Source organism: Rhamphochromis sp. 'chilingali' (genome assembly GCF_963969265.1).
Source record: "Rhamphochromis sp. 'chilingali' genome assembly, chromosome: 1".
Classification (NCBI taxonomy): Eukaryota; Metazoa; Chordata; class Actinopteri; order Cichliformes; family Cichlidae; genus Rhamphochromis; species Rhamphochromis sp. 'chilingali'.
The window spans coordinates 17,720,355-17,792,443 of record NC_137929.1 but is presented as its reverse complement, the minus strand read 5'-3'; positions in this window follow the sequence as shown (position 1 = coordinate 17,792,443).

Below are 72,089 nucleotides of genomic sequence, written 5' to 3'. Positions count from 1 at the left end.
TACACCACACCAGGGCCTGTGGCTGCTGGCTGAGGCCACCTACACCACACCAGGGCCTGTGGCTGCTGGCTGAGGCCACTTACACCACACCAGGGCCCTTTTGCTGCTGGCTGAGGCCACTTACACCACACCAGTGCCTGTGGCTTCTGGCTGAGGCGACTTACACCACACCAGGGCCTGTGGCTGCTGGCTGAGGCCAATTACACCACACCAGGGTCTGTGGCTCTTGCTCAGGCCACTTACACCACACCAGGGCCTGTGGCACTGGCTGAGGCCACTTACACCACACCAGGGCCTGTGGCTGCTGGCTGAGGCCACTTACACCACACCAGGGCCTGTGGCTGCTGGCTGAGGCCACTTACACCACACCAGGGCCTGTGGCTGCTGGCTGAGGCCACCTACACCACACCAGGGCATTAGTTGCTATTGAGGCCAATTACACCACACCAGGGTCTGTGGCTCTTGCTCAGGCCACTTACACCACACCAGGGCCTGTGGCTCTTGCTCAGGCCACTTACACCACACCAGGGCCTGTGGCTGCTGGCTGAGGCCACTTACACCACACCAGGGCCTGTGGCTGCTGGCTGAGGCCACCTACACCACACCAGGGCCCTTTTGCTGCTGGCTGAGGCCACTTACACCACACCAGTGCCTGTGGCTTCTGGCTGAGGCGACTTACACCACACCAGGGCCTGTGGCTGCTGGCTGAGGCCACTTACACCACACCAAGGCCTGTGGCTCTTGCTCAGGCCACTCACATCACACCAGGCCCTGCGCTTCTGGCCAAGGCCATCTTCACCAAACCAGGCCCTGTGCTGCTTGCTGTGGCCATGTACAACACACCAGGCCCTGTGCTGGTTCCTGAGGCCATCTTCAACAATCCAGGGCCTGTGCTGTTGGATAAATGCCAAACTGAGCCTTTGGGTTAGGGTATTATGCAAACATGCAGGTATGGTTATAGGATTGTCTTCGTAACTTCAGGTACTTGCCACCTAATCAGTTGAATCCATAAATTGAGACATTGTGCTGGAGCCAGCAGCTTACGGCCATACCACCCTGAGCACGCCCGACCTCGTCTGATCTCGGAAGCTAAGCAGGGCTGGGCTTGGTTAGTACTTGGATGGGAGACTGCCTGGGAATACCTGGTGCTGTAAGCCTTTGATTTTCATGTCATTGAACCGCTTTTGATCCAGAGAAGGGGTGTATTAAAAGACCAAAATCATCTGCCCATTAATGAGGGCACATTAACGACATTGCTTTTGGCTCTTTTCCAATGTCTTGTGCTGCTAGCTGATGCAACCTACACCACACAAGGGCCTGAGTGACCGGCTGGGGCCACTTACACCACATCAGGGCCTGTGGCTCTGGCTGAGGCCACTTACACCACACCAGGGCCTGTGGCTGCTGGCTGAGGCCATTTACACCACACCAGGGCCTGTGGCTGCTGGCTGAGGCCACCTACACCACACCAGGGCATTAGTTGCTATTGAGGCCAATTACACCACACCAGGGTCTGTGGCTCTTGCTCAGGCCACTTACACCACACCAGGGCCTGTGGCTCTTGCTCAGGCCACTTACACCACACCAGGGCCTGTGGCACTGGCTGAGGCCACTTACACCACACCAGGGCCTGTGGCTGCTGGCTGAGGCCACTTACACCACACCAGGGCCTGTGGCTGCTGGCTGAGGCCACTTACACCACACCAGGGCCTGTGGCTGCTGGCTGAGGCCACCTACACCACACCAGGGCCTGTGGCTGCTGGCTGAGGCGACTTACACCACACCAGGGCCCTTTTGCTGCTGGCTGAGGCCACTTACACCACACCAGTGCCTGTGGCTTCTGGCTGAGGCGACTTACACCACACCAGGGCCTGTGGCTGCTGGCTGAGGCCAATTACACCACACCAGGGTCTGTGGCTCTTGCTCAGGCCACTTACACCACACCAGGGCCTGTGGCACTGGCTGAGGCCACTTACACCACACCAGGGCCTGTGGCTGCTGGCTGAGGCCACTTACACCACACCAGGGCCTGTGGCACTGGCTGAGGCCACTTACACCACACCAGGGCCTGTGGCACTGGCTGAGGCCACTTAGACCACACCAGGGCCTGTGGCTGCTGGCTGAGGCCACTTACACCACACCAGGGCCTGTGGCTGCTGGCTGAGGCCACTTACACCAAACCAGGGCCTGTGGCTGCTTGCTGAGGCCATCTTCACCAAACCAGGCCCTGTGCTGCTTGCTGTGGCCATGTAAAACACACCAGGTCCTGTGCTGGTTCTTGAGGCCATCTTCAACAATCCAGGGCCTGTGCTGTTGGATAAATGCCAAACTGAGCCTTTGGGTTAGGGTATTATGCAAACATGCAGGTATGGTTATAGGATTGTCTTCGTAACTTCAGGTACTTGCCACCTAATCACTTGAATCCATAAATTGAGACATTGTGCTGGGGCCAGCAGCTTATGGCCATACCACCCTGAGCACGCCCGACCTCGTCTGATCTCTGAAGCTAAGCAGGGCTGGGCTTGGCTAGTACTTGGATGGGAGACTGCCTGGGAATACCTGGTGCTGTAAGCCTTTCATGTCATTGAACCGCTTTTGATCCAGAGAAGGGGTGTATTAAAAGACAAAAAGCATCTGCCCATTAATGAGGGCACATTAACGACATTGCTTTTGGCTCTTTTCCAATGTCTTGTGCTGCTAGCTGATGCAACCTACACCACACAAGGGCCTGAGTGACCGGCTGGGGCCACTTACACCACATCAGGGCCTGTGGCTCTGGCTGAGGCCACTTACACCACACCAGGGCCTGTGGCTGCTGGCTGAGGCCACTTACACCACACCAGGGCCTGTGGCTGCTGGCTGAGGCCACCTACACCACACCAGGGCATTAGTTGCTATTGAGGCCAATTACACCACACCAGGGTCTGTGGCTCTTGCTCAGGCCACTTACACCACACCAGGGCCTGTGGCTCTTGCTCAGGCCACTTACACCACACCAGGGCCTGTGGCACTGGCTGAGGCCACTTACACCACACCAGGGCCTGTGGCTGCTGGCTGAGGCCACTTACACCACACCAGTGCCTGTGGCTTCTGGCTGAGGCCACTTACACCACACCAGGGCCTGTGGCTGCTGGCTGAGGCCACCTACACCACACCAGGGCCTGTGGCTGCTGGCTGAGGCGACTTACACCACACCAGGGCCCTTTTGCTGCTGGCTGAGGCCACTTACACCACACCAGTGCCTGTGTCTTCTAGCTGAGGCGACTTACACCACACCAGGGCCTGTGGCTGCTGGCTGAGGCCAATTACACCACACCAGGGTCTGTGGCTCTTGCTCAGGCCACTTACACCACACCAGGGCCTGTGGCACTGGCTGAGGCCACTTACACCACACCAGGGCCTGTGGCTGCTGGCTGAGGCCACTTACACCACACCAGGGCCTGTGGCTGCTGGCTGAGGCCACTTACACCACACCAGGGCCTGTGGCTGCTGGCTGAGGCCACCTACACCACACCAGGGCCTGTGGCTGCTGGCTGAGGCCACTTACACCACACCAGGGCCCTTTTGCTGCTGGCTGAGGCCACTTACACCACACCAGTGCCTGTGGCTTCTGGCTGAGGCGACTTACACCACACCAGGGCCTGTGGCTGCTGGCTGAGGCCACCTACACCACACCAGGGCCTGTGGCTGCTGGCTGAGGCCACTTACACCACACCAGGGCCCTTTTGCTGCTGGCTGAGGCCACTTACACCACACCAGTGCCTGTGGCTTCTGGCTGAGGCGACTTACACCACACCAGGGCCTGTGGCTGCTGGCTGAGGCCACTTACACCACACCAAGGCCTGTTGCTCTTGCTCAGGCCACTCACATCACACCAGGTCCTGCGCTTCTGGCCGAGGCCATCTTCACCAAACCAGGCCCTGTGCTGCTTGCTGTGGCCATGTACAACACACCAGGCCCTGTGCTGGTTCCTGAGGCCATCTTCAACAATCCAGGGCCTGTGCTGTTGGATAAATGCCAAACTGAGCCTTTGGGTTAGGGTATTATGCAAACATGCAGGTATGGTTATAGGATTGTCTTCGTAACTTCAGGTACTTGCCACCTAATCAGTTGAATCCATAAATTGAGACATTGTGCTGGAGCCAGCAGCTTACGGCCATACCACCCTGAGCACGCCCGACCTCGTCTGATCTCGGAAGCTAAGCAGGGCTGGGCTTGGTTAGTACTTGGATGGGAGACTGCTTGGGAATACCTGGTGCTGTAAGCCTTTCATTTTCATGTCATTGAACCGCTTTTGATCCAGAGAAGGGGTGTATTAAAGGACCAAAAGCAGCTGCCCATTAATGAGGGCACATTAACGACACTGCTTTTGGCTCTTTTCCAATGTCTTGTGCTGCTAGCTGATGCAACCTACACCACACAAGGGCCTGAGTGACCGGCTGGGGCCACTTACACCACATCAGGGCCTGTGGCTCTGGCTGAGGCCACTTACACCACACCAGGGCCTGTGGCTGCTGGCTGAGGCCACTTACACCACACCAGGGCCTGTGGCTGCTGGCTGAGGCCACCTACACCACACCAGGGCCTGTGGCTGCTGGCTGAGGCGACTTACACCACACCAGTGCCTGTGGCTTCTGGCTGAGGCGACTTACACCACACCAGGGCCTGTGGCTGCTGGCTGAGGCCAATTACACCACACCAGGGTCTGTGGCTCTTGCTCAGGCCACTTACACCACACCAGGGCCTGTGGCACTGGCTGAGGCCACTTACACCACACCAGGGCCTGTGGCTGCTGGCTGAGGCCACTTACACCACACCAGGGCCTGTGGCTGCTGGCTGAGGCCACTTACACCACACCAGGGCCTGTGGCTGCTGGCTGAGGCGACTTACACCACACCAGGGCCTGTGGCTGCTGGCTGAGGCCACTTACACCACACCAAGGCCTGTGGCTCTTGCTCAGGCCACTCACATCACACCAGGCCCTGCGCTTCTGGCCGAGGCCATCTTCACCAAACCAGGCCCTGTGCTGCTTGCTGTGGCCATGTACAACACACCAGGCCCTGTGCTGGTTCCTGAGGCCATCTTCAACATTCCAGGGCCTGTGCTGTTGGATAAATGCCAAACTGAGCCTTTGGGTTAGGGTATTATGCAAACATGCAGGTATGGTTATAGGATTGTCTTCGTAACTTCAGGTACTTGCCACCTAATCACTTGAATCCATAAATTGAGACATTGTGCTGGAGCCAACAGCTTACGGCCATACCACCCTGAGCACGCCCGACCTCGCCTGATCTCGGAAGCTAAGCAGGGCTGGGCTTGGTTAGTACTTGGATGGGAGACTGCCTGGGAATACCTGGTGCTGTAAGCCTTTCATTTTCATGTCATTGAACCGCTTTTGATCCAGAGAAGGGGTGTATTAAAAGACCAAAAGCAGCTGCCCATTAATGAGGGCACATTAACGACACTGCTTTTGGCTCTTTTCCAATGTCTTGTGCTGCTAGCTGATGCAACCTACACCACACAAGGGCCTGAGTTACCGGCTGGGGCCACTTACACCACATCAGGGCCTGTGGCTCTGGCTGAGGCCACTTACACCACACCAGGGCCTGTGGCTGCTGGCTGAGGCCACTTACACCACACCAGGGCCTGTGGCTGCTGGCTGAGGCCACCTACACCACACCAGGGCATTAGTTGCTATTGAGGCCAATTACACCACACCAGGGTCTGTGGCTCTTGCTCAGGCCACTTACACCACACCAGGGCCTGTGGCTCTTGCTCAGGCCACTTACACCACACCAGGGCCTGTGGCACTGGCTGAGGCCACTTACACCACACCAGGGCCTGTGGCTGCTGGCTGAGGCCACTTACACCACACCAGGGCCTGTGGCTGCTGGCTGAGGCCACCTACACCACACCAGGGCCTGTGGCTTCTGGCTGAGGCCACTTACACCACACCAAGGCCTGTGGCTCTTGCTCAGGCCACTCATATCAAACCAGGTCCTGTGCTTCTGGCCGAGGCCATCTTCACCAAACCAGGCCCTGTGCTGCTAGCTGAGGCGACTTACACCACATCAGGGCCTGTGGCTCTGGCTGAGGCCACTTACACCACACCAGGGCCTGTGGCTGCTGGCTGAGGCCAGTTACACCACACCAGGGCCTGTGGCTGCTGGCTGAGGCCACATACACCACACCAGGGCCTTAGTTGCTATTGAGGCCAATTACACCACACCAGGGTCTGTGGCTCTTGCTCAGGCCACTCACATCACACCAGGCCCTGCGCTTCTGGCCACTTACACCACACCAGGGCCTGTGGCTGCTGGCTGAGGCCACTTACACCATACCAGGGCCTGTGGCTGTTGGCTGAGGCGACTTACACCACACCAGAGCCTGTGGCTGCTGGCTGAGGCCACCTACACCACACCAGGGCCTGTGACTGCTGGCTGAGGCCACTTACACCACACCAGGGCCTTAGTTGCTATTGAGGCCACTTACACCACACCAGGGCCTGTGGCTCTGGCTGAGGCCACTTACACCACACCAGGGCCTTATTTGCTATTAAGGCCAGTTACACCACACCAGGGCCTGTGGCTGTGGCTGAGGCCACTTACACCACACCAGGGCCTGTGGCTGCTGGCTGATTCCACTTACACCACACCAGGGCCTGTGGCTCTTGCTCAGGCCACTCATATCACACCAGGCCCTGTGCTTCTGGCCGAGGCCATCTTCACCAAACCAGGCCCTGTGCTGCTTGCTGTGGCCATGTACAACACACCAGGCCCTGTGCTGGTTCCTGAGGCCATCTTCAACAATCCAGGACCTGTGCTGTTGGATAAATGCTAAACTGAGCCTTTGGGTTAGGGTATTATGCAAACATGCAGGTAGGGTTATAGGATTGTCTTCGTAACTTCAGGTACTTGCCACCTAATCACTTGAATCCATAAATTGAGACATTGTGCTGGGGCCAGCAGCTTACGGCCATACCACCCTGAGCTCGTCTGATCTCGGAAGCTAAGCAGGGCTGGGCTTGGTTAGTACTTGGATGGGAGACTTCCTGGGAATACCTGGTGCTGTAAGCCTTTCATTTCCCTGTCATTGAACCGCTTTTGATCCAGAAAAGGGGTGTATTAAAAGACCAAAAGCAGCTGCCCATTAATGAGGGCACATTAACGACATTGCTTTTGGCTCTTTTCCAATGTCTTGTGCTGCTAGCTGATGCCACCTACACCACACCAGGGCCTGAGTGACCGGCTGGGGCCACTTACACCACACCAGGGCCTGTGGCTGCTGGCTGAGCCCAGTTACACCACACCAGAGCCTGTGGCTGCTGGCTGAAGCCACTTACACCACACCAGGGCCTTAGTTGCTATTGAGGCCACTTACACCACACCAGGGCCTGTGGCTGCTGGCTGAGGCCACTTACACCACACCAGGGCCTGTGGCTGCTGGCTGAGGCCACTTAAACCACACCAGGGCCTGTGGCTGCTGGCTGAGGCCACTTACACCACACCAGGGCCTGTGGCTGCTGGCTGAGGCCACCTACACCACACCAGGGCATTAGTTGCTATTGAGGCCAATTACACCACACCAGGGTCTGTGGCTCTTGCTCAGGCCACTTACACCACACCAGGGCCTGTGGCACTGGCTGAGGCCACTTACACCACACCAGGGCCTGTGGCTGCTGGCTGAGGCCACTTACACCACACCAGTGCCTGTGGCTTCTGGCTGAGGCCACTTACACCACACCAGGGCCTGTGGCTGTTGGCTGAGGCCACCTACACCACACCAGGGCCTGTGGCTGCTGGCTGAGGCGACTTACACCACACCAGGGCCCTTTTGCTGCTGGCTGAGGCCACTTACACCACACCAGTGCCTGTGTCTTCTAGCTGAGGCGACTTACACCACACCAGGGCCTGTGGCTGCTGGCTGAGGCCAATTACACCACACCAGGGTCTGTGGCTCTTGCTCAGGCCACTTACACCACACCAGGGCCTGTGGCACTGGCTGAGGCCACTTACACCACACCAGGGCCTGTGGCTGCTGGCTGAGGCCACTTACACCACACCAGGGCCTGTGGCTGCTGGCTGAGGCCACTTACACCACACCAGGGCCTGTGGCTGCTGGCTGAGGCCACCTACACCACACCAGGGCCTGTGGCTGCTGGCTGAGGCCACTTACACCACACCAGGGCCCTTTTGCTGCTGGCTGAGGCCACTTACACCACACCAGTGCCTGTGGCTTCTGGCTGAGGCGACTTACACCACACCAGGGCCTGTGGCTGCTGGCTGAGGCCACCTACACCACACCAGGGCCTGTGGCTTCTGGCTGAGGCGACTTACACCACACCAGGGCCTGTGGCTGCTGGCTGAGGCCACTTACACCACACCAAGGCCTGTTGCTCTTGCTCAGGCCACTCACATCACACCAGGTCCTGCGCTTCTGGCCGAGGCCATCTTCACCAAACCAGGCCCTGTGGTTCTTGCTCAGGCCACTTACACCACACCAGGGCCTTATTTGCTATTGAGGCCACTTACACCACACCAGGGCCTGTGGCTCTGGCTTAGGCCACTTACACCACACCAGGGCCTGTGGCACTTGCTCAGGCCACTTACACCACACCAGGGCCTGTGGCTGCTGGCTGAGGCCACTTACACCACACCAGGGCCTGTGGCTCTTGCTCAGGCCACTTACACCACACCAGGGCCTGTGGCACTGGCTGAGGCCACTTAGACCACACCAGGGCCTGTGGCTGCTGGCTGAGGCCACTTACACCACACCAGGGCCTGTGGCTGCTGGCTGAGGCCACTTACACCAAACCAGGGCCTGTGGCTGCTTGCTGAGGCCATCTTCACCAAACCAGGCCCTGTGCTGCTTGCTGTGGCCATGTAAAACACACCAGGTCCTGTGCTGGTTCTTGAGGCCATCTTCAACAATCCAGGGCCTGTGCTGTTGGATAAATTCCAAACTGAGCCTTTGGGTTAGGGTATTATGCAAACATGCAGGTATGGTTATAGGATTGTCTTCGTAACTTCAGGTACTTGCCACCTAATCACTTGAATCCATAAATTGAGACATTGTGCTGGGGCCAGCAGCTTACGGCCATACCACCCTGAGCACGCCCGACCTCGTCTGATCTCGGAAGCTAAGCAGGGCTGGGCTTGGCTAGTACTTGGATGGGAGACTGCCTGGGAATACCTGGTGCTGTAAGCCTTTCATTTTCATGTCATTGAACCGCTTTTGATCCAGAGAAGGGGTGTATTAAAAGACAAAAAGCATCTGCCCATTAATGAGGGCACATTAACGACATTGCTTTTGGCTCTTTTCCAATGTCTTGTGCTGCTAGCTGATGCAACCTACACCACACAAGGGCCTGAGTGACCGGCTGGGGCCACTTACACCACATCAGGGCCTGTGGCTCTGGCTGAGGCCACTTACACCACACCAGGGCCTGTGGCTGCTGGCTGAGGCCACTTACACCACACCAGGGCCTGTGGCTGCTGGCTGAGGCCACCTACACCACACCAGGGCATTAGTTGCTATTGAGGCCAATTACACCACACCAGGGTCTGTGGCTCTTGCTCAGGCCACTTACACCACACCAGGGCCTGTGGCTCTTGCTCAGGCCACTTACACCACACCAGGGCCTGTGGCACTGGCTGAGGCCACTTACACCACACCAGGGCCTGTGGCTGCTGGCTGAGGCCACTTACACCACACCAGGGCCTGTGGCTGCTGGCTGAGGCCACTTACACCACACCAGGGCCTGTGGCTGCTGGCTGAGGCCACCTACACCACACCAGGGCCTGTGGCTGCTGGCTGAGGCCACTTACACCACACCAGGGCCCTTTTGCTGCTGGCTGAGGCCACTTACACCACACCAGTGCCTGTGGCTTCTGGCTGAGGCGACTTACACCACACCAGGGCCTGTGGCTGCTGGCTGAGGCCAATTACACCACACCAGGGTCTGTGGCTCTTGCTCAGGCCACTTACACCACACCAGGGCCTGTGGCACTGGCTGAGGCCACTTACACCACACCAGGGCCTGTGGCTGCTGGCTGAGGCCACTTACACCACACCAGGGCCTGTGGCTGCTGGCTGAGGCCACTTACACCACACCAGGGCCTGTGGCTGCTGGCTGAGGCCACCTACACCACACCAGGGCATTAGTTGCTATTGAGGCCAATTACACCACACCAGGGTCTGTGGCTCTTGCTCAGGCCACTTACACCACACCAGGGCCTGTGGCTCTTGCTCAGGCCACTTACACCACACCAGGGCCTGTGGCTGCTGGCTGAGGCCACTTACACCACACCAGGGCCTGTGGCTGCTGGCTGAGGCCACCTACACCACACCAGGGCCCTTTTGCTGCTGGCTGAGGCCACTTACACCACACCAGTGCCTGTGGCTTCTGGCTGAGGCGACTTACACCACACCAGGGCCTGTGGCTGCTGGCTGAGGCCACTTACACCACACCAAGGCCTGTGGCTCTTGCTCAGGCCACTCACATCACACCAGGCCCTGCGCTTCTGGCCAAGGCCATCTTCACCAAACCAGGCCCTGTGCTGCTTGCTGTGGCCATGTACAACACACCAGGCCCTGTGCTGGTTCCTGAGGCCATCTTCAACAATCCAGGGCCTGTGCTGTTGGATAAATGCCAAACTGAGCCTTTGGGTTAGGGTATTATGCAAACATGCAGGTATGGTTATAGGATTGTCTTCGTAACTTCAGGTACTTGCCACCTAATCAGTTGAATCCATAAATTGAGACATTGTGCTGGAGCCAGCAGCTTACGGCCATACCACCCTGAGCACGCCCGACCTCGTCTGATCTCGGAAGCTAAGCAGGGCTGGGCTTGGTTAGTACTTGGATGGGAGACTGCCTGGGAATACCTGGTGCTGTAAGCCTTTGATTTTCATGTCATTGAACCGCTTTTGATCCAGAGAAGGGGTGTATTAAAAGACCAAAATCATCTGCCCATTAATGAGGGCACATTAACGACATTGCTTTTGGCTCTTTTCCAATGTCTTGTGCTGCTAGCTGATGCAACCTACACCACACAAGGGCCTGAGTGACCGGCTGGGGCCACTTACACCACATCAGGGCCTGTGGCTCTGGCTGAGGCCACTTACACCACACCAGGGCCTGTGGCTGCTGGCTGAGGCCATTTACACCACACCAGGGCCTGTGGCTGCTGGCTGAGGCCACCTACACCACACCAGGGCATTAGTTGCTATTGAGGCCAATTACACCACACCAGGGTCTGTGGCTCTTGCTCAGGCCACTTACACCACACCAGGGCCTGTGGCTCTTGCTCAGGCCACTTACACCACACCAGGGCCTGTGGCACTGGCTGAGGCCACTTACACCACACCAGGGCCTGTGGCTGCTGGCTGAGGCCACTTACACCACACCAGGGCCTGTGGCTGCTGGCTGAGGCCACTTACACCACACCAGGGCCTGTGGCTGCTGGCTGAGGCCACCTACACCACACCAGGGCCTGTGGCTGCTGGCTGAGGCGACTTACACCACACCAGGGCCCTTTTGCTGCTGGCTGAGGCCACTTACACCACACCAGTGCCTGTGGCTTCTGGCTGAGGCGACTTACACCACACCAGGGCCTGTGGCTGCTGGCTGAGGCCAATTACACCACACCAGGGTCTGTGGCTCTTGCTCAGGCCACTTACACCACACCAGGGCCTGTGGCACTGGCTGAGGCCACTTACACCACACCAGGGCCTGTGGCTGCTGGCTGAGGCCACTTACACCACACCAGGGCCTGTGGCACTGGCTGAGGCCACTTACACCACACCAGGGCCTGTGGCACTGGCTGAGGCCACTTAGACCACACCAGGGCCTGTGGCTGCTGGCTGAGGCCACTTACACCACACCAGGGCCTGTGGCTGCTGGCTGAGGCCACTTACACCAAACCAGGGCCTGTGGCTGCTTGCTGAGGCCATCTTCACCAAACCAGGCCCTGTGCTGCTTGCTGTGGCCATGTAAAACACACCAGGTCCTGTGCTGGTTCTTGAGGCCATCTTCAACAATCCAGGGCCTGTGCTGTTGGATAAATGCCAAACTGAGCCTTTGGGTTAGGGTATTATGCAAACATGCAGGTATGGTTATAGGATTGTCTTCGTAACTTCAGGTACTTGCCACCTAATCACTTGAATCCATAAATTGAGACATTGTGCTGGGGCCAGCAGCTTATGGCCATACCACCCTGAGCACGCCCGACCTCGTCTGATCTCTGAAGCTAAGCAGGGCTGGGCTTGGCTAGTACTTGGATGGGAGACTGCCTGGGAATACCTGGTGCTGTAAGCCTTTCATGTCATTGAACCGCTTTTGATCCAGAGAAGGGGTGTATTAAAAGACAAAAAGCATCTGCCCATTAATGAGGGCACATTAACGACATTGCTTTTGGCTCTTTTCCAATGTCTTGTGCTGCTAGCTGATGCAACCTACACCACACAAGGGCCTGAGTGACCGGCTGGGGCCACTTACACCACATCAGGGCCTGTGGCTCTGGCTGAGGCCACTTACACCACACCAGGGCCTGTGGCTGCTGGCTGAGGCCACTTACACCACACCAGGGCCTGTGGCTGCTGGCTGAGGCCACCTACACCACACCAGGGCATTAGTTGCTATTGAGGCCAATTACACCACACCAGGGTCTGTGGCTCTTGCTCAGGCCACTTACACCACACCAGGGCCTGTGGCTCTTGCTCAGGCCACTTACACCACACCAGGGCCTGTGGCACTGGCTGAGGCCACTTACACCACACCAGGGCCTGTGGCTGCTGGCTGAGGCCACTTACACCACACCAGTGCCTGTGGCTTCTGGCTGAGGCCACTTACACCACACCAGGGCCTGTGGCTGCTGGCTGAGGCCACCTACACCACACCAGGGCCTGTGGCTGCTGGCTGAGGCGACTTACACCACACCAGGGCCCTTTTGCTGCTGGCTGAGGCCACTTACACCACACCAGTGCCTGTGTCTTCTAGCTGAGGCGACTTACACCACACCAGGGCCTGTGGCTGCTGGCTGAGGCCAATTACACCACACCAGGGTCTGTGGCTCTTGCTCAGGCCACTTACACCACACCAGGGCCTGTGGCACTGGCTGAGGCCACTTACACCACACCAGGGCCTGTGGCTGCTGGCTGAGGCCACTTACACCACACCAGGGCCTGTGGCTGCTGGCTGAGGCCACTTACACCACACCAGGGCCTGTGGCTGCTGGCTGAGGCCACCTACACCACACCAGGGCCTGTGGCTGCTGGCTGAGGCCACTTACACCACACCAGGGCCCTTTTGCTGCTGGCTGAGGCCACTTACACCACACCAGTGCCTGTGGCTTCTGGCTGAGGCGACTTACACCACACCAGGGCCTGTGGCTGCTGGCTGAGGCCACCTACACCACACCAGGGCCTGTGGCTGCTGGCTGAGGCCACTTACACCACACCAGGGCCCTTTTGCTGCTGGCTGAGGCCACTTACACCACACCAGTGCCTGTGGCTTCTGGCTGAGGCGACTTACACCACACCAGGGCCTGTGGCTGCTGGCTGAGGCCACTTACACCACACCAAGGCCTGTTGCTCTTGCTCAGGCCACTCACATCACACCAGGTCCTGCGCTTCTGGCCGAGGCCATCTTCACCAAACCAGGCCCTGTGCTGCTTGCTGTGGCCATGTACAACACACCAGGCCCTGTGCTGGTTCCTGAGGCCATCTTCAACAATCCAGGGCCTGTGCTGTTGGATAAATGCCAAACTGAGCCTTTGGGTTAGGGTATTATGCAAACATGCAGGTATGGTTATAGGATTGTCTTCGTAACTTCAGGTACTTGCCACCTAATCAGTTGAATCCATAAATTGAGACATTGTGCTGGAGCCAGCAGCTTACGGCCATACCACCCTGAGCACGCCCGACCTCGTCTGATCTCGGAAGCTAAGCAGGGCTGGGCTTGGTTAGTACTTGGATGGGAGACTGCTTGGGAATACCTGGTGCTGTAAGCCTTTCATTTTCATGTCATTGAACCGCTTTTGATCCAGAGAAGGGGTGTATTAAAGGACCAAAAGCAGCTGCCCATTAATGAGGGCACATTAACGACACTGCTTTTGGCTCTTTTCCAATGTCTTGTGCTGCTAGCTGATGCAACCTACACCACACAAGGGCCTGAGTGACCGGCTGGGGCCACTTACACCACATCAGGGCCTGTGGCTCTGGCTGAGGCCACTTACACCACACCAGGGCCTGTGGCTGCTGGCTGAGGCCACTTACACCACACCAGGGCCTGTGGCTGCTGGCTGAGGCCACCTACACCACACCAGGGCCTGTGGCTGCTGGCTGAGGCGACTTACACCACACCAGTGCCTGTGGCTTCTGGCTGAGGCGACTTACACCACACCAGGGCCTGTGGCTGCTGGCTGAGGCCAATTACACCACACCAGGGTCTGTGGCTCTTGCTCAGGCCACTTACACCACACCAGGGCCTGTGGCACTGGCTGAGGCCACTTACACCACACCAGGGCCTGTGGCTGCTGGCTGAGGCCACTTACACCACACCAGGGCCTGTGGCTGCTGGCTGAGGCCACTTACACCACACCAGGGCCTGTGGCTGCTGGCTGAGGCGACTTACACCACACCAGGGCCTGTGGCTGCTGGCTGAGGCCACTTACACCACACCAAGGCCTGTGGCTCTTGCTCAGGCCACTCACATCACACCAGGCCCTGCGCTTCTGGCCGAGGCCATCTTCACCAAACCAGGCCCTGTGCTGCTTGCTGTGGCCATGTACAACACACCAGGCCCTGTGCTGGTTCCTGAGGCCATCTTCAACATTCCAGGGCCTGTGCTGTTGGATAAATGCCAAACTGAGCCTTTGGGTTAGGGTATTATGCAAACATGCAGGTATGGTTATAGGATTGTCTTCGTAACTTCAGGTACTTGCCACCTAATCACTTGAATCCATAAATTGAGACATTGTGCTGGAGCCAACAGCTTACGGCCATACCACCCTGAGCACGCCCGACCTCGTCTGATCTCGGAAGCTAAGCAGGGCTGGGCTTGGTTAGTACTTGGATGGGAGACTGCCTGGGAATACCTGGTGCTGTAAGCCTTTCATTTTCATGTCATTGAACCGCTTTTGATCCAGAGAAGGGGTGTATTAAAAGACCAAAAGCAGCTGCCCATTAATGAGGGCACATTAACGACACTGCTTTTGGCTCTTTTCCAATGTCTTGTGCTGCTAGCTGATGCAACCTACACCACACAAGGGCCTGAGTTACCGGCTGGGGCCACTTACACCACATCAGGGCCTGTGGCTCTGGCTGAGGCCACTTACACCACACCAGGGCCTGTGGCTGCTGGCTGAGGCCACTTACACCACACCAGGGCCTGTGGCTGCTGGCTGAGGCCACCTACACCACACCAGGGCATTAGTTGCTATTGAGGCCAATTACACCACACCAGGGTCTGTGGCTCTTGCTCAGGCCACTTACACCACACCAGGGCCTGTGGCTCTTGCTCAGGCCACTTACACCACACCAGGGCCTGTGGCACTGGCTGAGGCCACTTACACCACACCAGGGCCTGTGGCTGCTGGCTGAGGCCACTTACACCACACCAGGGCCTGTGGCTGCTGGCTGAGGCCACCTACACCACACCAGGGCCTGTGGCTGCTGGTTGAGGCCACTTACACCACACCAGTGCCTGTGGCTTCTGGCTGAGGCGACTTACACCACACCAGGGCCTGTGGCTGCTGGCTGAGGCCACTTACACCACACCAAGGTCTGTGGCTCTTGCTCAGGCCACTCACATCACACCAGGCCCTGCGCTTCTGGCCGAGGCCATCTTCACCCAACCAGGCCCTGTGCTGCTTGCGGTGGCCATGTACAACACACCAGGCCCTGTGCTGGTTCCTGAGGCCATCTTCAACAATCCAGGGCCTGTGCTGTTGGATAAATGCCAAACTGAGCCTTTGGGTTAGGGTATTATGCAAACATGCAGGTATGGTTATAGGATTGTCTTCGTAACTTCAGGTACTTGCCACCTAATCACTTGAATCCATAAATTGAGACATTGTGCTGGAGCCAGCAGCTTACGGCCATACCACCCTGAGCACGCCCGACCTCGTCTGATCTCGGAAGCTAAGCAGGGCTGGGCTTGCTTAGTACTTGGATGGGAGACTGCCTGGGAATACCTGGTGCTGTAAGCCTTTCATTTTCATGTCATTGAACCGCTTTTGATCCAGAGAAGGGGTGTATTAAAAGACCAAAAGCAGCTGCCCATTAATGAGGGCACATTAACCACACTGCTTTTGGCTCTTTTCCAATGTCTTGTGCTGCTAGCTGATGCAACCTACACCACACAAGGGCCTGAGTGACCGGCTGGGGCCACTTACACCACATGAGGGCCTGTGGCTCTGGCTGAGGCCACTTACACCACACCAGGGCCTGTGGCTGCTGGCTGAGGCCACTTACACCACACCAGGGCCTGTGGCTGCTGGCTGAGGCCACCTACACCACACCAGGGCATTAGTTGCTATTGAGGCCAATTACACCACACCAGGGTCTGTGGCTCTTGCTCAGGCCACTTACACCACACCAGGGCCTGTGGCTCTTGCTCAGGCCACTTACACCACACCAGGGCCTGTGGCTGCTGGCTGAGGCCACTTACACCACACCAGGGCCTGTGGCTGCTGGCTGAGGCCACCTACACCACACCAGGGCCTGTGGCTGCTGGCTGAGGCCAATTACACCACACCAGGGCCTGTGGCACTGGCTGAGGCCACTTACACCACACCAGGGCCTGTGGCTCTTGCTCAGGCCACTTACACCACACCAGGGCCTGTGGCACTGGCTGAGGCCACTTACACCACACCAGGGCCTGTGGCTGCTGGCTGAGGCCACTTACACCACACCAGGGCCTGTGGCTGCTGGCTGAGGCCACTTACACCACACCAGGGCCTGTGGCTGCTGGCTGAGGCCACCTACACCACACCAGGGCCTGTGGCTGCTGGCTGAGGCCACTTACACCACACCAGGGCCCTTTTGCTGCTGGCTGAGGCCACTTACACCACACCAGTGCCTGTGGCTTCTGGCTGAGGCGACTTACACCACACCAGGGCCTGTGGCTGCTGGCTGAGGCCACTTACACCACACCAAGGCCTGTTGCTCTTGCTCAGGCCACTCACATCACACCAGGCCCTGCGCTTCTGGCCGAGGCCATCTTCACCAAACCAGGCCCTGTGCTGCTTGCTGTGGCCATGTACAACACACCAGGCCCTGTGCTGGTTCCTGAGGCCATCTTCAACAATCCAGGGCCTGTGCTGTTGGATAAATGCCAAACTGAGCCTTTGGGTTAGGGTATTATGCAAACATGCAGGTATGGTTATAGGATTGTCTTCGTAACTTCAGGTACTTGCCACCTAATCACTTGAATCCATAAATTGAGACATTGTGCTGGAGCCAGCAGCTTACGGCCATACCACCCTGAGCACGCCCGACCTCGTCTGATCTCGGAAGCTAAGCAGGGCTGGGCTTGCTTAGTACTTGGATGGGAGACTGCCTGCGAATACCTGGTGCTGTAAGCCTTTCATTTTCATGTCATTGAACCGCTTTTGATCCAGAGAAGGGGTGTATTAAAAGACCAAAAGCAGCTGCCCATTAATGAGGGCACATTAACGACACTGCTTTTGGCTCTTTTCCAATGTCTTGTGCTGCTAGCTGATGCCACCTACACCACACCAGGGCCTGAGTGACCGGCTGGGGCCACTTACACCACACCAGGGCCTGTGGCTGCTGGCTGAGGCCAGTTACACCACAACAGAGCCTGTGGCTGCTGGCTGAAGCCACTTACACCACACCAGGGCCTTAGTTGCTATTGAGGCCACTTACACCACACCAGGGCCTGTGGCTGCTGGCTGAGGCCACCTACACCACACCAGGGCCCTTTTGCTGCTCCCTGAGGCCACTTACACCACACCAGTGGCTGTGGATTCTGGCTGAGGCGACTTACACCACACCAGGGCCTGTGGCTGCTGGCTGAGGCCACTTACACCACACCAGGGCCTGTGGCTCTTGCTCAGGCCACTCACATCACACCAGGCCCTGCGCTTCTGGCCGAGGCCATCTTCACCAAACCAGGCCCTGTGCTGCTTGCTGTGGCCATGTAAAACACACCAGGTCCTGTGCTGGTTCTTGAGGCCATCTTCAACAATCCAGGGCCTGTGCTGTTGGATAAATGCCAAACTGAGCCTTTGGGTTAGGGTATTATGCAAACATGCAGGTTTGGTTATAGGATTGTCTTCGTAACTTCAGGTACTTGCCACCTAATCACTTGAATCCATAAATTGAGACATTGTGCTGGGCCAGCAGCTTACGGCCATACCACCCTGAGCACGCCCGACCTCGTCTGATCTCGGAAGCTAAGCAGGGCTGTGCTTGGTTAGTACTTGGATGGGAGACTGCCTGGGAATACCTGGTGCTGTAAGCCTTTAATTTTCATGTCATTGAACCGCTTTTGATCCAGAGAAGGGGTGTATTAAAAGACCAAAAGCATCTGCCCATTAATGAGGGCACATTAACGACATTGCTTTTGGCTCTTTTCCAATGTCTTGTGCTGCTAGCTGATGCAACCTACACCACACAAGGGCCTGAGTGACCGGCTGGGGCCACTTACACCACATCAGGGCCTGTGGCTCTGGCTGAGGCCACTTACACCACACCAGGGCCTGTGGCTGCTGGCTGAGGCCACTTACACCACACCAGGGCCTGTGGCTGCTGGCTGAGGCCACCTACACCACACCAGGGCATTAGTTGCTATTGAGGCCAATTACACCACACCAGGGTCTGTGGCTCTTGCTCAGGCAAGTTACATCACAACAGGGCCTGTGGCTGCTGCCTGAGGCCACATACACCACACCAGGGCCTTAGTTCCTATTGAGGCCAATTACACCACACCAGGGTCTGTGGCTCTTGCTCAGGCCACTTAGACCACACCAGGGCCTGTGGCACTGGCTGAGGCCACTTACACCACACCAGGGCCTGTGGCTGCTGGCTGAGGCCACCTACACCACACCAGGGCCTGTGGCTGCTGGCTGAGGCGACTTACACCACACCAGGGCCCTTTTACTGCTGGCTGAGACCACTTACACCACACCAGTGCCTGTGGCTTCTGGCTGAGGCTACTTACACCACACCAGGGCCTGTGGCTGCTGGCTGAGGCCACTTACACCACACCAGGGCCTGTGGCTCTTGCTCAGGCCACTTACACCACACCAGGGCCTGTGGCTCTTGCTCAGGCCACTTACACCACACCAGGGCCTGTGGCTCTTGCTCAGGCCACTTACACCACACCAGGGCCTGTGGCTGCTGGCTGAGGCCACTTACACCACACCAGGGCCTGTGGCTGCTGGCTGAGGCCAATTACACCACACCAGGGCCTGTGGCTCTTGCTCAGGCCACTTACACCACACCAGGGCCTGTGGCACTGGCTGAGGCGACTTACACCACACCAGGGCCTGTGGCTGCTGGCTGAGGCCACTTACACCACACCAGGGCCTGTGGCTGCTGGCTGAGGCCACTTACACCACACCAGGGCCTGTGGCTGCTGGCTGAGGCCACTTACACCACACCAGGGCCTGTGGCTGCTGGCTGAGGCCACCTACACCACACCAGGGCCTGTGGCTGCTGGCTGAGGCGACTTACACCACACCAGGGCCCTTTTGCTGCTGGCTGAGGCCACTTGCACCACACCAGTGCCTGTGGCTTCTGGCTGAGGCGACTTACACCACACCAGGGCCTGTGGCTGCTGGCTGAGGCCACCTACACCACACCAGGGCCTGTGGCTGCTGGCTGAGGCCACTTACACCACACCAGGGCCTGTGGCTGCTGGCTAATGCCACCTACACCACACCAGGGCCTGTGGCTGCTGGCTGAGGCGACTTACACCACACCAGGGCCCTTTTGCTGCTGGCTGAGGCCACTTGCACCACACCAGGGCCTGTGGCTGCTGGCTGAGGCCACTTACACCACACCAGGGCCTGTGGCTGCTGGCTGAGGCCACTTACACCACACCAGGGCCTGTGGCTGCTGGCTGAGGCCACCTACACCACACCAGGGCCTGTGGCTGCTGGCTGAGGCCACTTAGACCACACCAGGGCCCTTTTGCTGCTGGCTGAGGCCACTCACATCACACCAGGCCCTGCGCTTCTGGCCGAGGCCATCTTCACCAAACCAGGCCCTGTGGTTCTTGCTCAGGCCACTTACACCACACCAGGGCCTTATTTGCTATTGAGGCCACTTACACCACACCAGGGCCTGTGGCTCTGGCTTAGGCCACTTACACCACACCAGGGCCTGTGGCACTGACTGAGGCCACTTAGACCACACCAGGGCCTGTGGCTGCTGGCTGAGGCCACTTACACCACACCAGGGCCTGTGGCTGCTGGCTGAGGCCACTTACACCAAACCAGGGCCTGTGGCTGCTTGCTGAGGCCATCTTCACCAAACCAGGCCCTGTGCTGCTTGCTGTGGCCATGTAAAACACACCAGGTCCTGTGCTGGTTCTTGAGGCCATCTTCAACAATCCAGGGCCTGTGCTGTTGGATAAATGCCAAACTGAGCCTTTGGGTTAGGGTATTATGCAAACATGCAGGTATGGTTATAGGATTGTCTTCGTAACTTCAGGTACTTGCCACCTAATCACTTGAATCCATAAATTGAGACATTGTGCTGGGGCCAGCAGCTTACGGCCATACCACCCTGAGCACGCCCGACCTCGTCTGATCTCGGAAGCTAAGCAGGGCTGGGCTTGGTTAGTACTTGGATGGGAGACTGCCTGAGAATACCTGGTGCTGTAAGCCTTTCATGTCATTGAACCGCTTTTGATCCAGAGAAGGGGTGTATTAAAAGACCAAAAGCAGCTCCCCATTAATGAGGGCACATTAACGACATTGCTTTTGGCTCTTTTCCAATGTCTTGTGCTGCTAGCTGATGCCACCTACACCACACCAGGGCCTGAGTGACCGGCTGGGGCCACTTACACCACATTGGGGCCTGTGGCTCTGGCTGAGGCCACTTACACCACACCAGGGCCTGTGGCTGCTGGCTGAGGCCACTTACACCACACCAGGGCCTGTGGCTGCTGGCTGAGGCCACCTACACCACACCAGGGCCTGTGGCTGCTGGCTGAGGCGACTTACACCACACCAGGGCCTGTGGCTGCTGGCTGAGGCCACCTACACCACACCAGGGCATTAGTTGCTATTGAGGCCAATTACACCACACCAGGGCCTGTGGCTCTTGCTCAGGCCACTTACACCACACCAGGGCCTGTGGCACTGGCTGAGGCCACTTACACCACACCAGGGCCTGTGGCTGCTGGCTGAGGCCACTTACACCACACCAGGGCCTGTGGCTGCTGGCTGAGGCCACTTACACCACACCAGGGCCTGTGGCTGCTGGCTGAGGCCACCTACACCACACCAGGGGCTGTGGCTGCTGGCTGAGGCCACTTACACCACACCAGGGCCCTTTTGCTGCTGGCTGAGGCCACTTACACCACACCAGGGCCTGTGGCTGCTGGCTGAGGCCAATTACACCACACCAGGGTCTGTGGCTCTTGCTCAGGCCACTTACACCACACCAGGGCCTGTGGCACTGGCTGAGGCCACTTACACCACACCAGGGCCTGTGGCTGCTGGCTGAGGCCACTTACACCACACCAGGGCCTGTGGCTGCTGGCTGAGGCCAGTTACACCACACCAGAGCCTGTGGCTGCTGGCTGAAGCCACTTACACCACACCAGGGCCTTAGTTGCTATTGAGGCCACTTACACCACACCAGGGCCTGTGGCTGCTGGCTGAGGCGACTTACACCACACCAGGGCCCTTTTGCTGCTGGCTGAGGCCACTTACACCACACCAGTGGCTGTGGATTCTGGCTGAGGCGACTTACACCACACCAGGGCCTGTGGCTGCTGGCTGAGGCCACTTACACCACACCAGGGCCTGTGGCTCTTGCTCAGGCCACTCACATTACACCAGGCCCTGCGCTTCTGGCCGAGGCCATCTTCACCAAACCAGGCCCTGTGGTTCTTGCTCAGGCCACTTACACCACACCAGGGCCTTATTTGCTATTGAGGCCACTTACACCACACCAGGGCCTGTGGCTCTGGCTTAGGCCACTTACACCACACCAGGGCCTGTGGCACTTGCTCAGGCCACTTACACCACACCAGGGCCTGTGGCTGCTGGCTGAGGCCACTTACACCACACCAGGGCCTGTGGCTCTTGCTCAGGCCACTTACACCACACCAGGGCCTGTGGCACTGGCTGAGGCCACTTAGACCACACCAGGGCCTGTGGCTGCTGGCTGAGGCCACTTACACCACACCAGGGCCTGTGGCTGCTGGCTGAGGCCACTTACACCAAACCAGGGCCTGTGGCTGCTTGCTGAGGCCATCTTCACCAAACCAGGCCCTGTGCTGCTTGCTGTGGCCATGTAAAACACACCAGGTCCTGTGCTGGTTCTTGAGGCCATCTTCAACAATCCAGGGCCTGTGCTGTTGGATAAATGCCAAACTGAGCCTTTGGGTTAGGGTATTATGCAAACATGCAGGTATGGTTATAGGATTGTCTTCGTAACTTCAGGTACTTGCCACCTAATCACTTGAATCCATAAATTGAGACATTGTGCTGGGGCCAGCAGCTTACGGCCATACCACCCTGAGCACGCCCGACCTCGTCTGATCTTGGAAGCTAAGCAGGGCTGGGCTTGGCTAGTACTTGGATGGGAGACTACCTGGGAATACCTGGTGCTGTAAGCCTTTCATTTTCATGTCATTGAACCGCTTTTGATCCAGAGAAGGGGTGTATTAAAAGACAAAAAGCATCTGCCCATTAATGAGGGCACATTAACGACATTGCTTTTGGCTCTTTTCCAATGTCTTGTGCTGCTAGCTGATGCAACCTACACCACACAAGGGCCTGAGTGACCGGCTGGGGCCACTTACACCACATCAGGGCCTGTGGCTCTGGCTGAGGCCACTTACACCACACCAGGGCCTGTGGCTGCTGGCTGAGGCCACTTACACCACACCAGGGCCTGTGGCTGCTGGCTGAGGCCACCTACACCACACCAGGGCATTAGTTGCTATTGAGGCCAATTACACCACACCAGGGTCTGTGGCTCTTGCTCAGGCCACTTACACCACACCAGGGCCTGTGGCTCTTGCTCAGGCCACTTACACCACACCAGGGCCTGTGGCTGCTGGCTGAGGCCACTTACACCACACCAGGGCCTGTGGCTGCTGGCTGAGGCCACTTACACCACACCAGGGCCTGTGGCTGCTGGCTGAGGCCACTTACACCACACCAGGGCCCTTTTGCTGCTGGCTGAGGCCACTTACACCACACCAGGGCCTGTGGCTGCTGGCTGAGGCCACTTACACCACACCAGGGCCTGTGGCTGCTGGCTGAGGCCACCTACACCACACCAGGGCCTGTGGCTCTGGCTGAGGCCACTTACACCACACCAGGGCCTGTGGCTGCTGGCTGAGGCCACTTACACCACACCAGGGCCTGTGGCTCTTGCTCAGGCCACTTACACCACACCAGGGCCTGTGGCTGCTGGCTGAGGCCACTTACACCACACCAGGGCCTGTGGCTGCTGGCTGAGGCCAATTTCACCACACCAGGGTCTGTGGCTCTTGCTCAGGCCACTTACACCACACCAGGGCCTGTGGCACTGGCTGAGGCCACTTACACCACACCAGGGCCTGAGTGACCGGCTGGGGCCACTTACACCACATCAGGGCCTGTGGCTCTGGCTGAGGCCACTTACACCACACCAGGGCCTGTGGCTGCTGGCTCAGGCAAGTTACATCACAACAGGGCCTGTGGCTGCTGCCTGAGGCCACATACACCACACCAGGGCCTTAGTTGCTATTGAGGCCAATTACACCACACCAGGGTCTGTGGCTCTTGCTCAGGCCACTTACACCACACCAGGGCCTGTGGCACTGGCTGAGGCCACTTACACCACACCAGGGCCTGTGGCTGCTGGCTGAGGCGACTTACACCACACCAGGGCCCTTTTGCTGCTGGGTGAGGCCACTTACACCACACCAGTGCCTGTGGCTGCTGGCTGAGGCCACTTACACCACACCAGGGCCTGTGGCTGCTGGCTGAGGCCACCTACACCACACCAGGGCATTAGTTGCTATTGAGGCCAATTACACCACACCAGGGTCTGTGGCTCTTGCTCAGGCCACTTACACCACACCAGGGCCTGTGGCTCTTGCTCAGGCCACTTACACCACACCAGGGCCTGTGGCACTGGCTGAGGCCACTTACACCACACCAGGGCCTGTGGCTGCTGGCTGAGGCCACTTACACCACACCAGGGCCTGTGGCTGCTGGCTGAGGCCACTTACACCACACCAGGGCCTGTGGCTGCTGGCTGAGGCCACCTACACCACACCAGGGCCTGTGGCTGCTGGCTGAGGCCACTTACACCACACCAGGGCCCTTTTGCTGCTGGCTGAGGCCACTTACACCACACCAGTGCCTGTGTCTTCTAGCTGAGGCGACTTACACCACACCAGGGCCTGTGGCTGCTGGCTGAGGCCAATTACACCACACCAGGGTCTGTGGCTCTTGCTCAGGCCACTTACACCACACCAGGGCCTGTGGCACTGGCTGAGGCCACTTACACCACACCAGGGCCTGTGGCTGCTGGCTGAGGCCACTTACACCACACCAGGGCCTGTGGCTGCTGGCTGAGGCCACTTACACCACACCAGGGCCTGTGGCTGCTGGCTGAGGCCACCTACACCACACCAGGGCCTGTGGCTGCTGGCTGAGGCCACTTACACCACACCAGGGCCCTTTTGCTGCTGGCTGAGGCCACTTACACCACACCAGTGCCTGTGGCTTCTGGCTGAGGCGACTTACACCACACCAGGGCCTGTGGCTGCTGGCTGAGGCCACTTACACCACACCAAGGCCTGTTGCTCTTGCTCAGGCCACTCACATCACACCAGGCCCTGCGCTTCTGGCCGAGGCCATCTTCACCAAACCAGGCCCTGTGCTGCTTGCTGTGGCCATGTACAACACACCAGGCCCTGTGCTGGTTCCTGAGGCCATCTTCAACAATCCAGGGCCTGTGCTGTTGGATAAATGCCAAACTGAGCCTTTGGGTTAGGGTATTATGCAAACATGCAGGTATGGTTATAGGATTGTCTTCGTAACTTCAGGTACTTGCCACCTAATCACTTGAATCCATAAATTGAGACATTGTGCTGGAGCCAGCAGCTTACGGCCATACCACCCTGAGCACGCCCGACCTCGTCTGATCTCGGAAGCTAAGCAGGGCTGGGCTTGGTTAGTACTTGGATGGGAGACTGCCTGGGAATACCTGGTGCTGTAAGCCTTTCATTTTCATGTCATTGAACCGCTTTTGATCCAGAGAAGGGGTGTATTAAAAGACCAAAAGCAGCTGCCCATTAATGAGGGCACATTAACGACACTGCTTTTGGCTCTTTTCCAATGTCTTGTGCTGTTAGCTGATGCAACCTACACCACACAAGGGCCTGAGTGACCGGCTGGGGCCACTTACACCACATCAGGGCCTGTGGCTCTGGCTGAGGCCACTTACACCACACCAGGGCCTGTGGCTGCTGGCTGAGGCCACTTACACCACACCAGGGCCTGTGGCTGCTGGCTGAGGCCACCTACACCACACCAGGGCATTAGTTGCTATTGAGGCCAATTACACCACACCAGGGTCTGTGGCTCTTGCTCAGGCAAGTTACATCACAACAGGGCCTGTGGCTGCTGCCTGAGGCCACATACACCACACCAGGGCCTTAGTTGCTATTGAGGCCAATTACACCACACCAGGGTCTGTGGCTCTTGCTCAGGCCACTTACACCACACCAGGGCCTGTGGCTCTTGCTCAGGCCACTTACACCACACCAGGGCCTGTGGCACTGGCTGAGGCCACTTACACCACACCAGGGCCTGTGGCTGCTGGCTGAGGCCACTTACACCACACCAGGGCCTGTGGCTGCTGGCTGAGGCCACTTACACCACACCAGGGCCTGTGGCTGCTGGCTGAGGCCACCTACACCACACCAGGGCCTGTGGCTGCTGGCTGAGGCCACTTACACCACACCAGGGCCCTTTTGCTGCTGGCTGAGGCCACTTACACCACACCAGTGCCTGTGTCTTCTAGCTGAGGCGACTTACACCACACCAGGGCCTGTGGCTGCTGGCTGAGGCCAATTACACCACACCAGGGTCTGTGGCTCTTGCTCAGGCCACTTACACCACACCAGGGCCTGTGGCTGCTGGCTGAGGCCACTTACACCACACCAGGGCCTGTGGCTGCTGGCTGAGGCCACCTACACCACACCAGGGCCTGTGGCTGCTGGCTGAGGCCACTTACACCACACCAGGGCCCTTTTGCTGCTGGCTGAGGCCACTTACACCACACCAGTGCCTGTGGCTTCTGGCTGAGGCGACTTACACCACACCAGGGCCTGTGGCTGCTGGCTGAGGCCACTTACACCACACCAAGGCCTGTTGCTCTTGCTCAGGCCACTCACATCACACCAGGCCCTGCGCTTCTGGCCGAGGCCATCTTCACCAAACCAGGCCCTGTGCTGCTTGCTGTGGCCATGTACAACACACCAGGCCCTGTGCTGGTTCCTGAGGCCATCTTCAACAATCCAGGGCCTGTGCTGTTGGATAAATGCCAAACTGAGCCTTTGGGTTAGGGTATTATGCAAACATGCAGGTATGGTTATAGGATTGTCTTCGTAACTTCAGGTACTTGCCACCTAATCACTTGAATCCATAAATTGAGACATTGTGCTGGAGCCAGCAGCTTACGGCCATACCACCCTGAGCACGCCCGACCTCGTCTGATCTCGGAAGCTAAGCAGGGCTGGGCTTGGTTAGTACTTGGATGGGAGACTGCCTGGGAATACCTGGTGCTGTAAGCCTTTCATTTTCATGTCATTGAACCGCTTTTGATCCAGAGAAGGGGTGTATTAAAAGACCAAAAGCAGCTGCCCATTAATGAGGGCACATTAACGACACTGCTTTTGGCTCTTTTCCAATGTCTTGTGCTGCTAGCTGATGCAACCTACACCACACAAGGGCCTGAGTTACCGGCTGGGGCCACTTACACCACATCAGGGCCTGTGGCTCTGGCTGAGGCCACTTACACCACACCAGGGCCTGTGGCTGCTGGCTGAGGCCACTTACACCACACCAGGGCCTGTGGCTGCTGGCTGAGGCCACCTACACCACACCAGGGCATTAGTTGCTATTGAGGCCAATTACACCACACCAGGGTCTGTGGCTCTTGCTCAGGCCACTTACACCACACCAGGGCCTGTGGCTCTTGCTCAGGCCACTTACACCACACCAGGGCCTGTGGCACTGGCTGAGGCCACTTACACCACACCAGGGCCTGTGGCTGCTGGCTGAGGCCACTTACACCACACCAGGGCCTGTGGCTGCTGGCTGAGGCCACCTACACCACACCAGGGCCTGTGGCTGCTGGTTGAGGCCACTTACACCACACCAGTGCCTGTGGCTTCTGGCTGAGGCGACTTACACCACACCAGGGCCTGTGGCTGCTGGCTGAGGCCACTTACACCACACCAAGGTCTGTGGCTCTTGCTCAGGCCACTCACATCACACCAGGCCCTGCGCTTCTGGCCGAGGCCATCTTCACCCAACCAGGCCCTGTGCTGCTTGCGGTGGCCATGTACAACACACCAGGCCCTGTGCTGGTTCCTGAGGCCATCTTCAACAATCCAGGGCCTGTGCTGTTGGATAAATGCCAAACTGAGCCTTTGGGTTAGGGTATTATGCAAACATGCAGGTATGGTTATAGGATTGTCTTCGTAACTTCAGGTACTTGCCACCTAATCACTTGAATCCATAAATTGAGACATTGTGCTGGAGCCAGCAGCTTACGGCCATACCACCCTGAGCACGCCCGACCTCGTCTGATCTCGGAAGCTAAGCAGGGCTGGGCTTGCTTAGTACTTGGATGGGAGACTGCCTGGGAATACCTGGTGCTGTAAGCCTTTCATTTTCATGTCATTGAACCGCTTTTGATCCAGAGAAGGGGTGTATTAAAAGACCAAAAGCAGCTGCCCATTAATGAGGGCACATTAACCACACTGCTTTTGGCTCTTTTCCAATGTCTTGTGCTGCTAGCTGATGCAACCTACACCACACAAGGGCCTGAGTGACCGGCTGGGGCCACTTACACCACATGAGGGCCTGTGGCTCTGGCTGAGGCCACTTACACCACACCAGGGCCTGTGGCTGCTGGCTGAGGCCACTTACACCACACCAGGGCCTGTGGCTGCTGGCTGAGGCCACCTACACCACACCAGGGCATTAGTTGCTATTGAGGCCAATTACACCACACCAGGGTCTGTGGCTCTTGCTCAGGCCACTTACACCACACCAGGGCCTGTGGCTCTTGCTCAGGCCACTTACACCACACCAGGGCCTGTGGCTGCTGGCTGAGGCCACTTACACCACACCAGGGCCTGTGGCTGCTGGCTGAGGCCACCTACACCACACCAGGGCCTGTGGCTGCTGGCTGAGGCCAATTACACCACACCAGGGCCTGTGGCACTGGCTGAGGCCACTTACACCACACCAGGGCCTGTGGCTCTTGCTCAGGCCACTTACACCACACCAGGGCCTGTGGCACTGGCTGAGGCCACTTACACCACACCAGGGCCTGTGGCTGCTGGCTGAGGCCACTTACACCACACCAGGGCCTGTGGCTGCTGGCTGAGGCCACTTACACCACACCAGGGCCTGTGGCTGCTGGCTGAGGCCACCTACACCACACCAGGGCCTGTGGCTGCTGGCTGAGGCCACTTACACCACACCAGGGCCCTTTTGCTGCTGGCTGAGGCCACTTACACCACACCAGTGCCTGTGGCTTCTGGCTGAGGCGACTTACACCACACCAGGGCCTGTGGCTGCTGGCTGAGGCCACTTACACCACACCAAGGCCTGTTGCTCTTGCTCAGGCCACTCACATCACACCAGGCCCTGCGCTTCTGGCCGAGGCCATCTTCACCAAACCAGGCCCTGTGCTGCTTGCTGTGGCCATGTACAACACACCAGGCCCTGTGCTGGTTCCTGAGGCCATCTTCAACAATCCAGGGCCTGTGCTGTTGGATAAATGCCAAACTGAGCCTTTGGGTTAGGGTATTATGCAAACATGCAGGTATGGTTATAGGATTGTCTTCGTAACTTCAGGTACTTGCCACCTAATCACTTGAATCCATAAATTGAGACATTGTGCTGGAGCCAGCAGCTTACGGCCATACCACCCTGAGCACGCCCGACCTCGTCTGATCTCGGAAGCTAAGCAGGGCTGGGCTTGCTTAGTACTTGGATGGGAGACTGCCTGCGAATACCTGGTGCTGTAAGCCTTTCATTTTCATGTCATTGAACCGCTTTTGATCCAGAGAAGGGGTGTATTAAAAGACCAAAAGCAGCTGCCCATTAATGAGGGCACATTAACGACACTGCTTTTGGCTCTTTTCCAATGTCTTGTGCTGCTAGCTGATGCCACCTACACCACACCAGGGCCTGAGTGACCGGCTGGGGCCACTTACACCACACCAGGGCCTGTGGCTGCTGGCTGAGGCCAGTTACACCACAACAGAGCCTGTGGCTGCTGGCTGAAGCCACTTACACCACACCAGGGCCTTAGTTGCTATTGAGGCCACTTACACCACACCAGGGCCTGTGGCTGCTGGCTGAGGCCACCTACACCACACCAGGGCCCTTTTGCTGCTCCCTGAGGCCACTTACACCACACCAGTGGCTGTGGATTCTGGCTGAGGCGACTTACACCACACCAGGGCCTGTGGCTGCTGGCTGAGGCCACTTACACCACACCAGGGCCTGTGGCTCTTGCTCAGGCCACTCACATCACACCAGGCCCTGCGCTTCTGGCCGAGGCCATCTTCACCAAACCAGGCCCTGTGCTGCTTGCTGTGGCCATGTAAAACACACCAGGTCCTGTGCTGGTTCTTGAGGCCATCTTCAACAATCCAGGGCCTGTGCTGTTGGATAAATGCCAAACTGAGCCTTTGGGTTAGGGTATTATGCAAACATGCAGGTTTGGTTATAGGATTGTCTTCGTAACTTCAGGTACTTGCCACCTAATCACTTGAATCCATAAATTGAGACATTGTGCTGGGCCAGCAGCTTACGGCCATACCACCCTGAGCACGCCCGACCTCGTCTGATCTCGGAAGCTAAGCAGGGCTGTGCTTGGTTAGTACTTGGATGGGAGACTGCCTGGGAATACCTGGTGCTGTAAGCCTTTAATTTTCATGTCATTGAACCGCTTTTGATCCAGAGAAGGGGTGTATTAAAAGACCAAAAGCATCTGCCCATTAATGAGGGCACATTAACGACATTGCTTTTGGCTCTTTTCCAATGTCTTGTGCTGCTAGCTGATGCAACCTACACCACACAAGGGCCTGAGTGACCGGCTGGGGCCACTTACACCACATCAGGGCCTGTGGCTCTGGCTGAGGCCACTTACACCACACCAGGGCCTGTGGCTGCTGGCTGAGGCCACTTACACCACACCAGGGCCTGTGGCTGCTGGCTGAGGCCACCTACACCACACCAGGGCATTAGTTGCTATTGAGGCCAATTACACCACACCAGGGTCTGTGGCTCTTGCTCAGGCAAGTTACATCACAACAGGGCCTGTGGCTGCTGCCTGAGGCCACATACACCACACCAGGGCCTTAGTTCCTATTGAGGCCAATTACACCACACCAGGGTCTGTGGCTCTTGCTCAGGCCACTTAGACCACACCAGGGCCTGTGGCACTGGCTGAGGCCACTTACACCACACCAGGGCCTGTGGCTGCTGGCTGAGGCCACCTACACCACACCAGGGCCTGTGGCTGCTGGCTGAGGCGACTTACACCACACCAGGGCCCTTTTACTGCTGGCTGAGACCACTTACACCACACCAGTGCCTGTGGCTTCTGGCTGAGGCTACTTACACCACACCAGGGCCTGTGGCTGCTGGCTGAGGCCACTTACACCACACCAGGGCCTGTGGCTCTTGCTCAGGCCACTTACACCACACCAGGGCCTGTGGCTCTTGCTCAGGCCACTTACACCACACCAGGGCCTGTGGCTCTTGCTCAGGCCACTTACACCACACCAGGGCCTGTGGCTGCTGGCTGAGGCCACTTACACCACACCAGGGCCTGTGGCTGCTGGCTGAGGCCAATTACACCACACCAGGGCCTGTGGCTCTTGCTCAGGCCACTTACACCACACCAGGGCCTGTGGCACTGGCTGAGGCGACTTACACCACACCAGGGCCTGTGGCTGCTGGCTGAGGCCACTTACACCACACCAGGGCCTGTGGCTGCTGGCTGAGGCCACTTACACCACACCAGGGCCTGTGGCTGCTGGCTGAGGCCACTTACACCACACCAGGGCCTGTGGCTGCTGGCTGAGGCCACCTACACCACACCAGGGCCTGTGGCTGCTGGCTGAGGCGACTTACACCACACCAGGGCCCTTTTGCTGCTGGCTGAGGCCACTTGCACCACACCAGTGCCTGTGGCTTCTGGCTGAGGCGACTTACACCACACCAGGGCCTGTGGCTGCTGGCTGAGGCCACCTACACCACACCAGGGCCTGTGGCTGCTGGCTGAGGCCACTTACACCACACCAGGGCCTGTGGCTGCTGGCTAATGCCACCTACACCACACCAGGGCCTGTGGCTGCTGGCTGAGGCGACTTACACCACACCAGGGCCCTTTTGCTGCTGGCTGAGGCCACTTGCACCACACCAGGGCCTGTGGCTGCTGGCTGAGGCCACTTACACCACACCAGGGCCTGTGGCTGCTGGCTGAGGCCACTTACACCACACCAGGGCCTGTGGCTGCTGGCTGAGGCCACCTACACCACACCAGGGCCTGTGGCTGCTGGCTGAGGCCACTTAGACCACACCAGGGCCCTTTTGCTGCTGGCTGAGGCCACTCACATCACACCAGGCCCTGCGCTTCTGGCCGAGGCCATCTTCACCAAACCAGGCCCTGTGGTTCTTGCTCAGGCCACTTACACCACACCAGGGCCTTATTTGCTATTGAGGCCACTTACACCACACCAGGGCCTGTGGCTCTGGCTTAGGCCACTTACACCACACCAGGGCCTGTGGCACTGACTGAGGCCACTTAGACCACACCAGGGCCTGTGGCTGCTGGCTGAGGCCACTTACACCACACCAGGGCCTGTGGCTGCTGGCTGAGGCCACTTACACCAAACCAGGGCCTGTGGCTGCTTGCTGAGGCCATCTTCACCAAACCAGGCCCTGTGCTGCTTGCTGTGGCCATGTAAAACACACCAGGTCCTGTGCTGGTTCTTGAGGCCATCTTCAACAATCCAGGGCCTGTGCTGTTGGATAAATGCCAAACTGAGCCTTTGGGTTAGGGTATTATGCAAACATGCAGGTATGGTTATAGGATTGTCTTCGTAACTTCAGGTACTTGCCACCTAATCACTTGAATCCATAAATTGAGACATTGTGCTGGGGCCAGCAGCTTACGGCCATACCACCCTGAGCACGCCCGACCTCGTCTGATCTCGGAAGCTAAGCAGGGCTGGGCTTGGTTAGTACTTGGATGGGAGACTGCCTGAGAATACCTGGTGCTGTAAGCCTTTCATGTCATTGAACCGCTTTTGATCCAGAGAAGGGGTGTATTAAAAGACCAAAAGCAGCTCCCCATTAATGAGGGCACATTAACGACATTGCTTTTGGCTCTTTTCCAATGTCTTGTGCTGCTAGCTGATGCCACCTACACCACACCAGGGCCTGAGTGACCGGCTGGGGCCACTTACACCACATTGGGGCCTGTGGCTCTGGCTGAGGCCACTTACACCACACCAGGGCCTGTGGCTGCTGGCTGAGGCCACTTACACCACACCAGGGCCTGTGGCTGCTGGCTGAGGCCACCTACACCACACCAGGGCCTGTGGCTGCTGGCTGAGGCGACTTACACCACACCAGGGCCTGTGGCTGCTGGCTGAGGCCACCTACACCACACCAGGGCATTAGTTGCTATTGAGGCCAATTACACCACACCAGGGCCTGTGGCTCTTGCTCAGGCCACTTACACCACACCAGGGCCTGTGGCACTGGCTGAGGCCACTTACACCACACCAGGGCCTGTGGCTGCTGGCTGAGGCCACTTACACCACACCAGGGCCTGTGGCTGCTGGCTGAGGCCACTTACACCACACCAGGGCCTGTGGCTGCTGGCTGAGGCCACCTACACCACACCAGGGGCTGTGGCTGCTGGCTGAGGCCACTTACACCACACCAGGGCCCTTTTGCTGCTGGCTGAGGCCACTTACACCACACCAGGGCCTGTGGCTGCTGGCTGAGGCCAATTACACCACACCAGGGTCTGTGGCTCTTGCTCAGGCCACTTACACCACACCAGGGCCTGTGGCACTGGCTGAGGCCACTTACACCACACCAGGGCCTGTGGCTGCTGGCTGAGGCCACTTACACCACACCAGGGCCTGTGGCTGCTGGCTGAGGCCAGTTACACCACACCAGAGCCTGTGGCTGCTGGCTGAAGCCACTTACACCACACCAGGGCCTTAGTTGCTATTGAGGCCACTTACACCACACCAGGGCCTGTGGCTGCTGGCTGAGGCGACTTACACCACACCAGGGCCCTTTTGCTGCTGGCTGAGGCCACTTACACCACACCAGTGGCTGTGGATTCTGGCTGAGGCGACTTACACCACACCAGGGCCTGTGGCTGCTGGCTGAGGCCACTTACACCACACCAGGGCCTGTGGCTCTTGCTCAGGCCACTCACATTACACCAGGCCCTGCGCTTCTGGCCGAGGCCATCTTCACCAAACCAGGCCCTGTGGTTCTTGCTCAGGCCACTTACACCACACCAGGGCCTTATTTGCTATTGAGGCCACTTACACCACACCAGGGCCTGTGGCTCTGGCTTAGGCCACTTACACCACACCAGGGCCTGTGGCACTTGCTCAGGCCACTTACACCACACCAGGGCCTGTGGCTGCTGGCTGAGGCCACTTACACCACACCAGGGCCTGTGGCTCTTGCTCAGGCCACTTACACCACACCAGGGCCTGTGGCACTGGCTGAGGCCACTTAGACCACACCAGGGCCTGTGGCTGCTGGCTGAGGCCACTTACACCACACCAGGGCCTGTGGCTGCTGGCTGAGGCCACTTACACCAAACCAGGGCCTGTGGCTGCTTGCTGAGGCCATCTTCACCAAACCAGGCCCTGTGCTGCTTGCTGTGGCCATGTAAAACACACCAGGTCCTGTGCTGGTTCTTGAGGCCATCTTCAACAATCCAGGGCCTGTGCTGTTGGATAAATGCCAAACTGAGCCTTTGGGTTAGGGTATTATGCAAACATGCAGGTATGGTTATAGGATTGTCTTCGTAACTTCAGGTACTTGCCACCTAATCACTTGAATCCATAAATTGAGACATTGTGCTGGGGCCAGCAGCTTACGGCCATACCACCCTGAGCACGCCCGACCTCGTCTGATCTTGGAAGCTAAGCAGGGCTGGGCTTGGCTAGTACTTGGATGGGAGACTACCTGGGAATACCTGGTGCTGTAAGCCTTTCATTTTCATGTCATTGAACCGCTTTTGATCCAGAGAAGGGGTGTATTAAAAGACAAAAAGCATCTGCCCATTAATGAGGGCACATTAACGACATTGCTTTTGGCTCTTTTCCAATGTCTTGTGCTGCTAGCTGATGCAACCTACACCACACAAGGGCCTGAGTGACCGGCTGGGGCCACTTACACCACATCAGGGCCTGTGGCTCTGGCTGAGGCCACTTACACCACACCAGGGCCTGTGGCTGCTGGCTGAGGCCACTTACACCACACCAGGGCCTGTGGCTGCTGGCTGAGGCCACCTACACCACACCAGGGCATTAGTTGCTATTGAGGCCAATTACACCACACCAGGGTCTGTGGCTCTTGCTCAGGCCACTTACACCACACCAGGGCCTGTGGCTCTTGCTCAGGCCACTTACACCACACCAGGGCCTGTGGCTGCTGGCTGAGGCCACTTACACCACACCAGGGCCTGTGGCTGCTGGCTGAGGCCACTTACACCACACCAGGGCCTGTGGCTGCTGGCTGAGGCCACTTACACCACACCAGGGCCCTTTTGCTGCTGGCTGAGGCCACTTACACCACACCAGGGCCTGTGGCTGCTGGCTGAGGCCACTTACACCACACCAGGGCCTGTGGCTGCTGGCTGAGGCCACCTACACCACACCAGGGCCTGTGGCTCTGGCTGAGGCCACTTACACCACACCAGGGCCTGTGGCTGCTGGCTGAGGCCACTTACACCACACCAGGGCCTGTGGCTCTTGCTCAGGCCACTTACACCACACCAGGGCCTGTGGCTGCTGGCTGAGGCCACTTACACCACACCAGGGCCTGTGGCTGCTGGCTGAGGCCAATTTCACCACACCAGGGTCTGTGGCTCTTGCTCAGGCCACTTACACCACACCAGGGCCTGTGGCACTGGCTGAGGCCACTTACACCACACCAGGGCCTGAGTGACCGGCTGGGGCCACTTACACCACATCAGGGCCTGTGGCTCTGGCTGAGGCCACTTACACCACACCAGGGCCTGTGGCTGCTGGCTCAGGCAAGTTACATCACAACAGGGCCTGTGGCTGCTGCCTGAGGCCACATACACCACACCAGGGCCTTAGTTGCTATTGAGGCCAATTACACCACACCAGGGTCTGTGGCTCTTGCTCAGGCCACTTACACCACACCAGGGCCTGTGGCACTGGCTGAGGCCACTTACACCACACCAGGGCCTGTGGCTGCTGGCTGAGGCGACTTACACCACACCAGGGCCCTTTTGCTGCTGGGTGAGGCCACTTACACCACACCAGTGCCTGTGGCTGCTGGCTGAGGCCACTTACACCACACCAGGGCCTGTGGCTGCTGGCTGAGGCCACCTACACCACACCAGGGCATTAGTTGCTATTGAGGCCAATTACACCACACCAGGGTCTGTGGCTCTTGCTCAGGCCACTTACACCACACCAGGGCCTGTGGCTCTTGCTCAGGCCACTTACACCACACCAGGGCCTGTGGCACTGGCTGAGGCCACTTACACCACACCAGGGCCTGTGGCTGCTGGCTGAGGCCACTTACACCACACCAGGGCCTGTGGCTGCTGGCTGAGGCCACTTACACCACACCAGGGCCTGTGGCTGCTGGCTGAGGCCACCTACACCACACCAGGGCCTGTGGCTGCTGGCTGAGGCCACTTACACCACACCAGGGCCCTTTTGCTGCTGGCTGAGGCCACTTACACCACACCAGTGCCTGTGTCTTCTAGCTGAGGCGACTTACACCACACCAGGGCCTGTGGCTGCTGGCTGAGGCCAATTACACCACACCAGGGTCTGTGGCTCTTGCTCAGGCCACTTACACCACACCAGGGCCTGTGGCACTGGCTGAGGCCACTTACACCACACCAGGGCCTGTGGCTGCTGGCTGAGGCCACTTACACCACACCAGGGCCTGTGGCTGCTGGCTGAGGCCACTTACACCACACCAGGGCCTGTGGCTGCTGGCTGAGGCCACCTACACCACACCAGGGCCTGTGGCTGCTGGCTGAGGCCACTTACACCACACCAGGGCCCTTTTGCTGCTGGCTGAGGCCACTTACACCACACCAGTGCCTGTGGCTTCTGGCTGAGGCGACTTACACCACACCAGGGCCTGTGGCTGCTGGCTGAGGCCACTTACACCACACCAAGGCCTGTTGCTCTTGCTCAGGCCACTCACATCACACCAGGCCCTGCGCTTCTGGCCGAGGCCATCTTCACCAAACCAGGCCCTGTGCTGCTTGCTGTGGCCATGTACAACACACCAGGCCCTGTGCTGGTTCCTGAGGCCATCTTCAACAATCCAGGGCCTGTGCTGTTGGATAAATGCCAAACTGAGCCTTTGGGTTAGGGTATTATGCAAACATGCAGGTATGGTTATAGGATTGTCTTCGTAACTTCAGGTACTTGCCACCTAATCACTTGAATCCATAAATTGAGACATTGTGCTGGAGCCAGCAGCTTACGGCCATACCACCCTGAGCACGCCCGACCTCGTCTGATCTCGGAAGCTAAGCAGGGCTGGGCTTGGTTAGTACTTGGATGGGAGACTGCCTGGGAATACCTGGTGCTGTAAGCCTTTCATTTTCATGTCATTGAACCGCTTTTGATCCAGAGAAGGGGTGTATTAAAAGACCAAAAGCAGCTGCCCATTAATGAGGGCACATTAACGACACTGCTTTTGGCTCTTTTCCAATGTCTTGTGCTGTTAGCTGATGCAACCTACACCACACAAGGGCCTGAGTGACCGGCTGGGGCCACTTACACCACATCAGGGCCTGTGGCTCTGGCTGAGGCCACTTACACCACACCAGGGCCTGTGGCTGCTGGCTGAGGCCACTTACACCACACCAGGGCCTGTGGCTGCTGGCTGAGGCCACCTACACCACACCAGGGCATTAGTTGCTATTGAGGCCAATTACACCACACCAGGGTCTGTGGCTCTTGCTCAGGCAAGTTACATCACAACAGGGCCTGTGGCTGCTGCCTGAGGCCACATACACCACACCAGGGCCTTAGTTGCTATTGAGGCCAATTACACCACACCAGGGTCTGTGGCTCTTGCTCAGGCCACTTACACCACACCAGGGCCTGTGGCTCTTGCTCAGGCCACTTACACCACACCAGGGCCTGTGGCACTGGCTGAGGCCACTTACACCACACCAGGGCCTGTGGCTGCTGGCTGAGGCCACTTACACCACACCAGGGCCTGTGGCTGCTGGCTGAGGCCACTTACACCACACCAGGGCCTGTGGCTGCTGGCTGAGGCCACCTACACCACACCAGGGCCTGTGGCTGCTGGCTGAGGCCACTTACACCACACCAGGGCCCTTTTGCTGCTGGCTGAGGCCACTTACACCACACCAGTGCCTGTGTCTTCTAGCTGAGGCGACTTACACCACACCAGGGCCTGTGGCTGCTGGCTGAGGCCAATTACACCACACCAGGGTCTGTGGCTCTTGCTCAGGCCACTTACACCACACCAGGGCCTGTGGCTGCTGGCTGAGGCCACTTACACCACACCAGGGCCTGTGGCTGCTGGCTGAGGCCACCTACACCACACCAGGGCCTGTGGCTGCTGGCTGAGGCCACTTACACCACACCAGGGCCCTTTTGCTGCTGGCTGAGGCCACTTACACCACACCAGTGCCTGTGGCTTCTGGCTGAGGCGACTTACACCACACCAGGGCCTGTGGCTGCTGGCTGAGGCCACTTACACCACACCAAGGCCTGTTGCTCTTGCTCAGGCCACTCACATCACACCAGGCCCTGCGCTTCTGGCCGAGGCCATCTTCACCAAACCAGGCCCTGTGCTGCTTGCTGTGGCCATGTACAACACACCAGGCCCTGTGCTGGTTCCTGAGGCCATCTTCAACAATCCAGGGCCTGTGCTGTTGGATAAATGCCAAACTGAGCCTTTGGGTTAGGGTATTATGCAAACATGCAGGTATGGTTATAGGATTGTCTTCGTAACTTCAGGTACTTGCCACCTAATCACTTGAATCCATAAATTGAGACATTGTGCTGGAGCCAGCAGCTTACGGCCATACCACCCTGAGCACGCCCGACCTCGTCTGATCTCGGAAGCTAAGCAGGGCTGGGCTTGGCTAGTACTTGGATGGGAGACTGCCTGGGAATACCTGGTGCTGTAAGCCTTTCATTTTCATGTCATTGAACCGCTTTTGATCCAGAGAAGGGGTGTATTAAAAGACCAAAAGCATCTGCCCATTAATGAGGGCACATTAACGACATTGCTTTTGGCTCTTTTCCAATGTCTTGTGCTGCTAGCTGATGCAACCTACACCACACAAGGGCCTGAGTGACCGGCTGGGGCCACTTACACCACATCAGGGCCTGTGGCTCTGGCTGAGGCCACTTACACCACACCAGGGCCTGTGGCTGCTGGCTGAGGCCACTTACACCACACCAGGGCCTGTGGCTGCTGGCTGAGGCCACCTACACCACACCAGGACATTAGTTGCTATTGAGGCCAATTACACCACACCAGGGTCTGTGGCTCTTGCTCAGGCCACTTACAACACACCAGGGCCTGTGGCTCTTGCTCAGGCCACTTACACCACACCAGGGCCTGTGGCACTGGCTGAGGCCACTTACACCACACCAGGGCCTGTGGCTGCTGGCTGAGGCCACTTACACCACACCAGGGCCTGTGGCTGCTGGCTGAGGCCACTTACACCACACCAGGGCCTGTGGCTGCTGGCTGAGGCCACCTACACCACACCAGGGCCTGTGGCTGCTGGCTGAGGCGACTTACACCACACCAGGGCCCTTTTGCTGCTGGCTGAGGCCACTTACGCCACACCAGTGCCTGTGTCTTCTAGCTGAGGCGACTTACACCACACCAGGGCCTGTGGCTGCTGGCTGAGGCCAATTACACCACACCAGGGTCTGTGGCTCTTGCTGAGGCCACTTACACCACACCAGGGCCTGTGGCACTGGCTGAGGCCACTTACACCACACCAGGGCCTGTGGCTGCTGGCTGAGGCCACTTACACCACACCAGGGCCTGTGGCTGCTGGCTGAGGCCACTTACACCACACCAGGGCCCTTTTGCTGCTGGCTGAGGCCACTTACACCACACCAGTGCCTGTGGCTTCTGGCTGAGGCCACTTACACCACACCAGGGCCTGTGGCTGCTGGCTGAGGCCACTTACACCACACCAGGGCCTTATTTGCTATTGAGGCCACTTACACCACACCAGGGCCTGTGGCTCTGGCTTAGGCCACTTACACCACACCAGGGCCTGTGGCACTTGCTCAGGCCACTTACACCACACCAGGGCCTGTGGCTGCTGGCTGAGGCCACTTACACCACACCAGGGCCTGTGGCTCTTGCTCAGGCCACTTACACCACACCAGGGCCTGTGGCACTGGCTGAGGCCACTTAGACCACACCAGGGCCTGTGGCTGCTGGCTGAGGCCACTTACACCACACCAGGGCCTGTGGCTGCTGGCTGAGGCCACTTACACCAAACCAGGGCCTGTGGCTGCTTGCTGAGGCCATCTTCACCAAACCAGGCCCTGTGCTGCTTGCTGTGGCCATGTAAAACACACCAGGTCCTGTGCTGGTTCTTGAGGCCATCTTCAACAATCCAGGGCCTGTGCTGTTGGATAAATGCCAAACTGAGCCTTTGGGTTAGGGTATTATGCAAACATGCAGGTATGGTTATAGGATTGTCTTCGTAACTTTAGGTACTTGCCACCTAATCACTTGAATCCATAAATTGAGACATTGTGCTGGGGCCAGCAGCTTACGGCCATACCACCCTGAGCACGCCCGACCTCGTCTGATCTCGGAAGCTAAGCAGGGCTGGGCTTGGCTAGTACTTGGATGGGAGACTGCCTGGGAATACCTGGTGCTGTAAGCCTTTCATTTTCATGTCATTGAACCGCTTTTGATCCAGAGAAGGGGTGTATTAAAAGACCAAAAGCATCTGCCCATTAATGAGGGCACATTAACGACATTGCTTTTGGCTCTTTTCCAATGTCTTGTGCTGCTAGCTGATGCAACCTACACCACACAAGGGCCTGAGTGACCGGCTGGGGCCACTTACACCACATCAGGGCCTGTGGCTCTGGCTGAGGCCACTTACACCACACCAGGGCCTGTGGCTGCTGGCTGAGGCCACTTACACCACACCAGGGCCTGTGGCTGCTGGCTGAGGCCACCTACACCACACCAGGGCATTAGTTGCTATTGAGGCCAATTACACCACACCAGGGTCTGTGGCTCTTGCTCAGGCCACTTACACCACACCAGGGCCTGTGGCTCTTGCTCAGGCCACTTACACCACACCAGGGCCTGTGGCACTGGCTGAGGCCACTTACACCACACCAGGGCCTGTGGCTGCTGGCTGAGGCCACTTACACCACACCAGGGCCTGTGGCTGCTGGCTGAGGCCACTTACACCACACCAGGGCCTGTGGCTGCTGGCTGAGGCCACCTACACCACACCAGGGCCTGTGGCTGCTGGCTGAGGCCACTTACACCACACCAGGGCCTGTGGCTGCTGGCTGAGGCCACTTACACCACACCAGTGCCTGTGTCTTCTAGCTGAGGCGACTTACACCACACCAGGGCCTGTGGCTGCTGGCTGAGGCCACTTACACCACACCAAGGCCTGTTGCTCTTGCTCAGGCCACTCACATCACACCAGGCCCTGCGCTTCTGGCCGAGGCCATCTTCACCAAACCAGGCCCTGTGCTGCTTGCTGTGGCCATGTACAACACACCAGGCCCTGTGCTGGTTCCTGAGGCCATCTTCAACAATCCAGGGCCTGTGCTGTTGGATAAATGCCAAACTGAGCCTTTGGGTTAGGGTATTATGCAAACATGCAGGTATGGTTATAGGATTGTCTTCGTAACTTCAGGTACTTGCCACCTAATCACTTGAATCCATAAATTGAGACATTGTGCTGGAGCCAGCATCTTACGGCCATACCACCCTGAGCACGCCCGACCTCGTCTGATCTCGGAAGCTAAGCAGGGCTGGGCTTGGTTAGTACTTGGATGGGAGACTACCTGGGAATACCTGGTGCTGTAAGCCTTTCATTTTCATGTCATTGAACCGCTTTTGATCCAGAGAAGGGGTGTATTAAAAGACCAAAAGCAGCTGCCCATTAATGAGGGCACATTAACGACACTGCTTTTGGCTCTTTTCCAATGTCTTGTGCTGCTATCTGATGCAACCTACACCACACAAGGGCCTGAGTGACCGGCTGGGGCCACTTACACCACATCAGGGCCTGTGGCTCTGGCTGAGGCCACTTACACCACACCAGGGCCTGTGGCTGCTGGCTGAGGCCACTTACACCACACCAGGGCCTGTGGCTGCTGGCTGAGGCCACCTACACCACACCAGGGCATTAGTTGCTATTGAGGCCAATTACACCACACCAGGGTCTGTGGCTCTTGCTCAGGCCACTTACACCACACCAGGGCCTGTGGCTCTTGCTCAGGCCACTTACACCACACCAGGGCCTGTGGCACTGGCTGAGGCCACTTACACCACACCAGGGCCTGTGGCTCTTGCTCAGGCCACTTACACCACACCAGGGCCTGTGGCACTGGCTGAGGCCACTTACACCACACCAGGGCCTGTGGCTGCTGGCTGAGGCCACTTACACCACACCAGGGCCCTTTTGCTGCTGGCTGAGGCCACTTACACCACACCAGTGCCTGTGTCTTCTAGCTGAGGCGACTTACACCACACCAGGGCCTGTGGCTGCTGGCTGAGGCCACTTACACCACACCAGGGTCTGTGGCTCTTGCTCAGGCCACTTACACCACACCAGGGCCTGTGGCACTGGCTGAGGCCACTTACACCACACCAGGGCCTGTGGCTGCTGGCTGAGGCCACTTACACCACACCAGGGCCTGTGGCTGCTGGCTGAGGCCACTTACACCACACCAGGGCATGTGGCTGCTGGCTGAGGCCACCTACACCACACCAGGGCCTGTGGCTGCTGGCTGAGGCCACTTACACCACACCAGGGCCCTTTTGCTGCTGGCTGAGGCCACTTACACCACACCAGTGCCTGTGGCTTCTGGCTGAGGCGACTTACACCACACCAGGGCCTGTGGCTGCTGGCTGAGGCCACTTACACCACACCAGGGCCTGTGGCTGCTGGCTGAGGCCACTTACACCACACCAGGGCCTGTGGCTGCTGGCTGAGGCCACCTACACCACACCAGGGCCTGTGGCTGCTGGCTGAGGCCACTTACACCACACCAGGGCCTGTGGCTCTTGCTCAGGCCACTCACATTACACCAGGCCCTGCGCTTCTGGCCGAGGCCATCTTCACCAAACCAGGCCCTGTGGTTCTTGCTCAGGCCACTTACACCACACCAGGGCCTTATTTGCTATTGAGGCCACTTACACCACACCAGGGCCTGTGGCACTTGCTCAGGCCACTTACACCACACCAGGGCCTGTGGCTGCTGGCTGAGGCCACTTACACCACACCAGGGCCTGTGGCTCTTGCTCAGGCCACTTACACCACACCAGGGCCTGTGGCACTGGCTGAGGCCACTTACACCACACCAGGGCCTGTGGCTGCTGGCTGAGGCCACTTACACCACATCAGGGCCTGTGGCTGCTGGCTGAGGCCACTTACACCACACCAGGGCCTGTGGCTGCTGGCTGAGGCCACTTACACCACACCAGGGCCTGTGGCTGCTGGCTGAGGCCACCTACACCACACCAGGGCATTAGTTGCTATTGAGGCCAATTACACCACACCAGGGTCTGTGGCTCTTGCTCAGGCAAGTTACATCACAACAGGGCCTGTGGCTGCTGCCTGAGGCCACATACACCACACCAGGGCCTTAGTTGCTATTGAGGCCAATTACACCACACCAGGGTCTGTGGCTCTTGCTCAGGCCACTTACACCACACCAGGGCCTGTGGCACTGGCTGAGGCCACTTACACCACACCAGGGCCTGTGGCTGCTTGCTCAGGCAAGTTACATCACAACAGGGCCTGTGGCTGCTGCCTGAGGCCACATACACCACACCAGGGCCTTAGTTGCTATTGAGGCCAATTACACCACACCAGGGTCTGTGGCTCTTGCTCAGGCCACTTACACCACACCAGGGCCTGTGGCACTGGCTGAGGCCACTTACACCACACCAGGGCCTGTGGCTGCTGGCTGAGGCCACTTACACCACACCAGGGCCCTTTTGCTGCTGGCTGAGGCCACTTACACCACACCAGTGCCTGTGGCTTCTGGCTGAGGCCACTTACACCACACCAGGGCCTGTGGCTGCTGGCTGAGGCCACTTACACCAAACCAGGGCCTGTGGCTGCTTGCTGAGGCCATCTTCACCAAACCAGGTCCTGTGCTGCTTGCTGTGGCCATGTAAAACACACCAGGTCCTGTGCTGGTTCTTGAGGCCATCTTCAACAATCCAGGGCCTGTGCTGTTGGATAAATGCCAAACTGAGCCTTTGGGTTAGGGTATTATGCAAACATGCAGGTATGGTTATAGGATTGTCTTCGTAACTTCAGGTATTTGCCACCTAATCACTTGAATCCATAAATTGAGACATTGTGCTGGGGCCAGCAGCTTACGGCCATACCACCCTGAGCACGCCCGACCTCGTCTGATCTCGGAAGCTAAGCAGGGCTGGGCTTGGCTAGTACTTGGATGGGAGACTGCCTGGGAATACCTGGTGCTGTAAGCCTTTCATTTTCATGTCATTGAACCGCTTTTGATCCAGAGAAGGGGTGTATTAAAAGACCAAAAGCATCTGCCCATTAATGAGGGCACATTAACGACATTGCTTTTGGCTCTTTTCCAATGTCTTGTGCTGCTAGCTGATGCAACCTACACCACACAAGGGCCTGAGTGACCGGCTGGGGCCACTTACACCACATCAGGGCCTGTGGCTCTGGCTGAGGCCACTTACACCACACCAGGGCCTGTGGCTGCTGGCTGAGGCCACTTACACCACACCAGGGCCTGTGGCTGCTGGCTGAGGCCACCTACACCACACCAGGGCATTAGTTGCTATTGAGGCCAATTACACCACACCAGGGCCTGTGGCTGCTGGCTGAGGCCACTTACACCACACCAGGGCCTGTGGCTCTTGCTCAGGCCACTTACACCACACCAGGGCCTGTGGCACTGGCTGAGGCCACTTACACCACACCAGTGCCTGTGTCTTCTAGCTGAGGCGACTTACACCACACCAGGGCCTGTGGCTGCTGGCTGAGGCCAATTACACCACACCAGGGTCTGTGGCTCTTGCTCAGGCCACTTACACCACACCAGGGCCTGTGGCACTGGCTGAGGCCACTTACACCACACCAGGGCCTGTGGCTGCTGGCTGAGGCCACCTACACCACACCAGGGCATTAGTTGCTATTGAGGCCAATTACACCACACCAGGGTCTGTGGCTCTGGCTTAGGCCACTTACACCACACCAGGGCCTGTGGCACTTGCTCAGGCCACTTACACCACACCAGGGCCTGTGGCTGCTGGCTGAGGCCACTTACACCACACCAGGGCCTGTGGCTCTTGCTCAGGCCACTTACACCACACCAGGGCCTGTGGCACTGGCTGAGGCCACTTAGACCACACCAGGGCCTGTGGCTGCTGGCTGAGGCCACTTACACCACACCAGGGCCTGTGGCTGCTGGCTGAGGCCACTTACACCAAACCAGGGCCTGTGGCTGCTTGCTGAGGCCATCTTCACCAAACCAGGCCCTGTGCTGCTTGCTGTGGCCATGTAAAACACACCAGGTCCTGTGCTGGTTCTTGAGGCCATCTTCAACAATCCAGGGCCTGTGCTGTTGGATAAATGCCAAACTGAGCCTTTGGGTTAGGGTATTATGCAAACATGCAGGTATGGTTATAGGATTGTCTTCGTAACTTCAGGTACTTGCCACCTAATCACTTGAATCCATAAATTGAGACATTGTGCTGGGGCCAGCAGCTTACGGCCATACCACCCTGAGCACGCCCGACCTCGTCTGATCTTGGAAGCTAAGCAGGGCTGGGCTTGGCTAGTACTTGGATGGGAGACTACCTGGGAATACCTGGTGCTGTAAGCCTTTCATTTTCATGTCATTGAACCGCTTTTGATCCAGAGAAGGGGTGTATTAAAAGACAAAAAGCATCTGCCCATTAATGAGGGCACATTAACGACATTGCTTTTGGCTCTTTTCCAATGTCTTGTGCTGCTAGCTGATGCAACCTACACCACACAAGGGCCTGAGTGACCGGCTGGGGCCACTTACACCACATCAGGGCCTGTGGCTCTGGCTGAGGCCACTTACACCACACCAGGGCCTGTGGCTGCTGGCTGAGGCCACTTACACCACACCAGGGCCTGTGGCTGCTGGCTGAGGCCACCTACACCACACCAGGGCATTAGTTGCTATTGAGGCCAATTACACCACACCAGGGTCTGTGGCTCTTGCTCAGGCCACTTACACCACACCAGGGCCTGTGGCTCTTGCTCAGGCCACTTACACCACACCAGGGCCTGTGGCTGCTGGCTGAGGCCACTTACACCACACCAGGGCCTGTGGCTGCTGGCTGAGGCCACTTACACCACACCAGGGCCTGTGGCTGCTGGCTGAGGCCACTTACACCACACCAGGGCCCTTTTGCTGCTGGCTGAGGCCACTTACACCACACCAGGGCCTGTGGCTGCTGGCTGAGGCCACTTACACCACACCAGGGCCTGTGGCTGCTGGCTGAGGCCACCTACACCACACCAGGGCCTGTGGCTCTGGCTGAGGCCACTTACACCACACCAGGGCCTGTGGCTGCTGGCTGAGGCCACTTACACCACACCAGGGCCTGTGGCTCTTGCTCAGGCCACTTACACCACACCAGGGCCTGTGGCTGCTGGCTGAGGCCACTTACACCACACCAGGGCCTGTGGCTGCTGGCTGAGGCCAATTTCACCACACCAGGGTCTGTGGCTCTTGCTCAGGCCACTTACACCACACCAGGGCCTGTGGCACTGGCTGAGGCCACTTACACCACACCAGGGCCTGAGTGACCGGCTGGGGCCACTTACACCACATCAGGGCCTGTGGCTCTGGCTGAGGCCACTTACACCACACCAGGGCCTGTGGCTGCTGGCTCAGGCAAGTTACATCACAACAGGGCCTGTGGCTGCTGCCTGAGGCCACATACACCACACCAGGGCCTTAGTTGCTATTGAGGCCAATTACACCACACCAGGGTCTGTGGCTCTTGCTCAGGCCACTTACACCACACCAGGGCCTGTGGCACTGGCTGAGGCCACTTACACCACACCAGGGCCTGTGGCTGCTGGCTGAGGCGACTTACACCACACCAGGGCCCTTTTGCTGCTGGGTGAGGCCACTTACACCACACCAGTGCCTGTGGCTGCTGGCTGAGGCCACTTACACCACACCAGGGCCTGTGGCTGCTGGCTGAGGCCACCTACACCACACCAGGGCATTAGTTGCTATTGAGGCCAATTACACCACACCAGGGTCTGTGGCTCTTGCTCAGGCCACTTACACCACACCAGGGCCTGTGGCTCTTGCTCAGGCCACTTACACCACACCAGGGCCTGTGGCACTGGCTGAGGCCACTTACACCACACCAGGGCCTGTGGCTGCTGGCTGAGGCCACTTACACCACACCAGGGCCTGTGGCTGCTGGCTGAGGCCACTTACACCACACCAGGGCCTGTGGCTGCTGGCTGAGGCCACCTACACCACACCAGGGCCTGTGGCTGCTGGCTGAGGCCACTTACACCACACCAGGGCCCTTTTGCTGCTGGCTGAGGCCACTTACACCACACCAGTGCCTGTGTCTTCTAGCTGAGGCGACTTACACCACACCAGGGCCTGTGGCTGCTGGCTGAGGCCAATTACACCACACCAGGGTCTGTGGCTCTTGCTCAGGCCACTTACACCACACCAGGGCCTGTGGCACTGGCTGAGGCCACTTACACCACACCAGGGCCTGTGGCTGCTGGCTGAGGCCACTTACACCACACCAGGGCCTGTGGCTGCTGGCTGAGGCCACTTACACCACACCAGGGCCTGTGGCTGCTGGCTGAGGCCACCTACACCACACCAGGGCCTGTGGCTGCTGGCTGAGGCCACTTACACCACACCAGGGCCCTTTTGCTGCTGGCTGAGGCCACTTACACCACACCAGTGCCTGTGGCTTCTGGCTGAGGCGACTTACACCACACCAGGGCCTGTGGCTGCTGGCTGAGGCCACTTACACCACACCAAGGCCTGTTGCTCTTGCTCAGGCCACTCACATCACACCAGGCCCTGCGCTTCTGGCCGAGGCCATCTTCACCAAACCAGGCCCTGTGCTGCTTGCTGTGGCCATGTACAACACACCAGGCCCTGTGCTGGTTCCTGAGGCCATCTTCAACAATCCAGGGCCTGTGCTGTTGGATAAATGCCAAACTGAGCCTTTGGGTTAGGGTATTATGCAAACATGCAGGTATGGTTATAGGATTGTCTTCGTAACTTCAGGTACTTGCCACCTAATCACTTGAATCCATAAATTGAGACATTGTGCTGGAGCCAGCAGCTTACGGCCATACCACCCTGAGCACGCCCGACCTCGTCTGATCTCGGAAGCTAAGCAGGGCTGGGCTTGGTTAGTACTTGGATGGGAGACTGCCTGGGAATACCTGGTGCTGTAAGCCTTTCATTTTCATGTCATTGAACCGCTTTTGATCCAGAGAAGGGGTGTATTAAAAGACCAAAAGCAGCTGCCCATTAATGAGGGCACATTAACGACACTGCTTTTGGCTCTTTTCCAATGTCTTGTGCTGTTAGCTGATGCAACCTACACCACACAAGGGCCTGAGTGACCGGCTGGGGCCACTTACACCACATCAGGGCCTGTGGCTCTGGCTGAGGCCACTTACACCACACCAGGGCCTGTGGCTGCTGGCTGAGGCCACTTACACCACACCAGGGCCTGTGGCTGCTGGCTGAGGCCACCTACACCACACCAGGGCATTAGTTGCTATTGAGGCCAATTACACCACACCAGGGTCTGTGGCTCTTGCTCAGGCAAGTTACATCACAACAGGGCCTGTGGCTGCTGCCTGAGGCCACATACACCACACCAGGGCCTTAGTTGCTATTGAGGCCAATTACACCACACCAGGGTCTGTGGCTCTTGCTCAGGCCACTTACACCACACCAGGGCCTGTGGCTCTTGCTCAGGCCACTTACACCACACCAGGGCCTGTGGCACTGGCTGAGGCCACTTACACCACACCAGGGCCTGTGGCTGCTGGCTGAGGCCACTTACACCACACCAGGGCCTGTGGCTGCTGGCTGAGGCCACTTACACCACACCAGGGCCTGTGGCTGCTGGCTGAGGCCACCTACACCACACCAGGGCCTGTGGCTGCTGGCTGAGGCCACTTACACCACACCAGGGCCCTTTTGCTGCTGGCTGAGGCCACTTACACCACACCAGTGCCTGTGTCTTCTAGCTGAGGCGACTTACACCACACCAGGGCCTGTGGCTGCTGGCTGAGGCCAATTACACCACACCAGGGTCTGTGGCTCTTGCTCAGGCCACTTACACCACACCAGGGCCTGTGGCTGCTGGCTGAGGCCACTTACACCACACCAGGGCCTGTGGCTGCTGGCTGAGGCCACCTACACCACACCAGGGCCTGTGGCTGCTGGCTGAGGCCACTTACACCACACCAGGGCCCTTTTGCTGCTGGCTGAGGCCACTTACACCACACCAGTGCCTGTGGCTTCTGGCTGAGGCGACTTACACCACACCAGGGCCTGTGGCTGCTGGCTGAGGCCACTTACACCACACCAAGGCCTGTTGCTCTTGCTCAGGCCACTCACATCACACCAGGCCCTGCGCTTCTGGCCGAGGCCATCTTCACCAAACCAGGCCCTGTGCTGCTTGCTGTGGCCATGTACAACACACCAGGCCCTGTGCTGGTTCCTGAGGCCATCTTCAACAATCCAGGGCCTGTGCTGTTGGATAAATGCCAAACTGAGCCTTTGGGTTAGGGTATTATGCAAACATGCAGGTATGGTTATAGGATTGTCTTCGTAACTTCAGGTACTTGCCACCTAATCACTTGAATCCATAAATTGAGACATTGTGCTGGAGCCAGCAGCTTACGGCCATACCACCCTGAGCACGCCCGACCTCGTCTGATCTCGGAAGCTAAGCAGGGCTGGGCTTGGCTAGTACTTGGATGGGAGACTGCCTGGGAATACCTGGTGCTGTAAGCCTTTCATTTTCATGTCATTGAACCGCTTTTGATCCAGAGAAGGGGTGTATTAAAAGACCAAAAGCATCTGCCCATTAATGAGGGCACATTAACGACATTGCTTTTGGCTCTTTTCCAATGTCTTGTGCTGCTAGCTGATGCAACCTACACCACACAAGGGCCTGAGTGACCGGCTGGGGCCACTTACACCACATCAGGGCCTGTGGCTCTGGCTGAGGCCACTTACACCACACCAGGGCCTGTGGCTGCTGGCTGAGGCCACTTACACCACACCAGGGCCTGTGGCTGCTGGCTGAGGCCACCTACACCACACCAGGACATTAGTTGCTATTGAGGCCAATTACACCACACCAGGGTCTGTGGCTCTTGCTCAGGCCACTTACAACACACCAGGGCCTGTGGCTCTTGCTCAGGCCACTTACACCACACCAGGGCCTGTGGCACTGGCTGAGGCCACTTACACCACACCAGGGCCTGTGGCTGCTGGCTGAGGCCACTTACACCACACCAGGGCCTGTGGCTGCTGGCTGAGGCCACTTACACCACACCAGGGCCTGTGGCTGCTGGCTGAGGCCACCTACACCACACCAGGGCCTGTGGCTGCTGGCTGAGGCGACTTACACCACACCAGGGCCCTTTTGCTGCTGGCTGAGGCCACTTACGCCACACCAGTGCCTGTGTCTTCTAGCTGAGGCGACTTACACCACACCAGGGCCTGTGGCTGCTGGCTGAGGCCAATTACACCACACCAGGGTCTGTGGCTCTTGCTGAGGCCACTTACACCACACCAGGGCCTGTGGCACTGGCTGAGGCCACTTACACCACACCAGGGCCTGTGGCTGCTGGCTGAGGCCACTTACACCACACCAGGGCCTGTGGCTGCTGGCTGAGGCCACTTACACCACACCAGGGCCCTTTTGCTGCTGGCTGAGGCCACTTACACCACACCAGTGCCTGTGGCTTCTGGCTGAGGCCACTTACACCACACCAGGGCCTGTGGCTGCTGGCTGAGGCCACTTACACCACACCAGGGCCTTATTTGCTATTGAGGCCACTTACACCACACCAGGGCCTGTGGCTCTGGCTTAGGCCACTTACACCACACCAGGGCCTGTGGCACTTGCTCAGGCCACTTACACCACACCAGGGCCTGTGGCTGCTGGCTGAGGCCACTTACACCACACCAGGGCCTGTGGCTCTTGCTCAGGCCACTTACACCACACCAGGGCCTGTGGCACTGGCTGAGGCCACTTAGACCACACCAGGGCCTGTGGCTGCTGGCTGAGGCCACTTACACCACACCAGGGCCTGTGGCTGCTGGCTGAGGCCACTTACACCAAACCAGGGCCTGTGGCTGCTTGCTGAGGCCATCTTCACCAAACCAGGCCCTGTGCTGCTTGCTGTGGCCATGTAAAACACACCAGGTCCTGTGCTGGTTCTTGAGGCCATCTTCAACAATCCAGGGCCTGTGCTGTTGGATAAATGCCAAACTGAGCCTTTGGGTTAGGGTATTATGCAAACATGCAGGTATGGTTATAGGATTGTCTTCGTAACTTTAGGTACTTGCCACCTAATCACTTGAATCCATAAATTGAGACATTGTGCTGGGGCCAGCAGCTTACGGCCATACCACCCTGAGCACGCCCGACCTCGTCTGATCTCGGAAGCTAAGCAGGGCTGGGCTTGGCTAGTACTTGGATGGGAGACTGCCTGGGAATACCTGGTGCTGTAAGCCTTTCATTTTCATGTCATTGAACCGCTTTTGATCCAGAGAAGGGGTGTATTAAAAGACCAAAAGCATCTGCCCATTAATGAGGGCACATTAACGACATTGCTTTTGGCTCTTTTCCAATGTCTTGTGCTGCTAGCTGATGCAACCTACACCACACAAGGGCCTGAGTGACCGGCTGGGGCCACTTACACCACATCAGGGCCTGTGGCTCTGGCTGAGGCCACTTACACCACACCAGGGCCTGTGGCTGCTGGCTGAGGCCACTTACACCACACCAGGGCCTGTGGCTGCTGGCTGAGGCCACCTACACCACACCAGGGCATTAGTTGCTATTGAGGCCAATTACACCACACCAGGGTCTGTGGCTCTTGCTCAGGCCACTTACACCACACCAGGGCCTGTGGCTCTTGCTCAGGCCACTTACACCACACCAGGGCCTGTGGCACTGGCTGAGGCCACTTACACCACACCAGGGCCTGTGGCTGCTGGCTGAGGCCACTTACACCACACCAGGGCCTGTGGCTGCTGGCTGAGGCCACTTACACCACACCAGGGCCTGTGGCTGCTGGCTGAGGCCACCTACACCACACCAGGGCCTGTGGCTGCTGGCTGAGGCCACTTACACCACACCAGGGCCTGTGGCTGCTGGCTGAGGCCACTTACACCACACCAGTGCCTGTGTCTTCTAGCTGAGGCGACTTACACCACACCAGGGCCTGTGGCTGCTGGCTGAGGCCACTTACACCACACCAAGGCCTGTTGCTCTTGCTCAGGCCACTCACATCACACCAGGCCCTGCGCTTCTGGCCGAGGCCATCTTCACCAAACCAGGCCCTGTGCTGCTTGCTGTGGCCATGTACAACACACCAGGCCCTGTGCTGGTTCCTGAGGCCATCTTCAACAATCCAGGGCCTGTGCTGTTGGATAAATGCCAAACTGAGCCTTTGGGTTAGGGTATTATGCAAACATGCAGGTATGGTTATAGGATTGTCTTCGTAACTTCAGGTACTTGCCACCTAATCACTTGAATCCATAAATTGAGACATTGTGCTGGAGCCAGCATCTTACGGCCATACCACCCTGAGCACGCCCGACCTCGTCTGATCTCGGAAGCTAAGCAGGGCTGGGCTTGGTTAGTACTTGGATGGGAGACTACCTGGGAATACCTGGTGCTGTAAGCCTTTCATTTTCATGTCATTGAACCGCTTTTGATCCAGAGAAGGGGTGTATTAAAAGACCAAAAGCAGCTGCCCATTAATGAGGGCACATTAACGACACTGCTTTTGGCTCTTTTCCAATGTCTTGTGCTGCTATCTGATGCAACCTACACCACACAAGGGCCTGAGTGACCGGCTGGGGCCACTTACACCACATCAGGGCCTGTGGCTCTGGCTGAGGCCACTTACACCACACCAGGGCCTGTGGCTGCTGGCTGAGGCCACTTACACCACACCAGGGCCTGTGGCTGCTGGCTGAGGCCACCTACACCACACCAGGGCATTAGTTGCTATTGAGGCCAATTACACCACACCAGGGTCTGTGGCTCTTGCTCAGGCCACTTACACCACACCAGGGCCTGTGGCTCTTGCTCAGGCCACTTACACCACACCAGGGCCTGTGGCACTGGCTGAGGCCACTTACACCACACCAGGGCCTGTGGCTCTTGCTCAGGCCACTTACACCACACCAGGGCCTGTGGCACTGGCTGAGGCCACTTACACCACACCAGGGCCTGTGGCTGCTGGCTGAGGCCACTTACACCACACCAGGGCCCTTTTGCTGCTGGCTGAGGCCACTTACACCACACCAGTGCCTGTGTCTTCTAGCTGAGGCGACTTACACCACACCAGGGCCTGTGGCTGCTGGCTGAGGCCACTTACACCACACCAGGGTCTGTGGCTCTTGCTCAGGCCACTTACACCACACCAGGGCCTGTGGCACTGGCTGAGGCCACTTACACCACACCAGGGCCTGTGGCTGCTGGCTGAGGCCACTTACACCACACCAGGGCCTGTGGCTGCTGGCTGAGGCCACTTACACCACACCAGGGCATGTGGCTGCTGGCTGAGGCCACCTACACCACACCAGGGCCTGTGGCTGCTGGCTGAGGCCACTTACACCACACCAGGGCCCTTTTGCTGCTGGCTGAGGCCACTTACACCACACCAGTGCCTGTGGCTTCTGGCTGAGGCGACTTACACCACACCAGGGCCTGTGGCTGCTGGCTGAGGCCACTTACACCACACCAGGGCCTGTGGCTGCTGGCTGAGGCCACTTACACCACACCAGGGCCTGTGGCTGCTGGCTGAGGCCACCTACACCACACCAGGGCCTGTGGCTGCTGGCTGAGGCCACTTACACCACACCAGGGCCTGTGGCTCTTGCTCAGGCCACTCACATTACACCAGGCCCTGCGCTTCTGGCCGAGGCCATCTTCACCAAACCAGGCCCTGTGGTTCTTGCTCAGGCCACTTACACCACACCAGGGCCTTATTTGCTATTGAGGCCACTTACACCACACCAGGGCCTGTGGCACTTGCTCAGGCCACTTACACCACACCAGGGCCTGTGGCTGCTGGCTGAGGCCACTTACACCACACCAGGGCCTGTGGCTCTTGCTCAGGCCACTTACACCACACCAGGGCCTGTGGCACTGGCTGAGGCCACTTACACCACACCAGGGCCTGTGGCTGCTGGCTGAGGCCACTTACACCACATCAGGGCCTGTGGCTGCTGGCTGAGGCCACTTACACCACACCAGGGCCTGTGGCTGCTGGCTGAGGCCACTTACACCACACCAGGGCCTGTGGCTGCTGGCTGAGGCCACCTACACCACACCAGGGCATTAGTTGCTATTGAGGCCAATTACACCACACCAGGGTCTGTGGCTCTTGCTCAGGCAAGTTACATCACAACAGGGCCTGTGGCTGCTGCCTGAGGCCACATACACCACACCAGGGCCTTAGTTGCTATTGAGGCCAATTACACCACACCAGGGTCTGTGGCTCTTGCTCAGGCCACTTACACCACACCAGGGCCTGTGGCACTGGCTGAGGCCACTTACACCACACCAGGGCCTGTGGCTGCTTGCTCAGGCAAGTTACATCACAACAGGGCCTGTGGCTGCTGCCTGAGGCCACATACACCACACCAGGGCCTTAGTTGCTATTGAGGCCAATTACACCACACCAGGGTCTGTGGCTCTTGCTCAGGCCACTTACACCACACCAGGGCCTGTGGCACTGGCTGAGGCCACTTACACCACACCAGGGCCTGTGGCTGCTGGCTGAGGCCACTTACACCACACCAGGGCCCTTTTGCTGCTGGCTGAGGCCACTTACACCACACCAGTGCCTGTGGCTTCTGGCTGAGGCCACTTACACCACACCAGGGCCTGTGGCTGCTGGCTGAGGCCACTTACACCAAACCAGGGCCTGTGGCTGCTTGCTGAGGCCATCTTCACCAAACCAGGTCCTGTGCTGCTTGCTGTGGCCATGTAAAACACACCAGGTCCTGTGCTGGTTCTTGAGGCCATCTTCAACAATCCAGGGCCTGTGCTGTTGGATAAATGCCAAACTGAGCCTTTGGGTTAGGGTATTATGCAAACATGCAGGTATGGTTATAGGATTGTCTTCGTAACTTCAGGTATTTGCCACCTAATCACTTGAATCCATAAATTGAGACATTGTGCTGGGGCCAGCAGCTTACGGCCATACCACCCTGAGCACGCCCGACCTCGTCTGATCTCGGAAGCTAAGCAGGGCTGGGCTTGGCTAGTACTTGGATGGGAGACTGCCTGGGAATACCTGGTGCTGTAAGCCTTTCATTTTCATGTCATTGAACCGCTTTTGATCCAGAGAAGGGGTGTATTAAAAGACCAAAAGCATCTGCCCATTAATGAGGGCACATTAACGACATTGCTTTTGGCTCTTTTCCAATGTCTTGTGCTGCTAGCTGATGCAACCTACACCACACAAGGGCCTGAGTGACCGGCTGGGGCCACTTACACCACATCAGGGCCTGTGGCTCTGGCTGAGGCCACTTACACCACACCAGGGCCTGTGGCTGCTGGCTGAGGCCACTTACACCACACCAGGGCCTGTGGCTGCTGGCTGAGGCCACCTACACCACACCAGGGCATTAGTTGCTATTGAGGCCAATTACACCACACCAGGGCCTGTGGCTGCTGGCTGAGGCCACTTACACCACACCAGGGCCTGTGGCTCTTGCTCAGGCCACTTACACCACACCAGGGCCTGTGGCACTGGCTGAGGCCACTTACACCACACCAGTGCCTGTGTCTTCTAGCTGAGGCGACTTACACCACACCAGGGCCTGTGGCTGCTGGCTGAGGCCAATTACACCACACCAGGGTCTGTGGCTCTTGCTCAGGCCACTTACACCACACCAGGGCCTGTGGCACTGGCTGAGGCCACTTACACCACACCAGGGCCTGTGGCTGCTGGCTGAGGCCACCTACACCACACCAGGGCATTAGTTGCTATTGAGGCCAATTACACCACACCAGGGTCTGTGGCTCTTGCTCAGGCCACTTACACCACACCAGGGCCTGTGGCTCTTGCTCAGGCCACTTACACCACACCAGGGCCTGTGGCACTGGCTGAGGCCACTTACACCACACCAGGGCCTGTGGCTGCTGGCTGAGGCCACTTACACCACACCAGGGCCTGTGGCTGCTGGCTGAGGCCACTTACACCACACCAGGGCCTGTGGCTGCTGGCTGAGGCCACCTACACCACACCAGGGCCTGTGGCTGCTGGCTGAGGCCACTTACACCACACCAGGGCCCTTTTGCTGCTGGCTGAGGACACTTACACCACACCAGTGCCTGTGTCTTCTAGCTGAGGCGACTTACACCACACCAGGGCCTGTGGCTGCTGGCTGAGGCCAATTACACCACACCAGGGTCTGTGGCTCTTGCTCAGGCCACTTACACCACACCAGGGCCTGTGGCACTGGCTGAGGCCACTTACACCACACCAGGGCCTGTGGCTGCTGGCTGAGGCCACTTACACCACACCAGGGCCTGTGGCTGCTGGCTGAGGCCACCTACACCACACCAGGGCCTGTGGCTGCTGGCTGAGGCCACTTACACCACACCAGGGCCCTTTTGCTGCTGGCTGAGGCCACTTACACCACACCAGTGCCTGTGGCTTCTGGCTGAGGCGACTTACACCACACCAGGGCCTGTGGCTGCTGGCTGAGGCCACTTACACCACACCAAGGCCTGTTGCTCTTGCTCAGGCCACTCACATCACACCAGGCCCTGCGCTTCTGGCCGAGGCCATCTTCACCAAACCAGGCCCTGTGCTGCTTGCTGTGGCCATGTACAACACACCAGGCCCTGTGCTGGTTCCTGAGGCCATCTTCAACAATCCAGGGCCTGTGCTGTTGGATAAATGCCAAACTGAGCCTTTGGGTTAGGGTATTATGCAAACATGCAGGTATGGTTATAGGATTGTCTTCGTAACTTCAGGTACTTGCCACCTAATCACTTGAATCCATAAATTGAGACATTGTGCTGGAGCCAGCAGCTTACGGCCATACCACCCTGAGCACGCCCGACCTCGTCTGATCTCGGAAGCTAAGCAGGGCTGGGCTTGGCTAGTACTTGGATGGGAGACTGCCTGGGAATACCTGGTGCTGTAAGCCTTTCATTTTCATGTCATTGAACCGCTTTTGATCCAGAGAAGGGGTGTATTAAAAGACCAAAAGCATCTGCCCATTAATGAGGGCACATTAACGACATTGCTTTTGGCTCTTTTCCAATGTCTTGTGCTGCTAGCTGATGCAACCTACACCACACAAGGGCCTGAGTGACCGGCTGGGGCCACTTACACCACATCAGGGCCTGTGGCTCTGGCTGAGGCCACTTACACCACACCAGGGCCTGTGGCTGCTGGCTGAGGCCACTTACACCACACCAGGGCCTGTGGCTGCTGGCTGAGGCCACCTACACCACACCAGGACATTAGTTGCTATTGAGGCCAATTACACCACACCAGGGTCTGTGGCTCTTGCTCAGGCCACTTACACCACACCAGGGCCTGTGGCTCTTGCTCAGGCCACTTACACCACACCAGGGCCTGTGGCACTGGCTGAGGCCACTTACACCACACCAGGGCCTGTGGCTGCTGGCTGAGGCCACTTACACCACACCAGGGCCTGTGGCTGCTGGCTGAGGCCACTTACACCACACCAGGGCCTGTGGCTGCTGGCTGAGGCCACCTACACCACACCAGGGCCTGTGGCTGCTGGCTGAGGCGACTTACACCACACCAGGGCCCTTTTGCTGCTGGCTGAGGCCACTTACGCCACACCAGTGCCTGTGTCTTCTAGCTGAGGCGACTTACACCACACCAGGGCCTGTGGCTGCTGGCTGAGGCCAATTACACCACACCAGGGTCTGTGGCTCTTGCTGAGGCCACTTACACCACACCAGGGCCTGTGGCACTGGCTGAGGCCACTTACACCACACCAGGGCCTGTGGCTGCTGGCTGAGGCCACTTACACCACACCAGGGCCTGTGGCTGCTGGCTGAGGCCACCTACACCACACCAGGGCCTGTGGCTGCTGGCTGAGGCCACTTACACCACACCAGGGCCCTTTTGCTGCTGGCTGAGGCCACTTACACCACACCAGTGCCTGTGGCTTCTGGCTGAGGCCACTTACACCACACCAGGGCCTGTGGCTGCTGGCTGAGGCCACTTACACCACACCAAGGCCTGTTGCTCTTGCTGAGGCCACTCACATCACACCAGGCCCTGCGCTTCTGGCCGAGGCCATCTTCACCAAACCAGGCCCTGTGCTGCTTGCTGTGGCCATGTACAACACACCAGGCCCTGTGCTGGTTCCTGAGGCCATCTTCAACAATCCAGGGCCTGTGCTGTTGGATAAATGCCAAACTGAGCCTTTGGGTTAGGGTATTATGCAAACATGCAGGTATGGTTATAGGATTGTCTTCGTAACTTCAGGTAAATGCCACCTAATCACTTGAATCCATAAATTGAGACATTGTGCTGGAGCCAGCAGCTTACGGCCATACCACCCTGAGCACGCCCGACCTCGTCTGATCTCGGAAGCTAAGCAGGGCTGGGCTTGGTTAGTACTTGGATGGGAGACTACCTGGGAATACCTGGTGCTGTAAGCCTTTCATTTTCATGTCATTGAACCGCTTTTGATCCAGAGAAGGGGTGTATTAAAAGACCAAAAGCAGCTGCCCATTAATGAGGGCACATTAACGACACTGCTTTTGGCTCTTTTCCAATGTCTTGTGCTGCTAGCTGATGCAACCTACACCACACAAGGGCCTGAGTGACCGGCTGGGGCCACTTACACCACATCAGGGCCTGTGGCTCTGGCTGAGGCCACTTACACCACACCAGGGCCTGTGGCTGCTGGCTGAGGCCACTTACACCACACCAGGGCCTGTGGCTGCTGGCTGAGGCCACCTACACCACACCAGGGCATTAGTTGCTATTGAGGCCAATTACACCACACCAGGGTCTGTGGCTCTTGCTCAGGCCACTTACACCACACCAGGGCCTGTGGCTCTTGCTCAGGCCACTTACACCACACCAGGGCCTGTGGCACTGGCTGAGGCCACTTACACCACACCAGGGCCTGTGGCTGCTGGCTGAGGCCACTTACACCACACCAGGGCCCTTTTGCTGCTGGCTGAGGCCACTTACACCACACCAGTGCCTGTGTCTTCTAGCTGAGGCGACTTACACCACACCAGGGCCTGTGGCTGCTGGCTGAGGCCACTTACACCACACCAGGGTCTGTGGCTCTTGCTCAGGCCACTTACACCACACCAGGGCCTGTGGCACTGGCTGAGGCCACTTACACCACACCAGGGCCTGTGGCTGCTGGCTGAGGCCACTTACACCACACCAGGGCCTGTGGCTGCTGGCTGAGGCCACTTACACCACACCAGGGCATGTGGCTGCTGGCTGAGGCCACCTACACCACACCAGGGCCTGTGGCTGCTGGCTGAGGCCACTTACACCACACCAGGGCCCTTTTGCTGCTGGCTGAGGCCACTTACACCACACCAGTGCCTGTGGCTTCTGGCTGAGGCGACTTACACCACACCAGGGCCTGTGGCTGCTGGCTGAGGCCACTTACACCACACCAGGGCCTGTGGCTGCTGGCTGAGGCCACTTACACCACACCAGGGCCTGTGGCTGCTGGCTGAGGCCACCTACACCACACCAGGGCCTGTGGCTGCTGGCTGAGGCCACTTACACCACACCAGGGCCTGTGGCTCTTGCTCAGGCCACTCACATTACACCAGGCCCTGCGCTTCTGGCCGAGGCCATCTTCACCAAACCAGGCCCTGTGGTTCTTGCTCAGGCCACTTACACCACACCAGGGCCTTATTTGCTATTGAGGCCACTTACACCACACCAGGGCCTGTGGCTCTGGCTTAGGCCACTTACACCACACCAGGGCCTGTGGCACTTGCTCAGGCCACTTACACCACACCAGGGCCTGTGGCTGCTGGCTGAGGCCACTTACACCAAACCAGGGCCTGTGGCTGCTTGCTGAGGCCATCTTCACCAAACCAGGTCCTGTGCTGCTTGCTGTGGCCATGTAAAACACACCAGGTCCTGTGCTGGTTCTTGAGGCCATCTTCAACAATCCAGGGCCTGTGCTGTTGGATAAATGCCAAACTGAGCCTTTGGGTTAGGGTATTATGCAAACATGCAGGTATGGTTATAGGATTGTCTTCGTAACTTCAGGTATTTGCCACCTAATCACTTGAATCCATAAATTGAGACATTGTGCTGGGGCCAGCAGCTTACGGCCATACCACCCTGAGCACGCCCGACCTCGTCTGATCTCGGAAGCTAAGCAGGGCTGGGCTTGGTTAGTACTTGGATGGGAGACTGCCTGGGAATACCTGGTGCTGTAAGCCTTTCATTTTCATGTCATTGAACCGCTTTTGATCCAGAGAAGGGGTGTATTAAAAGACCAAAAGCATCTGCCCATTAATGAGGGCACATTAACGACATTGCTTTTGGCTCTTTTCCAATGTCTTGTGCTGCTAGCTGATGCAACCTACACCACACAAGGGCCTGAGTGACCGGCTGGGGCCACTTACACCACATCAGGGCCTGTGGCTCTGGCTGAGGCCACTTACACCACACCAGGGCCTGTGGCTGCTGGCTGAGGCCACTTACACCACACCAGGGCCTGTGGCTGCTGGCTGAGGCCACCTACACCACACCAGGGCATTAGTTGCTATTGAGGCCACTTACACCACACCAGGGCCTGTGGCTCTTGCTCAGGCCACTTACACCACACCAGGGCCTGTGGCACTGGCTGAGGCCACTTACACCACACCAGTGCCTGTGTCTTCTAGCTGAGGCGACTTACACCACACCAGGGCCTGTGGCTGCTGGCTGAGGCCAATTACACCACACCAGGGTCTGTGGCTCTTGCTCAGGCCACTTACACCACACCAGGGCCTGTGGCACTGGCTGAGGCCACTTACACCACACCAGGGCCTGTGGCTGCTGGCTGAGGCCACTTACACCACACCAGGGCCTGTGGCTGCTGGCTGAGGCCACTTACACCACACCAGGGCCTGTGGCTGCTGGCTGAGGCCACCTACACCACACCAGGGCCTGTGGCTGCTGGCTGAGGCCACTTACACCACACCAGGGCCCTTTTGCTGCTGGCTGAGGCCACTTACACCACACCAGTGCCTGTGGCTTCTGGCTGAGGCGACTTACACCACACCAGGGCCTGTGGCTGCTGGCTGAGGCCACTTACACCACACCAAGGCCTGTTGCTCTTGCTCAGGCCACTCACATCACACCAGGCCCTGCGCTTCTGGCCGAGGCCATCTTCACCAAACCAGGCCCTGTGCTGCTTGCTGTGGCCATGTACAACACACCAGGCCCTGTGCTGGTTCCTGAGGCCATCTTCAACAATCCAGGGCCTGTGCTGTTGGATAAATGCCAAACTGAGCCTTTGGGTTAGGGTATTATGCAAACATGCAGGTATGGTTATAGGATTGTCTTCGTAACTTCAGGTATTTGCCACCTAATCACTTGAATCCATAAATTGAGACATTGTGCTGGGGCTAGCAGCTTACGGCCATACCACCCTGAGCACGCCCGACCTCGTCTGATCTCGGAAGCTAAGCAGGGCTGGGCTTGGTTAGTACTTGGATGGGAGACTGCCTGGGAATACCTGGTGCTGTAAGCCTTTCATTTTCATGTCATTGAACCGCTTTTGATCCAGAGAAGGGGTGTATTAAAAGACCAAAAGCAGCTGCCCATTAATGAGGGCACATTAACGACACTGCTTTTGGCTCTTTTCCAATGTCTTGTGCTGCTAGCTGATGCAACCTACACCACACAAGGGCCTGAGTGACCGGCTGGGGCCACTTACACCACATCAGGGCCTGTGGCTCTGGCTGAGGCCACTTACACCACACCAGGGCCTGTGGCTGCTGGCTGAGGCCACTTACACCACACCAGGGCCTGTGGCTGCTGGCTGAGGCCACCTACACCACACCAGGGCATTAGTTGCTATTGAGGCCAATTACACCACACCAGGGTCTGTGGCTCTTGCTCAGGCAAGTTACATCACAACAGGGCCTGTGGCTGCTGCCTGAGGCCACCTACACCACACCAGGGCCTTAGTTGCTATTGAGGCCAATTACACCACACCAGGGTCTGTGGCTCTTGCTCAGGCCACTTACACCACACCAGGGCCTGTGGCACTGGCTGAGGCCACTTACACCACACCAGGGCCTGTGGCTGCTGGCTGAGGCCACTTACACCACACCAGGGCCTGTGGCTGCTGGCTGAGGCCACCTACACCACACCAGGGCCTGTGGCTGCTGGCTGAGGCGACTTACACCACACCAGGGCCCTTTTGCTGCTGGCTGAGGCCACTTACACCACACCAGTGCCTGTGGCTTCTGGCTGAGGCTACTTACACCACACCAGGGCCTGTGGCTGCTGGCTGAGGCCACTTACACCACACCAGGGCCTGTGGCTCTTGCTCAGGCCACTTACACCACACCAGGGCCTGTGGCTGCTGGCTGAGGCCACTTACACCACACCAGGGCCTATGGCTGCTGGCTGAGGCCAATTTCACCACACCAGGGTCTGTGGCTCTTGCTCAGGCCACTTACACCACACCAGGGCCTGTGGCACTGGCTGAGGCCACTTACACCACACCAGGGCCTGAGTGACCGGCTGGGGCCACTTACACCACATCAGGGCCTGTGGCTCTGGCTGAGGCAAGTTACATCACAACAGGGCCTGTGGCTGCTGCCTGAGGCCACATACACCACACCAGGGCCTTAGTTGCTATTGAGGCCAATTACACCACACCAGGGTCTGTGGCTCTTGCTCAGGCCACTTACACCACACCAGGGCCTTTGGCACTGGCTGAGGCCACTTACACCACACCAGGGCCTGTGGCTGCTGGCTGAGGCCACTTACACCACACCAGGGCCTGTGGCTGCTGGCTGAGGCCACCTACACCACACCAGGGCCTGTGGCTGCTGGCTGAGGCGACTTACACCACACCAGGGCCCTTTTGCTGCTGGCTGAGGCCACTTACACCACACCAGTGCCTGTGGCTTCTGGCTGAGGCCACTTACACCACACCAGGGCCTGTGGCTGCTGGCTGAGGCCACTTACACCAAACCAGGGCCTGTGGCTGCTTGCTGAGGCCATCTTCACCAAACCAGGCCCTGTGCTGCTTGCTGTGGCCATGTAAAACACACCAGGTCCTGTGCTGGTTCTTGAGGCCATCTTCAACAATCCAGGGCCTGTGCTGTTGGATAAATGCCAAACTGAGCCTTTGGGTTAGGGTATTATGCAAACATGCAGGTATGGTTATAGGATTGTCTTCGTAACTTCAGGTACTTGCCACCTAATCACTTGAATCCATAAATTGAGACATTGTGCTGGGGCCAGCAACTTAAGGCCATACCACCCTGAGCACGCCCGACCTCGTCTGATCTCGGAAGCTAAGCAGGGCTGGGCTTGGCTAGTACTTGGATGGGAGACTACCTGGGAATACCTGGTTCTGTAAGCCTTTCATTTTCATGTCATTGAACCGCTTTTGATCCAGAGAAGGGGTGTATTAAAAGACCAAAAGCATCTGCCCATTAATGAGGGCACATTAACGACATTGCTTTTGGCTCTTTTCCAATGTCTTGTGCTGCTAGCTGATGCAACCTACACCACACAAGGGCCTGAGTGACCGGCTGGGGCCACTTACACCACATCAGGGCCTGTGGCTCTGGCTGAGGCCACTTACACCACACCAGGGCCTGTGGCTGCTGGCTGAGGCCACCTACACCACACCAGGGCCTGTGGCTGCTGGCTGAGGCCACTTACACCACACCAGGGCCCTTTTGCTGCTGGCTGAGGCCACTTACACCACACCAGTGCCTGTGGCTTCTGGCTGAGGCGACTTACACCACACCAGGGCCTGTGGCTGCTGGCTGAGGCCACTTACACCACACCAAGGCCTGTTGCTCTTGCTCAGGCCACTCACATCACACCAGGCCCTGCGCTTCTGGCCGAGGCCATCTTCACCAAACCAGGCCCTGTGCTGCTTGCTGTGGCCATGTACAACACACCAGGCCCTGTGCTGGTTCCTGAGGCCATCTTCAACAATCCAGGGCCTGTGCTGTTGGATAAATGCCAAACTGAGCCTTTGGGTTAGGGTATTATGCAAACATGCAGGTATGGTTATAGGATTGTCTTCGTAACTTCAGGTACTTGCCACCTAATCACTTGAATCCATAAATTGAGACATTGTGCTGGAGCCAGCAGCTTACGGCCATACCACCCTGAGCACGCCTGATCTCGGAAGCTAAGCAGGACTGGGCTTGGTTAGTACTTGGATGGGAGACTGCCTGGGAATACCTGGTGCTGTAAGCCTTTCATTTTCATGTCATTGAACCGCTTTTGATCCAGAGAAGGGGTGTATTAAAAGACCAAAAGCAGCTGCCCATTAATGAGGGCACATTAACGACACTGCTTTTGGCTCTTTTCCAATGTCTTGTGCTGCTAGCTGATGCAACCTACACCACACAAGGGCCTGAGTGACCGGCTGGGGCCACTTACACCACATCAGGGCCTGTGGCTCTGGCTGAGGCCACTTACACCACACCAGGGCCTGTGGCTGCTGGCTGAGGCCACTTACACCACACCAGGGCCTGTGGCTGCTGGCTGAGGCCACCTACACCACACCAGGGCATTAGTTGCTATTGAGGCCAATTACACCACACCAGGGTCTGTGGCTCTTGCTCAGGCCACTTACACCACACCAGGGCCTGTGGCTCTTGCTCAGGCCACTTACACCACACCAGGGCCTGTGGCACTGGCTGAGGCCACTTACACCACACCAGGGCCTGTGGCTGCTGGCTGAGGCCACTTACACCACACCAGGGCCTGTGGCTGCTGGCTGAGGCCACTTACACCACACCAGGGCCTGTGGCTGCTGGCTGAGGCCACCTACACCACACCAGGGCCTGTGGCTGCTGGCTGAGGCCACTTACACCACACCAGGGCCCTTTTGCTGCTGGCTGAGGCCACTTACACCACACCAGTGCCTGTGTCTTCTAGCTGAGGCGACTTACACCACACCAGGGCCTGTGGCTGCTGGCTGAGGCCAATTACACCACACCAGGGTCTGTGGCTCTTGCTCAGGCCACTTACACCACACCAGGGCCTGTGGCTGCTGGCTGAGGCCACCTACACCACACCAGGGCATTAGTTGCTATTGAGGCCAATTACACCACACCAGGGTCTGTGGCTCTTGCTCAGGCCACTTACACCACACCAGGGCCTGTGGCTCTTGCTCAGGCCACTTACACCACACCAGGGCCTGTGGCACTGGCTGAGGCCAATTACACCACACCAGGGTCTGTGGCTCTTGCTCAGGCCACTTACACCACACCAGGGCCTGTGGCTCTTGCTCAGGCCACTTACACCACACCAGGGCCTGTGGCACTGGCTGAGGCCACTTACACCACACCAGGGCCTGTGGCTGCTGGCTGAGGCCACTTACACCACACCAGGGCCTGTGGCTGCTGGCTGAGGCCACTTACACCACACCAGGGCCTGTGGCTGCTGGCTGAGGCCACCTACACCACACCAGGGCCTGTGGCTGCTGGCTGAGGCGACTTACACCACACCAGGGCCCTTTTGCTGCTGGCTGAGGCCACTTACACCACACCAGTGCCTGTGTCTTCTAGCTGAGGCGACTTACACCACACCAGGGCCTGTGGCTGCTGGCTGAGGCCACTTACACCACACCAGGGCATTAGTTGCTATTGAGGCCAATTACACCACACCAGGGTCTGTGGCTCTTGCTCAGGCCACTTACACCACACCAGGGCCTGTGGCTCTTGCTCAGGCCACTTACACCACACCAGGGCCTGTGGCTGCTGGCTGAGGCCACCTACACCACACCAGGGCATTAGTTGCTATTGAGGCCAATTCCACCACACCAGGGTCTGTGGCTCTTGCTCAGGCAAGTTACATCACAACAGGGCCTGTGGCTGCTGCCTGAGGCCACATACACCACACCAGGGCCTTAGTTGCTATTGAGGCCAATTACACCACACCAGGGTCTGTGGCTCTTGCTCAGGCCACTTACACCACACCAGGGCCTGTGGCACTGGCTGAGGCCACTTACACCACACCAGGGCCTGTGGCTGCTGGCTGAGGCCACTTACACCACACCAGGGCCTGTGGCTGCTGGCTGAGGCCACCTACACCACACCAGGGCCTGTGGCTGCTGGCTGAGGCGACTTACACCACACCAGGGCCCTTTTGCTGCTGGCTGAGGCCACTTACACCACACCAGTGCCTGTGGCTTCTGGCTGAGGCTACTTACACCACACCAGGGCCTGTGGCTGCTGGCTGAGGCCACTTACACCACACCAGGGCCTGTGGCTCTTGCTCAGGCCACTTACACCACACCAGGGCCTGTGGCTGCTGGCTGAGGCCACTTACACCACACCAGGGCCTGTGGCTGCTGGCTGAGGCCAATTACACCACACCAGGGTCTGTGGCTCTTGCTCAGGCCACTTACACCACACCAGGGCCTGTGGCACTGGCTGAGGCCACTTACACCACACCAGGGCCTGAGTGACCGGCTGGGGCCACTTACACCACATCAGGGCCTGTGGCTCTGGCTGAGGCCACTTACACCACACCAGGGCCTGTGGCTGCTGGCTCAGGCAAGTTACATCACAACAGGGCCTGTGGCTGCTGCCTGAGGCCACATACACAACACCAGGGCCTTAGTTGCTATTGAGGCCAATTACACCACACCAGGGTCTGTGGCTCTTGCTCAGGCCACTTACACCACACCAGGGCCTGTGGCACTGGCTGAGGCCACTTACACCACACCAGGGCCTGTGGCTGCTGGCTGAGGCCACTTACACCACACCAGGGCCTGTGGCTGCTGGCTGAGGCCACCTACACCACACCAGGGCCTGTGGCTGCTGGCTGAGGCGACTTACACCACACCAGGGCCCTTTTGCTGCTGGCTGAGGCCACTTACACCACACCAGTGCCTGTGGCTTCTGGCTGAGGCCACTTACACCACACCAGGGCCTGTGGCTGCTGGCTGAGGCCACTTACACCAAACCAGGGCCTGTGGCTGCTTGCTGAGGCCATCTTCACCAAACCAGGCCCTGTGCTGCTTGCTGTGGCCATGTAAAACACACCAGGTCCTGTGCTGGTTCTTGAGGCCATCTTCAACAATCCAGGGCCTGTGCTGTTGGATAAATGCCAAACTGAGCCTTTGGGTTAGGGTATTATGCAAACATGCAGGTATGGTTATAGGATTGTCTTCGTAACTTCAGGTACTTGCCACCTAATCACTTGAATCCATAAATTGAGACATTGTGCTGGGGCCAGCAGCTTACGGCCATACCACCCTGAGCACGCCCGACCTCGTCTGATCTCGGAAGCTAAGCAGGGCTGGGCTTGGCTAGTACTTGGATGGGAGACTGCCTGGGAATACCTGGTGCTGTAAGCCTTTCATTTTCATGTCATTGAACCGCTTTTGATCCAGAGAAGGGGTGTATTAAAAGACCAAAAGCATCTGCCCATTAATGAGGGCACATTAACGACATTGCTTTTGGCTCTTTTCCAATGTCTTGTGCTGCTAGCTGATGCAACCTACACCACACAAGGGCCTGAGTGACCGGCTGGGGCCACTTACACCACATCAGGGCCTGTGGCTCTGGCTGAGGCCACTTACACCACACCAGGGCCTGTGGCTGCTGGCTGAGGCCACTTACACCACACCAGGGCCTGTGGCTGCTGGCTGAGGCCACCTACACCACACCAGGGCATTAGTTGCTATTGAGGCCAATTACACCACACCAGGGTCTGTGGCTCTTGCTCAGGCCACTTACACCACACCAGGGCCTGTGGCTCTTGCTCAGGCCACTTACACCACACCAGGGCCTGTGGCACTGGCTGAGGCCACTTACACCACACCAGGGCCTGTGGCTGCTGGCTGAGGCCACTTACACCACACCAGGGCCCTTTTGCTGCTGGCTGAGGCCACTTACACCACACCAGTGCCTGTGTCTTCTAGCTGAGGCGACTTACACCACACCAGGGCCTGTGGCTGCTGGCTGAGGCCACTTACACCACACCAGGGTCTGTGGCTCTTGCTCAGGCCACTTACACCACACCAGGGCCTGTGGCACTGGCTGAGGCCACTTACACCACACCAGGGCCTGTGGCTGCTGGCTGAGGCCACTTACACCACACCAGGGCCTGTGGCTGCTGGCTGAGGCCACTTACACCACACCAGGGCCTGTGGCTGCTGGCTGAGGCCACTTACACCACACCAGGGCATGTGGCTGCTGGCTGAGGCCACCTACACCACACCAGTGCCTGTGGCTGCTGGCTGAGGCCACTTACACCACACCAGGGCCCTTTTGCTGCTGGCTGAGGCCACTTACACCACACCAGTGCCTGTGGCTTCTGGCTGAGGCGACTTACACCACACCAGGGCCTGTGGCTGCTGGCTAAGGCCACTTACACCACACCAGGGCCTGTGGCTGCTGGCTGAGGCCACTTACACCACACCAGGGCCTGTGGCTGCTGGCTGAGGCCACCTACACCACACCAGGGCCTGTGGCTGCTGGCTGAGGCCACTTACACCACACCAGGGCATTAGTTGCTATTGAGGCCAATTACACCACACCAGGGTCTGTGGCTCTTGCTCAGGCCACTTACACCACACCAGGGCCTGTGGCTCTTGCTCAGGCCACTTACACCACACCAGGGCCTGTGGCACTGGCTGAGGCCACTTACACCACACCAGGGCCTGTGGCTGCTGGCTGAGGCCACTTACACCACACCAGGGCCTGTGGCTGCTGGCTGAGGCCACCTACACCACACCAGGGCCTGTGGCTGCTGGCTGAGGCGACTTACACCACACCAGGGCCCTTTTGCTGCTGGCTGAGGCCACTTACACCACACCAGTGCCTGTGTCTTCTAGCTGAGGCGACTTACACCACACCAGGGCCTGTGGCTGCTGGCTGAGGCCAATTACACCACACCAGGGTCTGTGGCTCTTGCTCAGGCCACTTACACCACACCAGGGCCTGTGGCACTGGCTGAGGCCACTTACACCACACCAGGGCCTGTGGCTGCTGGCTGAGGCCACTTACACCACACCAGGGCCTGTGGCTGCTGGCTGAGGCCACTTACACCACACCAGGGCCTGTGGCTGCTGGCTGAGGCCACCTACACCACACCAGGGCCTGTGGCTGCTGGCTGAGGCCACTTACACCACACCAGGGCCCTTTTGCTGCTGGCTGAGGCCACTTACACCACACCAGTGCCTGTGGCTTCTGGCTGAGGCGACTTACACCACACCAGGGCCTGTGGCTGCTGGCTGAGGCCACTTACACCACACCAAGGCCTGTTGCTCTTGCTCAGGCCACTCACATCACACCAGGCCCTGCGCTTCTGGCCGAGGCCATCTTCACCAAACCAGGCCCTGTGCTGCTTGCTGTGGCCATGTACAACACACCAGGCCCTGTGCTGGTTCCTGAGGCCATCTTCAACAATCCAGGGCCTGTGCTGTTGGATAAATGCCAAACTGAGCCTTTGGGTTAGGGTATTATGCAAACATGCAGGTATGGTTATAGGATTGTCTTCGTAACTTCAGGTACTTGCCACCTAATCACTTGAATCCATAAATTGAGACATTGTGCTGGGGCCAGCAGCTTACGGCCATACCACCCTGAGCACGCCCGACCTCGTCTGATCTCGGAAGCTAAGCAGGGCTGGGCTTGGTTAGTACTTGGATGGGAGACTGCCTGGGAATACCTGGTGCTGTAAGCCTTTCATTTTCATGTCATTGAACCGCTTTTGATCCAGAGAAGGGGTGTATTAAAAGACCAAAAGCAGCTGCCCATTAATGAGGGCACATTAACGACACTGCTTTTGGCTCTTTTCCAATGTCTTGTGCTGCTAGCTGATGCAACCTACACCACACAAGGGCCTGAGTGACCGGCTGGGGCCACTTACACCACATCAGGGCCTGTGGCTCTGGCTGAGGCCACTTACACCACACCAGGGCCTGTGGCTGCTGGCTGAGGCCACTTACACCACACCAGGGCCTGTGGCTGCTGGCTGAGGCCACCTACACCACACCAGGGCATTAGTTGCTATTGAGGCCAATTACACCACACCAGGGTCTGTGGCTCTTGCTCAGGCCACTTACATCACAACAGGGCCTGTGGCTGCTGCCTGAGGCCACATACACCACACCAGGGCCTTAGTTGCTATTGAGGCCAATTACACCACACCAGGGTCTGTGGCTCTTGCTCAGGCCACTTACACCACACCAGGGCCTGTGGCACTGGCTGAGGCCACTTACACCACACCAGGGCCTGTGGCTGCTGGCTGAGGCCACTTACACCACACCAGGGCCTGTGGCTGCTGGCTGAGGCCACCTACACCACACCAGGGCCTGTGGCTGCTGGCTGAGGCGACTTACACCACACCAGGGCCCTTTTGCTGCTGGCTGAGGCCACTTACACCACACCAGTGCCTGTGGCTTCTGGCTGAGGCTACTTACACCACACCAGGGCCTGTGGCTGCTGGCTGAGGCCACTTACACCACACCAGGGCCTGTGGCTCTTGCTCAGGCCACTTACACCACACCAGGGCCTGTGGCTGCTGGCTGAGGCCACTTACACCACACCAGGGCCTGTGGCTGCTGGCTGAGGCCACTTACACCACACCAAGGCCTGTTGCTCTTGCTCAGGCCACTCACATCACACCAGGCCCTGCGCTTCTGGCCGAGGCCATCTTCACCAAACCAGGCCCTGTGCTGCTTGCTGTGGCCATGTACAACACACCAGGCCCTGTGCTGGTTCCTGAGGCCATCTTCAACAATCCAGGGCCTGTGCTGTTGGATAAATGCCAAACTGAGCCTTTGGGTTAGGGTATTATGCAAACATGCAGGTATGGTTATAGGATTGTCTTCGTAACTTCAGGTACTTGCCACCTAATCACTTGAATCCATAAATTGAGACATTGTGCTGGAGCCAGCAGCTTACGGCCATACCACCCTGAGCACGCCCGACCTCGTCTGATCTCGGAAGCTAAGCAGGGCTGGGCTTGGTTAGTACTTGGATGGGAGACTGCCTGGGAATACCTGGTGCTGTAAGCCTTTCATTTTCATGTCATTGAACCGCTTTTGATCCAGAGAAGGGGTGTATTAAAAGACCAAAAGCAGCTGCCCATTAATGAGGGCACATTAACGACACTGCTTTTGGCTCTTTTCCAATGTCTTGTGCTGCTAGCTGATGCAACCTACACCACACAAGGGCCTGAGTGACCGGCTGGGGCCACTTACACCACATCAGGGCCTGTGGCTCTGGCTGAGGCCACTTACACCACACCAGGGCCTGTGGCTGCTGGCTGAGGCCACTTACACCACACCAGGGCCTGTGGCTGCTGGCTGAGGCCACCTACACCACACCAGGGCATTAGTTGCTATTGAGGCCAATTACACCACACCAGGGTCTGTGGCTCTTGCTCAGGCAAGTTACATCACAACAGGGCCTGTGGCTGCTGCCTGAGGCCACATACACCACACCAGGGCCTTAGTTGCTATTGAGGCCAATTACACCACACCAGGGTCTGTGGCTCTTGCTCAGGCCACTTACACCACACCAGGGCCTGTGGCACTGGCTGAGGCCACTTACACCACACCAGGGCGTGTGGCTGCTGGCTGAGGCCACTTACACCACACCAGGGCCCTTTTGCTGCTGGCTGAGGCCACTTACA